Source organism: Nannobrachium achirus (genome assembly GCF_963921795.1).
Source record: "Nannobrachium achirus genome assembly, chromosome: 18".
In the NCBI taxonomy this organism is placed as follows: domain Eukaryota; kingdom Metazoa; phylum Chordata; class Actinopteri; order Myctophiformes; family Myctophidae; genus Nannobrachium; species Nannobrachium achirus.
In genome coordinates, this window is record NC_137825.1 from 4242323 (window position 1) to 4314411 (window position 72089).

Consider the following 72089-nt stretch of genomic DNA (forward strand, 5'->3'; position numbering starts at 1 on the left):
GGAAAAAATGCTACCATTTTCACATTAGACTGTTATAGCGCCACCAGCAGGTAGACTTTAGCAAAATACATTTTTGGAACACAATGCTTCAAATCATGCATGCAGCGTCCGATTGCCATGAAAGGTCTAAGGTGAAGAACATATGCCACCCTTTTTACATTGGCCTATTATACAGTAGCACCACCAGGACGCAAGGCCTGGTGGAGACCTGTGCTCGGAAGAGCACTGCTTCTAGTTTTTTATCTTTTTGTGGGGGTCCCTGGAGCTCTGGGGGTCCCTGGAGGGGTGGAGGTTGTAGATTGGCAGGCAAGGAGGATCGGGGCAACGGTGGTGGAGATATGAGTAGGGGTAAAGTGTTAAGTGTGACGTGACGGACGGACGGACGGAGAGAGAGAGACAGACTGACAGCCAGTGAGGTTTGGATAGTATAAGACAGGGGTCTTCAACAGGGGGTCCGCGACCCCTAGGGGGTCCGCGGAGGTACTGCAGGGGGTCCGCGAAATTATTGCAAAAAAAAAAAAAAAGATTTCAAAAAATGTTTCTTTTTTTATTTATGTTAAAAAATAAATCATGATTCTATCGATTTTGAATAGCTTGAATACATGATTACTATGCAATTGACAGATTGTTGATATTATTGACATTGGTTCTCAGTTAATAAGTAGTATGTTTAGAAATGGTAGTGGTACGGCCCACCCTGCTCGCTGTAACTTGTACATGTTTAAAATAAAAAATATGTCGTAACCCCGACCCCCCCACCCTACGAGGTGGTAGGGGGTCCCTGCTCCATCTCCCCATCAGTTTGGGGTTCCCCGGCCTGAAAACGTTGAAGACCCCTGGTATAAGAGTATAATAACAAAAGCTTTTTTTTTTTTACAACAAAGCTTTTTGTTTTTAACTTAACATTGTTTGGCAACAAACTGCAATACCAGCACAGTGTCTAGACTAACAGGTTTAGAACTGACAATAAAACAGGACATTTTACTACGTACATCTAATAAATTAATTGATTTGACTATAAATAAACTGAGCTTTGACAACTCACTCAAATTATTCCTTACTCCTTTTGCCTTGTGCTGTTTAGTTAGTAGACACACTTTAACTTGTGCTGTTTAGTTAGTAGACACACTTTAACTTGTGCTGTTTAGTTTAGTAGACACACTTTAACTTGTGCTGTTTAGTTTAGTAGACACACTTTAAGTGCTGTTTAGTTTAGTAGACACACTTTAAGTGCTGTTTAGTTAGTAGACACACTTTAAGTGCTGTTTAGTTAGTAGACACACTTTAAGATCTTGTGCTGTTTAGTTAGTAGACACACTTTAAGTGCTGTTTAGTTAGTAGACACACTTTAAGATCTTGTGCTGTTTAGTTAGTAGACACACTTTAAGATCTTGTGCTGTTTAGTTAGTAGACACACTTTAAGATCTTGTGCTGTTTAGTTAGTAGACACACTTTAAGATCTTGTGCTGTTTAGTTAGTAGACACACTTTAACTTGTGCTGTTTAGTTAGTAGACACACTTTAACTTGTGCTGTTTAGTTTAGTAGACACACTTTAACTTGTGCTGTTTAGTTTAGTAGACACACTTTAAGTGCTGTTTAGTTTAGTAGACACACTTTAAGTGCTGTTTAGTTAGTAGACACACTTTAACTTGTGCTGTTTAGTTTAGTAGACACACTTTAACTTGTGCTGTTTAGTTTAGTAGACACACTTTAAGTGCTGTTTAGTTTAGTAGACACACTTTAAGTGCTGTTTAGTTAGTAGACACACTTTAAGTGCTGTTTAGTTAGTAGACACACTTTAAGTGCTGTTTAGTTAGTAGACACACTTTAAGTGCTGTTTAGTTTAGTAGACACACTTTAAGTGCTGTTTAGTTAGTAGACACACTTTAAGTGCTGTTTAGTTAGTAGACACACTTTAAGTGCTGTTTAGTTAGTAGACACACTTTAAGTGCTGTTTAGTTAGTAGACACACTTTAAGTGCTGTTTAGTTAGTAGACACACTTTAAGTGCTGTTTAGTTAGTAGACACACTTTAAGTGCTGTTTAGTTAGTAGACACACTTTAAGTGCTGTTTAGTTAGTAGACACACTTTAAGTGCTGTTTAGTTTAGTAGACACACTTTAAGTGCTGTTTAGTTAGTAGACACACTTTAAGTGCTGTTTAGTTAGTAGACACACTTTAAGTGCTGTTTAGTTAGTAGACACACTTTAAGTGCTGTTTAGTTAGTAGACACACTTTAAGTGCTGTTTAGTTAGTAGACACACTTTAAGTGCTGTTTAGTTAGTAGACACACTTTAAGTGCTGTTTAGTTTAGTAGACACACTTTAAGTGCTGTTTAGTTAGTAGACACACTTTAAGTGCTGTTTAGTTAGTAGACACACTTTAAGTGCTGTTTAGTTAGTAGACACACTTTAAGTGCTGTTTAGTTAGTAGACACACTTTAAGTGCTGTTTAGTTTAGTAGACACACTTTAAGTGCTGTTTAGTTAGTAGACACACTTTAAGTGCTGTTTAGTTAGTAGACACACTTTAAGTGCTGTTTAGTTTAGTAGACACACTTTAAGTGCTGTTTAGTTTAGTAGACACACTTTAAGTGCTGTTTAGTTAGTAGACACACTTTAAGTGCTGTTTAGTTAGTAGACACACTTTAAGTGCTGTTTAGTTTAGTAGACACACTTTAAGTGCTGTTTAGTTAGTAGACACACTTTAAGTGCTGTTTAGTTAGTAGACACACTTTAAGTGCTGTTTAGTTTAGTAGACACACTTTAAGTGCTGTTTAGTTAGTAGACACACTTTAAGTGCTGTTTAGTTAGTAGACACACTTTAAGTGCTGTTTAGTTTAGTAGACACACTTTAAGTGCTGTTTAGTTAGTAGACACACTTTAAGTGCTGTTTAGTTAGTAGACACACTTTAAGTGCTGTTTAGTTTAGTAGACACACTTTAAGTGCTGTTTAGTTAGTAGACACACTTTAAGTGCTGTTTAGTTAGTAGACACACTTTAAGTGCTGTTTAGTTAGTAGACACACTTTAAGTGCTGTTTAGTTAGTAGACACACTTTAAGTGCTGTTTAGTTAGTAGACACACTTTAAGTGCTGTTTAGTTAGTAGACACACTTTAAGTGCTGTTTAGTTAGTAGACACACTTTAAGTGCTGTTTAGTTTAGTAGACACACTTTAAGTGCTGTTTAGTTAGTAGACACACTTTAAGTGCTGTTTAGTTAGTAGACACACTTTAAGTGCTGTTTAGTTTAGTAGACACACTTTAAGTGCTGTTTAGTTAGTAGACACACTTTAAGTGCTGTTTAGTTAGTAGACACACTTTAAGTGCTGTTTAGTTTAGTAGACACACTTTAAGTGCTGTTTAGTTAGTAGACACACTTTAAGTGCTGTTTAGTTAGTAGACACACTTTAAGTGCTGTTTAGTTAGTAGACACACTTTAAGTGCTGTTTAGTTAGTAGACACACTTTAAGTGCTGTTTAGTTAGTAGACACACTTTAAGTGCTGTTTAGTTAGTAGACACACTTTAAGTGCTGTTTAGTTTAGTAGACACACTTTAAGTGCTGTTTAGTTAGTAGACACACTTTAAGTGCTGTTTAGTTAGTAGACACACTTTAAGTGCTGTTTAGTTAGTAGACACACTTTAAGTGCTGTTTAGTTAGTAGACACACTTTAAGTGCTGTTTAGTTAGTAGACACACTTTAAGTGCTGTTTAGTTAGTAGACACACTTTAAGTGCTGTTTAGTTTAGTAGACACACTTTAAGTGCTGTTTAGTTTAGTAGACACACTTTAAGTGCTGTTTAGTTAGTAGACACACTTTAAGTGCTGTTTAGTTAGTAGACACACTTTAAGTGCTGTTTAGTTAGTAGACACACTTTAAGTGCTGTTTAGTTAGTAGACACACTTTAAGTGCTGTTTAGTTAGTAGACACACTTTAAGTGCTGTTTAGTTAGTAGACACACTTTAAGTGCTGTTTAGTTAGTAGACACACTTTAAGTGCTGTTTAGTTAGTAGACACACTTTAAGGCCTTGTGCTGTTTAGTTAGTAGACACACTTTAAGGCCTTGTGCTGTTTAGTTAGTAGACACACTTTAAGTGCTGTTTAGTTAGTAGACACACTTTAAGTGCTGTTTAGTTAGTAGACACACTTTAAGTGCTGTTTAGTTTAGTAGACACACTTTAAGTGCTGTTTAGTTTAGTAGACACACTTTAAGTGCTGTTTAGTTAGTAGACACACTTTAAGTGCTGTTTAGTTAGTAGACACACTTTAAGTGCTGTTTAGTTAGTAGACACACTTTAAGTGCTGTTTAGTTTAGTAGACACACTTTAAGTGCTGTTTAGTTAGTAGACACACTTTAAGTGCTGTTTAGTTAGTAGACACACTTTAAGTGCTGTTTAGTTAGTAGACACACTTTAAGTGCTGTTTAGTTAGTAGACACACTTTAAGTGCTGTTTAGTTAGTAGACACACTTTAAGTGCTGTTTAGTTAGTAGACACACTTTAAGTGCTGTTTAGTTAGTAGACACACTTTAAGTGCTGTTTAGTTAGTAGACACACTTTAAGGCCTTGTGCTGTTTAGTTAGTAGACACACTTTAAGGCCTTGTGCTGTTTAGTTAGTAGACACACTTTAAGTGCTGTTTAGTTAGTAGACACACTTTAAGTGCTGTTTAGTTAGTAGACACACTTTAAGTGCTGTTTAGTTAGTAGACACACTTTAAGTGCTGTTTAGTTTAGTAGACACACTTTAAGTGCTGTTTAGTTAGTAGACACACTTTAAGTGCTGTTTAGTTAGTAGACACACTTTAAGTGCTGTTTAGTTAGTAGACACACTTTAAGTGCTGTTTAGTTAGTAGACACACTTTAAGTGCTGTTTAGTTAGTAGACACACTTTAAGTGCTGTTTAGTTAGTAGACACACTTTAAGTGCTGTTTAGTTAGTAGACACACTTTAAGGCCTTGTGCTGTTTAGTTAGTAGACACACTTTAAGGCCTTGTGCTGTTTAGTTAGTAGACACACTTTAAGTGCTGTTTAGTTAGTAGACACACTTTAAGTGCTGTTTAGTTAGTAGACACACTTTAAGGCCTTGTGCTGTTTAGTTAGTAGACACACTTTAAGTGCTGTTTAGTTAGTAGACACACTTTAAGTGCTGTTTAGTTAGTAGACACACTTTAAGTGCTGTTTAGTTAGTAGACACACTTTAAGTGCTGTTTAGTTAGTAGACACACTTTAAGGCCTTGTGCTGTTTAGTTAGTAGACACACTTTAAGTGCTGTTTAGTTAGTAGACACACTTTAAGTGCTGTTTAGTTAGTAGACACACTTTAAGTGCTGTTTAGTTAGTAGACACACTTTAAGGCCTTGTGCTGTTTAGTTAGTAGACACACTTTAAGGCCTTGTGCTGTTTAGTTAGTAGACACACTTTAAGTGCTGTTTAGTTAGTAGACACACTTTAAGTGCTGTTTAGTTAGTAGACACACTTTAAGTGCTGTTTAGTTAGTAGACACACTTTAAGGCCTTGTGCTGTTTAGTTAGTAGACACACTTTAAGGCCTTGTGCTGTTTAGTTAGTAGACACACTTTAAGTGCTGTTTAGTTAGTAGACACACTTTAAGTGCTGTTTAGTTAGTAGACACACTTTAAGTGCTGTTTAGTTAGTAGACACACTTTAAGGCCTTGTGCTGTTTAGTTAGTAGACACACTTTAAGGCCTTGTGCTGTTTAGTTAGTAGACACACTTTAAGTGCTGTTTAGTTAGTAGACACACTTTAAGTGCTGTTTAGTTAGTAGACACACTTTAAGTGCTGTTTAGTTAGTAGACACACTTTAAGTGCTGTTTAGTTAGTAGACACACTTTAAGGCCTTGTGCTGTTTAGTTAGTAGACACACTTTAAGGCCTTGTGCTGTTTAGTTAGTAGACACACTTTAAGGCAGGGTACTTCTTTTGCCTTGTGCTGTTTAGTTAGTAGACACACTTTAAGGCAGGGTACTTCTTTTGCCTTGTGCTGTTTAGTTAGTAGACACACTTTAAGGCAGGGTACTTCTTTTGCCTGGTGCTGTTTAGTTAGTAGACACACTTTAAGGCAGGGTACTTCTTTTTCCTTACACTTAAAAAGAGTAGAAAAAAATACCTTTAAAAAAAATCAATTACTCATTTACTCAGCTCATGGAGACTTGATTTCAATAATATTTGTTTTGTTTTTGTTGCATTCCTAAGCCACTAATTTGCTTATAATGAATGCATTTGGGTCTCCATCCGTAATCAACGGGGTCTACAAAGACGCATGCATGCGTCTTTGTCACACACGGGTGAACTTGGAGATCAAGGTCAGCTAAAAGTAGGCTACTTTTACTCCACTACATGATATGAAAACTTTAGTTACTAGTTACTTTGCAGATATAAATTATTTATATTATATTAAAAAAAGAAAACCTACATTAACCACTTTAGTCCTCTTTTATACCTTGACTATGACTTGTTGTGAGCTTGTAGATCTTTTATACCTTGACCATGACTTGTTGTGAGCTTGTAGATCTTTTATACCTTGACCATGACTTGTTGTGAGCTTGTAGATCGTCTATTTTCAAACATTCTGTACTTTTACTTTGGGTACTTCAAGTGTATTTACATGCGAATACTTTAATCAACTTTTACTCAAGTACAAATTGCATTTAAGATATTTACTCGTGAGTGATACTAATGAAAATTAGCTGATCATTTACTCTGCGATTGAAATTTTGTTTTTGATTATATTGTATATTATGTAACGGAGGTGATCCGAATCTCCCCACTTGGCTTCGAACCTAGGTCTCCCGCGCGAAAGTTCAATAGCTTAACCATTACTCCAAAGGGATATCCCTATGTATTGCTCCCACAGTTAGTACCAGAAAGATTCCCTAATCGGGAGATAAGCGACCGTCAGGTCGAAGCGTGATTTTAGGCCAAAATGTGTAGGAGCAGTGTCCAAAAATGTGTTTGAAAAAATCGTCCTGATGGTGGCGCTATATGGGACAGATCCATATTGATGACATGAGTGTAGAGCAAGTGTGTACCGATTTGTGTGATTTTAGGGCAACATTTGTAGGAGCAGTGTCCAAAAATGTGTTTTGCTAGAATCGGCCTCACCGTGGCGCTAGAAGAGGGGCATGTGAGAATCGATGGGTGGAGGTTGTGCTTTGGCAGGCAAGGAGTGTGTGTGCAAAATTTGGCATGGATTGCGGCAACGGTTGCAGAGATATGAGCAGGGCAAAAGTGTGACGTGTGACGTGTGACTGACGGACGGACGGACAGCCGGTGGAGGTTTTGATAGTAAATGCGACCTGACGGTCGCAACCAGCCATAAACCAGCAACAACAGCCCTACTAATGGGCTCAGCCCTGTTAGCACGACTGGTTGTGCGTTGGACTGGCGAAGGGGAGTCCAGGGTTCAATCCCCGCTTCAACGCATCACTACAATCTGGTGTTGTCGGCAGGATGAGGAGTGTGATATCCTCGCGTGAGGGACAGTTCCACGTCGTGTGTGGCGGTCCGCGGCGTGAAGTGTGAAGTGCGAGGGCGCGCTCCAAATATCAAGGGGGTGATTGTAGCCCCCACAGTTAGTACGCGCCCGGATGAGCTATCATTTCAATGCAAGTGCTCAGTGGTGTTTTGAAGCATGCGGAAGTAGCTAATCCAGGTGCATTCTAGGGGAAATTGGCCACTAGTGGCCAAAATGTTTGACGTCGAGACGTAATGACGTCACAAACGACGTCCACTGAATCCTATTGTACACCCCAGTGGCGCTCTCTAATGCTCCTGCATGTATGTTTCACCCCGCCTGAAATTCCAGCTTTAATGTTTACAAGCCGATCTGGGGGCTTGGCTCAGCCCTATTAGCACGACTGGTTGTGTGCGCATGTTGGACTGGCGAGTGGGTTGGTCAAAGAGAGCTGGCAACCCTCCCATTATCTAGCTTTTTATATCTGTGGGAGATACTAGACTTCTGAGCATTCGTGCTGGGGCTGCGACTCTCTCCGCCACACCCTATTTCAAGCTCACAACATAGTCAATGTACGAAATAGGACTATAAGTGTTTGTTTTTTTAATATAAAGAATGTATATCTGCAAGTAACTAGTAACTAAAGTTTTCAAATACATGTAGTGGAGTAAAAGCACAATATTTGACTCGTAGTGGATTGAGATTATTTGAGATGTAGTGGATTGATTGATTGATTGATTGATTGATTGATTGATTGATTGATTGATTGAAGACTTTATTGTCAGTTTGCATAGAAAAAGGTACAGTTTCATGACGGTACATTTCACTGGTACAAGGTCTACTAAAAGGAGATCCCAGAAAAGCACTTGGCTTATTTGCACAGGAAACCATTAAAGTATCTCATATAACATTGAATGACAGACGGATAGAACACAGTAGCCTACTATGCAGTAGATATAGTCAGGGGAGGAAAAAAAAGGAAAATAAAAAAAGCAGTGGAGTAGAAGTAAAAGTATTTGAAATTGGAAATACTCAAGTAAAGTACAAGTACCTCAACATCGTAGTTAAGTACAGTAACTAGTACTAGTAAATGTAATTATTTACTTCACACCACTGCAAGGAGCCCCAAATGGATTAAGCAATATCACTCAGATATTTTGTTTTTAATGCACGAAAAAAATAAATGTTTGAAAAAAATTATTATAATAACAATAATACTGACAAACAATTAAAAACAAAATGTAGGAAACCAAAAATTAAGGGACCCATAATACTGTTTCCGTGACCCAAAAATGGGTCCCATACAAATGGGCCACAGAAGCACAAGGCAAAAGGAGTACCCTATGCATGCCATGCACAGGGACAGGGTACTCATTTTGCCTTGTGCTGTGTCAAAATGTAGACATTAAAGTGTGTCTACATTTGACACAGCACAAGGCAAAATGAGTGAATGAAAATATTTAATATAGTAGATGTAATTGCCAATCATCCTGCCGAATCCAGGAGCATTGACAAGTCTTCCCAATGAGCGTGGACAATTTGGCGAGTTGAATCTTTGGCGACGTGACCGGTTACCAAATGAGTACCCTATGCCTTAGCTTAAAGTGTGTCTACTAGCCCACAGCACAAGGCAAATTTGGCGAGTTGATTTTTGGCGACGTGACCGGTTACCAAATGAGTACCCTATGCCTTAGCTTAAAGTGTGTCTACTAGCCCACAGCACAAGGCAAATTTGGCGAGTTGATTTTTGGCGACGTGACCGGTTACCAAATGAGTACCCTATGCCTTAGCTTAAAGTGTGTCTACTAGCCCACAGCACAAGGCAAATTTGGCGAGTTGATTTTTGGCGACGTGGCCGGTTACCAAATGAGTACCCTATGCCTTAGCTTAAAGTGTGTCTACTAGCCCACAGCACAAGGCAAATTTGGCGAGTTGATTTTTGGCGACGTGGCCGGTTACCAAATGAGTACCCTATGCCTTAGCTTAAAGTGTGTCTACTAGCCCACAGCACAAGGCAAATTTGGCGAGTTGATTTTTGGCGACGTGACCGGTTACCAAATGAGTACCCTATGCCTTAGCTTAAAGTGTGTCTACTAGCCCACAGCACAAGGCAAATTTGGCGAGTTGATTTTTGGCGACGTGGCCGGTTACCAAATGAGTACCCTATGCCTTAGCTTAAAGTGTGTCTACTAGCCCACAGCACAAGGCAAATTTGGCGAGTTGATTTTTGGCGACGTGGCCGGTTACCAAATGAGTACCCTATGCCTTAGCTTAAAGTGTGTCTACTAGCCCACAGCACAAGGCAAATTTGGCGAGTTGATTTTTGGCGACGTGGCCGGTTACCAAATGAGTACCCTATGCCTTAGCTTAAAGTGTGTCTACTAGCCCACAGCACAAGGCAAATTTGGCGAGTTGATTTTTGGCGACGTGGCCGGTTACCAAATGAGTACCCTATGCCTTAGCTTAAAGTGTGTCTACTAGCCCACAGCACAAGGCAAATTTGGCGAGTTGATTTTTGGCGACGTGGCCGGTTACCAAATGAGTACCCTATGCCTTAGCTTAAAGTGTGTCTACTAGCCCACAGCACAAGGCAAATTTGGCGAGTTGATTTTTGGCGACGTGGCCGGTTACCAAATGAGTACCCTATGCCTTAGCTTAAAGTGTGTCTACTAGCCCACAGCACAAGGCAAATTTGGCGAGTTGATTTTTGGCGACGTGGCCGGTTACCAAATGAGTACCCTATGCGGCCAAATTCCAATCTCCCCTAAACCCTGTTGACTGTTAACCCTATGCTGTTAACTCACGGACTTAGGTGACGTCAACATGGTAAGGGCTTGAGGGTACACCCCCCTAGTGGTGAGCATAGGAACTTCTGTGGACTCAGCTAGAGGGTGCAGCTCCAAAGGGAATGGAACAGCACTTTAGATCAGTGGTTCTCAACCTGTGGGTTGGGACCCCCTGGGGGTCCGCAAATTATTTTGAGGGGTCCCCAGATGATTATTAATGTGTGACATTGTTTTCTCAACAGTAAAAAAAAAAAAACAACATGAAGTTTATAGAGGGTATCTGCACATTTCTAATCTAAAGTGTCAAAAACATTGTCCAAATATATCAGAGGCAGAAATTGTGGAAATAGCAGATCTACATGCTCACAACACCTCGCAACGTTAGGCGCTGTGAGCATGTAGATCTGCTATTTTCCAGATAGAACCGTGCTATACAAAGCCCCCTGAACAGTTGATTATTTTGGGGGTTGTTGTCTGAAAAGGTTAAGAAAGAACCACTGCTAGATGAGTGTTTTATTCATGACACTTTACATCACATTTAAAAATCTTTACTGTCCTTATTTACAGTAATTGCTTTAAAGTGTGTGATTGTTGATTATTATTATAATAGGCTAGATACATTAATCTATTCATTTAAATTTCTGTTTATGGGTTATAATGTTATTCGTTTTAAATTGTATTTCCATATTCTGCATTTACCTTATATGGCTTATCATGTGCCCCCTTATTTTTAACTAAATATATAGGCTATCTTCCATCCTGTCTCCCTTTGAGAACAGTGAGAAAGCACTACTGCTTGCCTTGTTGACGTTCTAACCGCGATTCGTGACTCATCTCCACATTTAAATGATTGACATTTGGAGGATCCAGCTGATTCCCCTGGTAACGCTATGAACTGTGGGTAATTCCTTTGCCAAAGGCTGCAAATGTACGGACTTAAGGAAAGTCAACAAAAAGGGGCATTCCCGCACCCTCACAGACTTACCGATTTTACATTGGTACAACCCTCAAGCCCTTATGCCCCAACGTGAACGCGCACGTTGACTTTGGCTAAGTCCGTGAGTCAGCGAGTCAACGGTTTGGAATTTGGCCATCGTTTCTATTTCCCTTTACCAGACTGTATGCTGGGAGCATTTGACCAAATCGCGGAGGCAACAGTCTGGGCTAGTGATGGGCAATCCCGTTCATTTCAGTGAACGAATCACGTTCAAATTAATGATCCGTTCAAATGATTCGTTCAAATGATTTGTTCAAATGATTCGTTCATTTTCCGCGCATGCGCATGGAAGCGTGTGTCTCAAGAGCGGACCGCAGTCTCGCTGAAGTGCCAGGCTGAGGCTAGCAGCAGCAGCAGCACTGAGCACTGCCTCGTGCCCTTACTGCAGCTTATTAAAAGATCTCGCAGAGTTAAATAACAAAGTAAAGCACTGTAAAGAAATGGAAAACTGTCATATGACTGCTCAAATACATGAAAAGAACGACCCATATTGAACTACCGCATGCCATGGTCCTTTCACAGCTGACGAGTCGAACTTAATGTTTGTGATAGAGCTTGTGATGAAGAGTTGGGAGAGTGGAGACACAGAGGAGGAAGAAGCAGGCAGTCTAACGTTAACGTATGCATTGTTTGCATAGACCTATTCATTCGTCAGGTGAATGGTGATGATTTGACGACCATTAGCTGTCTATTGTCGTCATTGATCCTTTTCTTATGCGCCTCTAAGTTCTCTAACTGATTTCGCACCTCCAAATGAGGCTGGACATGAGTCCTTTAATCACATGATTAAAGGACGTGGCGTACGTGCTAATGGGTCTCTAACCGTCAAAGGGAATTCATTTGGAATTCAAATGGTAAATGAATCGCTGTCTGCTTTCGGGAGGCGGGGCGGGTGAATGAAAGAATGCACGAATGAACGACACATTTCAGGGATTTGAACGAATCGTTCATGAGTCAGGCTAAAGATTCGAAATCTTATGAACGAATCACTCATGAACGACTCATCACTAGTCTGGCCACGCGAGTCTACCCAGCATGCTATATGCATGTGTAGTGATACATGGAAGCGGGGATTGAACCCAGGACTCCCACTCGCCAGTCCAACGCACAACCAGTCGTGGTAATAGGACTGAGCCCGATTAGCAGGGCTGTTGTCGCTGGTTCATGGCTGGTACTAACTGTGGAGGCTACAATCACCCCCCTGATCTTTGTAGCACGCGCTTCACACTTCATGCCGCGGAACGCCGCACACGACGTGGACCTGTCCTTCACGCGAGGATACCACGCTCCTCATCCTGCCGACAACGCCAGATTGTAGTGATACGCGGAAGCGGGGATTGAACCCAGGACTCCCACTCGCCAGTCCAACCCACAACCAGTCGTGCTAATAGGGCTGAGCCCGATTAGCAGGGCTGTTGACGCTGGTTCATGGCTGGTACTAACTGTGGAGGCTACACATGCAGTATTTGTTTTTTAAAGGTATATTCAGTGATTGTATTTCATTCAAATAAAAATATAATTGGTACATTTTCCATTCATTCTCCTCACTAGAATGTGTGCTGACCATATAAGGACTTCCACCATGGCCCGTGTTACGAGTATAGCTAGATTCAGTTTTCAGAGGTGGCCAACCAGTCCTTGACCAATCAGGGTAGAGTATGGCCGTAGTTATGTTATGATGTTTAGTTATGATGGTCAAAATAAAAGTTTTGAGAACCACAGTCGCTCTGAATTAAGAACGTCTGCTAATTGCCTAGATTGTAAAATACTGAACTCATAAAATGCCAGTCTCGTAGTAAATCAGTATCATACATATCCTGAAGCTGGAGACGTAGGCCTACCGATATTCAGTGATTGGGTCTAATGATCAAAACGAGAACATTATAATGGTGTAAAAAATCTATAAAAAACTAAACATTTCCAAGAGTGGCGGAGAGAGTCGCAGCCCCAGCCTGAAGCCTCAAAAATCTAGTATCTGCCCTCATCCCATGGGGATATCCCTTTGGAGTGATGGTTAAGATATTGGACTTTCGTGTAGGAGACCCGGGTTCGAAGCTGGGTGGGGAGGTTCAGATCACCTCCGTTACACACGCTGTAAGGCCAGTAAGGGACAAGATGACCCCCGGCCACTTTCATTATCACTGAATACACCTTTAAAGAATATAATAGTTTTTTATAAGCTTGTGTATTATTTATTCACGTGTTTTATTAACACCACAGATACAGTGTTGCAACAGTAATAATGATAAACCGTGTAAAATGCATAAACGTGTCAGCACCGTGACTGAGCATGATGTTGCGATGAGTATATTCTCAGCACACAACTTTACATGTGTTTACCGTATTCTTCACGTGATAATGGCCTAATGTCTGCATCTGATCAATGTAGACATTACTCATTATCCTATTTTATGAGGGCCCTCACTTTCACAAGAGGTTTTCTTTTAGAGGGCTTACTATGTTTATGTTAGAAAAAGAGTTATGCGATTTAATTAAAGAGCGATCTGCAATGATGGACAAATAATTCAGGTTGAGGTTATTTTCTTCTTGTAAAAAGTATACCTCCCCATAATCAGATATATTATTCACGCACAGTGAATGTCTGAAAGACAATTCGTAAAAAGATGGTATATGCATGAAATTATACTTGAATTACCAAAAGTAAAAGTACAGAATGTTTGAAAATAGCTCACAACGCGTCATAGTCAAGGTATAAAATGGGACTAAAGTGATTCATGTAGGCCTATGTTTTGTAGTGGAGTAAAAGTATCCTACTTTTAGCTGACCTTGTACCTGTGTACTGTCATGAAACAACTGTACCCTTTCCCAGACCCGTGGCCAGCCAAATCAGCGCTCTCTGCCAGCTTTCTCGAATGGCGGTCGCTTATACCGCTTATACCAAGCCACGGTGTTGGCGGTACAACCATATCTAGCTAAGGTCTGGCTAAGCCTTGGACTAGCACGGAGAATAAGGAGACCAAACTCACTGCTTGGGGTTCACATCCCGACTGGCGTAACTGATGAGTGGCACAGCCGTGAACACTTTATTGAAAGCATCATTGTCACACACACCCACATTGATTAAGATTGACAGGCATTAAGATGACGTCATAAAGAAAGAGCATTCAAGATACCCACAGTGTTCATAATAGTTCAACACACGGCACTGCCCTTTCCTATGCAAACTTCTAATATTCTTCAATCAATCAATGAAAACACTGTAAGTCTACCACAGCTTACATGGTATCATATCACTGCTGTTTTAAAATGGTGTATGGCAGATCTACTTTAGTGTCACACTGTTGTATCTTGTATGAAAGGGAATTAAGTGTGTGGGTTTGCATGTGAGGAAGTGACAGTGTTGGGGTCTGTTAAAATGTCGCAATTTGAGGAACTGTAAATTGTCATGAACCACGTGACGTGCAACAGAACTGAATCCACAAACTGTGCCGACCTGCAACTGCGGTGAATTCAGACCGGTGTTCACTGTTCAGTGACATGCAAAGACAGACGGACAGACAGAGAGACGGCAAACATCATGACGGGAGTACCGAGACTCTTGGGACAAAGTGAGACAGGACTAGTGGAGACAGACTGACCAACAGGTTACCTTGGAGAAGCAGAACCTTTCCTTACCCTGACCCTCGGAGCAGCTTCATCTATACCTGCCTCCATACGGCTCCTCCACATGTAAGATAAGATTGCCTCTGTTCAAATAGGCTAGTCTCGTGAGACATTGGCTCACCAGTAATTTGCACCATTATTTAGTGTCTCACCCTGTGGAGACTTGAATTCATGTTTTTTGTCGTATTCCCAAGCAAATAATTTGAGGAGACTTTTTATGTCTCCATAGGGAACAAACCATGCTCTCTGTGTCTCCATAGGGAACAAAGCAGGCCCTTTGTGTCTCCATAGGGAACAAAGCAGGCTCTTTGTGTCTCCATAGGGAACCACATGCTGCTCATCAAATTATTGGTTTAGGAATGAGACAAAAACTAAAATATTCATGAATCCATGTAGTCGGGGGCCCCAGGGATATTTTGGTTCAGATTCTCGCAAATTCACCAAATTTTGCACTAGTCGGGGATCCACATGCCCAAAAGCTCAAGGAATAGGGTTGAACCTGTGATGTTCTGCCGCACTTTTTATTTCTGTTTTATCTATTAGTTTGGTCATTAAGGTCCACAGAATGAGAGGCCTGCTCTGCCGGAAATATCGCGAAAAAAAGTTATGGCCATATTCACTGTCCCATTGACTCCACTACACAGGAAAGGAAATATATTATAAAAAAGAAAACATCTGCTTTAAATAGCATGTAAGGGGTCAAACTGGAGGGGTTTCATGATTCTGAATCCATTGCAAGCATTTGTTTTGCACAAAAAACATTCCTTGGGCTAGAAAACGAACCAAAAAGTGTGAAAAGTGATGACTCATCACTGTGATGACTGTGAAAAGTGATGACTCATCACTTTTCACACTTTTGTTAGTTCGTTTTCTAGCCCAAGGAATGTTTTTTGTGCAAAACAAATGCTTGCAATGGATTCAGAATCATGAAAACCCTCCAGTTTGACCCCTCACATGCTACTTAGAGCAGATTTTTTCTTTTTAATAATATATTTCCATTCCTGTGTAGTGGAGTCAATGGGACAGTGAATATACAAATGGCCATAACCTTTTTTCGCGATGTTTCCGTCAGAGCAGGCCTCTCATTCTGTGGACCTTAATGACCAAACTAATAGATAAAACAGAAATAAAAAGTGCGGCAGAACATCACAGGTACTCTCCCATTTTGAGGGACTGGATCCCCGGCTACACAGATGTTGTCCATAACATACTTAATCATTTTAAGATGGGTGCCAAGATGGGCACCCCATGGTACTGCCGTATTGCGCAATCCAATTGGGCTCCCATTGACTTTCTACACAGGAGGAAAATACCCAGAAATTTTTTTTTCTGGGTATTTAAGGAGGATCTGAGGGGTCTAACTAGGGGTTTGTCATGATGCTGAATCCATTGCAGGCATTTGTTTTGCACAAAAAACATTCTGTGGGCTAGAAATGGTCTCAGAAAACAATACACGTATGGGTGAGTATTCGTGTTAGTCGGAGGCCTTAGGTTTTTTTTTCTTGTGCTAATCAGTCTAAAAGTTCAAAATTTTGCACAGATGTAGCTCAGGGCATGCTCTAATGATTTAGCTAGGGCGCCCGAGTCTGCGACATTCGGGGTCGCCACAGCGGCCAAATCAAGTTGGGCTCCCATCGACTTTAGTGATGAAAAGTGATGAGTCATCACTTTTCAGAGTTTTTTGGGTGCTGTGGCGACCCCGAATGTCGCAGACTCGGGCACCCTAGCTAAATAATTAGAGCATGCCCTGAGCTACATGTGCAAAATTTTGAACTTTTAGACTGATTAGCACGAGAAAAAAAAAACCCTAAGGCCTCCGACTAACATGAATACTCATACGTGTATTGTTTTCTGAGACCATTTCTAGCCCACGGAAAGTTTTTTGTGCAAAACAAATGCCTGCAATGGATTCAGCATCATGACAAACCCCTAGTTAGACCCCTCAGATCCTCCTTAAATACCCAGAAAAAAAATCTTTTTCTGGGTATTTTCCTCCTGTATAGAAAGTCAATGGGAGCCCAATTCGATTGCGCAATACGGCAGTACCATGGGGTGCCCATCTTGGCACCCATCTTAAAATGATTAAGTATGTTATGGACAACATCTGTGCCAAATTTGGCGAATTTGCGAGAATCTGAACCAAACGGTCCTTGTATTGCCTTGGGGCCCCCGACTAATGGGGTGAGTAATCAATACTAATAGAAGGAAAAAAAAAATATATATATATATATATATCCACGAGTTTCCAACGCCCCATAGTGCATTGCGCAGACGTCTGCACCGAGCTTCCACCGCCGATTTACAAGCTCACAACGGGTTGCATCTGCGATGCGACGTGAGCTTGTATGTCTGCTGTTAAACCCGGAAGTTTGGTCCTGATAGTCTCCAGTAAACTCCCGGGGAAACTTGTGGATATATATATATATATATATATATATATATATACTTCTGTCCATGTACAGTGTACATTTAGGCCACTCTATATGTATTGTTTTGTTTTAGTTTTATTTAACCTTTATTTAACCAGGCAAACGGAATTAAGAATATATTCTGTGTACGTGGCATTAGGGGATAGTTCACCCAATATCAATCAACAGTGAATATAATATACTTTGTAATATTGTTATAAGTAGATGTACAGGATTCAATGACAGAGGGTTTTTATAGTTTAGTATTCTTTTTTTTTTTTTTTTTTAAGTATTAATTGTATGTATGAATTACTATGACCCTTCTTGATTCTTGATTGGTTATTTTGATTAAAGATCGTTGAATCCGCTGTCTGGGACACAAACGACAAGGACATGAGTGACGAGGAAGAGGGGAGTCACACCGAGACGCGAAATGAAGAGCGACAGGTGGGCATAGACATGAAGGGTAACCAGGTGGGCATAGACATGAAGGGCACCAAGGTGGTCGTAGTGGAAATGAAGAGTAACCAGATCGCTCACCCCAAAAAATGCTCACCCTTCACTGCCGACCTAACGCCGACCTCTCGGTGTGGCGGTTCTTATATTATTTTATTTGTTTTACTGAGAATAAGGTTAGAAAGAAAAAAAAACATCAGGGTTAGGCACCATTTTACTGAGGTTAAGATGAGGAATTAACTGGTTAGGCATAGTTTACAGAGGTTATACATTTAGGAATACCAGGCAGAGACCGTTCTACAAGAGTACTGTATATAAGAGTATATATTCAAAAGAACCAATAATGATATCGGGGGAAAGGATGCAAATGTGTGTGGCATGTCAGGCAGGAATGTGCGGGTTGAGTTTTTGTATGCAGGTGAATTCACAATGAAGGCATCATTTAGGTTTAGGTTTAGGATATGACATAACATCCTCTCTCCACACACTTCTTTAACCCAGTGGTTCTCAACCTGTGGGTCAGGAGGACCCCCAGGGGGGTCCGCAAATTATTTTGGGAGGTCCCCAGATGTGTGAATGTGCAATGTTGTTTTCTCACTCAACAGTAAACAAACCAACATTGAGTTTAAGTGTATAGATAGAGGGTATCTACATTTCTAAAGTGACAATTTAAAGGGGCCTATATATATATATATATATATATATATATATATATATATATATATATATATAATATAAATATTGGTCCATAATACGGTTTTATACAGGTTTTTGCCTAAACAACCACTCAGATATTGAAATTTCATGTTCTGTCTGTCTTTAATTCCAAGCTATACAGATGCAATACCAAAATGCCCTTTGTTGGCAACGTTCGCTGTCTTTTGAATAAAATTGGAACGATACAGAAAAGATACCATGGCACCATGCTAATCTTTTCTGTATCGTTCCAGTTTTAGCATGGCACCATGCTAATCTTCTCTGTATAGTTCCAATTTTAGCACCACTTTAGGTCATGGTTCCACCTCATATATATAGTCTCAATGGAATATAGCCTCCCAAAAAGTACTGCCCCCTTCTTGAGGGGGCCCAATAGGAAAGCCACATGTGACATAGAATGGGGACGATACCGTTCAGACAGGGCCATTCAGAAGGGCTCTATTATGATCCAGGTCTTATGCCTTATGCCTTAACTTCTTTGCCTTTTTTACTATATATACATATATTTTTTTTATATTTCAAATAGCTGATCTGCAAGCTCACAACGTGCAGATGTAGATCAGCATTTGAAGTATTTAAAAATGTTTTTCAGAATAGTAAAAAAAGGCAAAGAAGTTAAGGCATAAGGCATAAGACCTGGATCATAACAGAGCCCTAGAGTTAATGAATTGCTTTTTGGGGGGCTGGAAGAGACACTGGGAAGACCAAAGATCTAGATTGTAGATCAGCTATTTTCACAATAGAACCATGTTATACAAAATGTAATGCCTCAACTCTAAAGACTATCATAGTCCAGGGTGAAGAGCTATCACCTCAGCGTGGTGTAGTTTTTCAGCTATCACCTAAAAATAAAGACAAAGCATAGGTGATAGCTAGGAAACTACAACACGGCGAGGTGATAGCTCTACCCTGGACTATGACAGAGGCTTTAGTGCTCACCAGGATGAGGTGTCCCCAGTTAAAATATGATTATTATGAGTCATTAATATGAGTCGTGGCCTGAAAAGGTTGAGGACCACTGAATATCCCTGCAATGCTTTTCAATGGGAATGGAGCATTTTTATATTTTATTTTTACAGAAATCCACAAATGGCAGCAAACCGCTCCATTCCCATTGAAAAGCATTGAAGAAACCACCCTCCTAGGTAGAATAAAAGTGTGATGTGACCGTGCCTTGAGACCTGAGGCCAATTCTAAAACGCCTTCTTAATCCTACCTATGGTTTTAGAAAAACTGTTACCCTTCAGCATTCAACTGTAAAATTGGAAAAGTAGCAGATCAACAAGCTCGCTGCGACGCGTTTCGAGCTTGTGGACGTGGTCATGGATGGATTAACCCCTGCAAGGGCCAATGATTTTTTTTAGGGCCCCCCACCCTCCACCATAACCCCCCCTCCCTCCCGACGCACACTACCCAGCTCGGATTTTAAGCCATGATGATCATCTGTGGGCCAAGAAAGCACCTGTAGACAACAGAGGAGGGGCCCACACATTCGATTTTTAATTAACGTATACATTTAATTTGAGTAAATTGTCAATGACCACGCGGCCCAGTTCCCCCAAGGGCCCCTGAGAGCCAAGGGCCCCTGGCAACGGCCCCACCGGCCCAATGGTTAATAGAGCCCTGGACGTGGTGCTTTTGATGCTTTTGCGTGACGCTGTAGTGTGATCAAGCTCAAATGTTCTAAAACCCTCCAGTTATATGAAGTTACCCCTGGGATATATCCTATGAATGAGATGAAAAGTCATGATTGCAGAGTGCTGATAATAATACAGCATAACCTGTGTAAAAATGTTTTCAGAGTTGGATACCAATCCTCATCAAGAAAAGAGAGTGCACGACCTTTGTAGAAGATTCTTCCAGGTAAACAATACCTCCCTTGTAAAAAATGTATTATGTATAGCAGGGGTGCCCAAAAGGTAGATCGTGATCTACCAGTATCACCAAGGGTGTGTAGGTAGACCACATGACATGCCTCTAAAAATATATAATTAAAATATAAAAAAAATAATATATGTCAATATGACATCAAGAAGGGCCTGTCTGCTCCCTTCATGGCTTCTAAAGTAGGCAAACCTCCAATGCAATACTTTGTTGAAGAGTCAGTAGCATTACAAAGAACCCCAAAACCTACCACTTCCATACAGAATGGGATGAAGACATTTCCCACAGTATTTCCAATTTATTTCCCCCTTACAGTAAGTGTGTTTGTCTAAAATGTAACGCCAGTGCTGCTATTCCAAAGCCTCCCTCAGGCCCTCAGCTAAAACATGTTGGATGGGTAGATCATGTTGAGCTAGTCATTTTAAAAGTAGATCTCATGTCTAAAAAGTGTGGGCACCCCTGATGTATAGCCTATACGAGACAATTAAGTCAAGTCGCTGAAAATGTACATATAACGTGGTTGTGTTTTCGGAGCTGATCAGAATGATGATTTTGATAACTGACAGGCTGTCTAGTTCACTGTTTCTCAAACGGACCCATTTGTGGGCTGTTTGCTATTTAGCAGTTCATGCTGCAGAGAGACAAAATCTGAGGCCAAGTTTAAGCTAAGTTATTTTAATTGCCACACAACCAGTTTGGTGGCATTTACTTTCAATACAGAAATGTGTTGCAGCTCTGACAAAACAAGGATCAAGACATAAATACATGAAGACATTTACACCATTCCCACTATCTACAATAAAAAAAACATGGAAACAAGAAAACCAGACAAACAGCCATTTGGTTAATGTGAGGGGAGAGAGGGAGTGGGCTACGATTACTGAGGGAGTTCAGAGTTGGCACTGCCACATGAATTGAAGAGGAACAACATGCATGCATCTGCTATTTTCACATAGTTTTTGTCCTGGGGAGACATCAAATTTCACTTTTTCGGGGGGGTCTCGAGCTAAGAGGTTTGGGAGCCACTGGTCTAGCTGAAGTACTACCACCACCCTGTCGTCTCACGCAGTAACGGCACGCGATGCCAGTGTGGGCGTCTGTGGGACGAGCACGTGTCTCCGGACGGGTCCTTCAACACGGCCATGGTCTCCCAGTGGGACATCGCCCAGCACTCCTCTGAACGTCCCACCGACGCCTTCGGAGAGCTGCAGTTTGCGGCAGGCAGCTGCCCCAGTCATGTAAGTGTCTGTCTGTCTGTCTGTCTGTCTGTCTGTCTGTCTGTCTGTCTGTCTGTCTGTCTGTCTGACTGACTGACTGACTGACTGACTGACTGACTGACTGAATCTGACTCTCTGTGGTTCATGGTGCTTCCATAATCAATTTCAAATCATCCATTTGAGATACAATATTTATTTGTAATGTATTGCATAGTACTTTAAGGTTACTTTAAGAATTTAAAACTCAAACCAAGGTGTTTATTTTCCCCCTCTTTTCTTTTTCCTACATTAGACCAGGACAGAATGAGAACAATGCACATACCGGTATGCACATACATACACATGCACGCGCGCACACTCCAAGACTGGACTTGGATATCAGCGATTCAACTTTCAACCCTGTTTTCCCTGAATTTTAGATCAAGCTGAAGACAAGCATCTTTATACTGCTTAAATGCTGGATGCAACATATTATTTGTGGGTTGTTGAAGACTAAATGAGGCTAAATGTGACAAGAAATGTACAGACGGATTACCACACACTTACATCCTGTTATGAAGAGACACACATGGGGGAATTTTGGCTGAAATGGAAAAACAACAAATGCAGAAGTAACTTGGTCACTCAGGAGACAGCAGTTATGAGGAATAATCAGGGGTTATATAATGAGATTACAATTAATCAAGCCTTATAATTTTAATCATTGTCTGAATAATGTCTTATAATAGTAATTAGCACGTTATCATTTACATTATAACTTTTTGTAGAATCATTCATGTTATTAAGGTATCTTTGTGGTGTTATTATGGTCACTTTCTCACTGTTTCCTGTCTGGGAACGGAGCCAGCTCTTTCTCTGTACCACGTGCTAGCCGATGTCGTATTGTTTCACGTCCTGTCTAACAGAGAGGAGAAGGGAGGTGGAGAGCAGACAATAGCAAACAATGTCAAAGATCAACTAACAGGGCTAGGACTTAGCTCTTGTCTCACTTATCAATAAGTTGTTACAGAGAAGATAATTAGACTGGCCACCTAGGTTCTCTGCTTAAAAATTGGATCGGGTAAAAGGATGATAGAAACGGAGGGTGAGTTTTTAGGAAGGGTTAGGTTTTTAGGTTTGGGTTAGGGTTTTATTAGTCAATTGAATTTTGTACTAACGCTTTAATTTTCAACTTCAATTGGATGTATAGTTGTATCGACTTATGTAAAATCTCTATGGTGGTACAATTATTATCTATTTGAGGTTATCTATGAAATCCAACTATAAAGTTGGCATTGTATATTTGGGACAATTATATTATGATTTTGTACAACTTTTACTTGAATGGTTAACTCTAACCAATTAATTAAAACAACACCTTAGGCCTAAGTAGGAAACAGGCCTTAAAGAATAAATCTGTAAAACTCACCAACTTGCACGCATTTAAGTAAGGTAGCGGACATTAAACATGGTGATTATAGTTATTGATTACTATGGGGGTTGTTCATAATCGAGGTGCTATAATTCAGACAGGTGGTGGCCATGTGATGGAAGCCCGTTAGATTCCGGACGAGTACCTTACGCAGTAGGCTAAGTACATTCCTATATGGCTTAGTGCTGACTCATTAGATTAAAGGAGTCATCCAGACCAAAACACATATAGAATTCGTGCGTAAGGCGGAGTTAGGGAGGAGTTTCGCTCCAGATGACGTATTTCCCGTCGCCATCTTCGAGGGACGTCACTTATCTATCTATAAATGCGAGAAGTCTCTGCGTGTGTGTCTGTCTGTCTGTCTGTCTGTCTGTAATCCGCGTATCTCGAGAACCGTTCGTCCCACCGGCTTCAGATTCGGCACGCGTGTTCCCCGCCGCGGCACGGAGTGCAGTGCCGGGTCTCGACCCGACCCGATGCGCGGTTTTCCCGAACCGGCGTGAAACGTTCGGAATCTCCTTATGCGGGGTTGATTGTTGACATCAGGCTGTTCCGGAGGAAATCGGCGAAAGCTCTGACTCATCGTGACATCACTTCATAAAAGGCTCTGACATCACGTACGCCACATGAGTCAACAAAAAATCTCTGTGAGTGTGATGTATGTATGTAATCCGCGTATCTCGAGAAACGTTCGTCCCACGGGCACGCGCGTTCTCCATATATGGGCATAAAATGAATGCCCCCATATATGGGCATAAAATGGATTGCAGACAGACAGATACAGATATCTCCATATATGCACATAAATGGACAGAGGCAAACAGATGGTCAAAGATCTCCATATATGGGCATAAAATGGACGCAGACAGACAGATACAGATATCTCCATATATGGGCATAAATGGACACAGGCAAACAGATGTTCAAAACGGGTCCTATGACAACAGGTATAATGAGGTTTGCATTAAAGGGGGAACCGGCACTGTGTCTGCAACACAGTTGGAGGCACAGACAGATACTCCATATATGGGCATAAAATGGACGCAGATAGACAGATATCTCCATATCTGGGCATAAAATGGACCCAGAACTATAACTGCAGTGATCTCCATATATGGACATAAAATGGACGCCGACAGACAGACAGACAGATACAGATATCTCCATATATGGGCATAAATGGACACAGGCAGACAGATGGTCAAAACGGGTCCTATGAAAACAGGTATAATGGGGTTTGCATTAAAGGGCGGGGCATTCATTCCCTATTTACATTGTTCCGAGTTGGCCAGGTCGCTGACTAGACGCTGCTTCTAGTAATAATAATAAGTGCACTATCGTTTACACAACCTACCCATGACGATCCTATTACAGTATGTATTGAGATAGATTGTTGTAGGCTACAACAGTTATCATCAAAATAAACCATATCAAAGTTTGCGGGACATTTCTCTCTCAAAATAACAACTTTTCTAGTGTTATTTCTTATCCTGGTAAACATCATGGGTCTGTCTGACAGACAGCGTTCCTTGTTCAGCCACGTCAGATATATTTTCTATTTAAACAAAACTGTTTGCTCAATCTCATTGTAGGCTATATCCTATAATATATTCAATAGATATATTTTTATGACAGATTTACTGGCCTCAACCTCCCGTGTAATATGTATTAGCCTAGACACTTCAGTCAACTCTGCCACTTTACCCAGATCATCTGAGAGAGAACATTGTGGTCAAGCAAGGATCACTTTGTATTGAGAGAGAGAGGTGTGCTTTCTCTAATTATCCAACAGACGAGAGAGAGAGAGAGAGAGAGAGAGATAGAGAGAGAGAGAGAGAGAGAGAAATGCTCTAGCCTATAATATATTAAATAGAAATATAGGCCTATGTGTTATGCCAAATTACAAAACCAAACCCGAGTGGCCCCGTAATGGTCTTGTCCAGTTCCGTCCCGTTCTGATTCTTTTTTTTTTTTTTTTTTGAGACCTGTGACATTGTCCTGAAATCCGTTTATTTCCGAGGTTCAGAGAGACCCGAGCATTTAGCTTATTATTAGGCTATTAAAAGTCCATGCGTGCCTCTGCCTTTCATGTGGTGAGGTCTACTCAATCTAACATACTGTCTGCAGCTGTGTGAACTGATTGACAGGCACTGTCAGAAGTCAGAGCGGTGTAAACTTTAGCATGTAATTATGTAGACTTATTATTGTCCAATGCTGCTGGTTGGTTGCCTAGGAATCTATAATATTAACATTGAAACAAAAGCCAGGGAGAAAGGAATGCTTTTAGGCTATTTTCTATCTACAGAGGTAAGTCATTTTCCGTTTGTTTGTAATAGTTGTAAGCTAGAAAGAGAGAGAGAGAGAAAGAGAGAGAGAGAGAGAAATGGTCGAGTGAGCTTCACTTTGTCTTGTGAGTAAGACGGGACCTGTGTTGCATTGCCGATTAAAATATAATCTCTTTAGGCCTAAGCCTATTTATTAAACCACAATCGAATGTTGTTTACTTGCATAATGGGGACACTTTTTTTTTATTGTAGGCTATTTTATATTTAGTCACTGGAAAATGTTTCAACATCTGATCTCTCAGTAGCTGTTGCTTCAAGTTGGAAATGAGAACATATTAATGCTTCAGTGCACTTGTTAAAGCACCAACAATGCAACACTGTCCACCTATTACTAAATTAGAGTGACAGACACCCAAGTTAGAGATAGGAGAAGAGTGATCTAAGCCACACACACTCAGCTCTTGTGGAAATCTTGTACACAGCCAGCCTAGCCTACACACCACCTCACCGACAAGAAGCAACTACAGCTTTTTTTCTTTTTCTTTTTTGACTGGTCCCCCTCAGCAATGGCGCTGGTTTTGTAGGCCGATAACTCCAAATCGGCCTACAAAACGTCATACGCACGTTCCCCATAGGGTTAAATCTGTCTTTCATCATACCCCTTTATACCTGCTTTAGTCCATTTTTTTCATAGCTGCCCCTGTTGCTAGATTTCGGCTGCCCCTGTTGCTAGATTTCGCAGGCCCTCTCATAACTAACAGAGTAGATAGACTTTATTCTAGTGCGGTTATTTCTTCAGCTTCAAAGTTAGTATTTTTTTATTGGATTGTGTTTACACAACGTCCTGAGACCAACCACACCGCTGTTTTGACCTCACAGGCACCCTTACTTGTCAAACCGACCCCTCCCTCCCCTCCCTTTCTAGCCTCTCCCTGCTCTGGTGCAGAGCAGAAGCCGTTTGACAAGTAAGGGTGCCTGTGAGGTCAAAACAGTGGTTTGGTTGGTCTCAGGACATTGTGTAAACACAATCCAGTAAAAAAATACTAACTTTGAAGCTGAAGAAATAACCGCACTAGTATAAAGTCTATCTACTCTGTTAGTTATGAGAGGGCCCGCAAAATCTAGCAACAGGGGCAGCCGAAATCTAGCAACAGGGGCAGCTATGAAAAAAATCGACTAAAGCAGGTATAAAGGGGTATGATAAAAGACAGATTTAACCCTATATGTGTTTTGGTCTGGATGACTCCTTTAAGAGTAGACCTGTTAGACAGAGGCCTATAGGGGACGACTGTAGGGTCGTATAACTTTACCCCGCGACAACACACACACACACACACACACACACACACACACACACACACACACACACACACACACACACACACACACACACACTGTGTGAACTGTAAATAAACCAGACACTCCTGTGAAATTAAATGCATGCTGTGTACAGCTCTGCATTATTTTAACCCAGTTGACCTTCTATCACATTAGCGACCTTAAGCTAGATGATTTTCAGGACGGCAACGCCAGGCGGACTACGGCTGCTATGACGTAATCGCTGTAGCGATCAAAATGGTAAAGCAAAGCCTCGGCGGCGACGGGTTCCCACCCCTTTCACTGAACGCTTTGGTTCCCATGGCGACGCGTACACGCAGCAGACGGAGTAGGCGCTACGTGGGAAGGGACCTTCTGCCGTAGTAGAGACGGCTGCGGCGACGGCAGGTTTATCTATCGAGCGCGGATCATTTCCGATTGCCGTTGTCATCTGTAGCTTAAGGTCGCTATTGTCACTGTGGGGCGGAAATAGAACAGTGTGTGTACAAAACTGTTTGTTTTATTAGTGTGGTTGCTATAGGCAACCACACGTTCCATCATCAATATTCTTCTCTGCCCGAGAGTTTTTTTTTTTGCCAGAAAAGTGAAACTGCTTTTTGTAAACTTTTGCAGGAATGTAAAAGTGAAGCTTTTGGTCATGCTTCACATGACATCACTATATAGAATATAAATAGTAAGACGGAATTCATTTCCCGGTGGATTCCTCACAACCTGCGTCAATATAACCCAGGGGTGTTGTTGGCTGGATTATTCATGAAGCTTTCCCGGAAGAGAAAGATCCCTTGATTGGCCGCTAATTGCGCTGTTTTCCCCCCACGAGGTACCGAAAAGATGTTTTCTCCACTGCACCCCATTCATTTTTCCCTTTGATTTCCTAACCTTATTAATAAACATCGTCATACATACTTTATGGTTCCTGTCGCTAGTGAAAAACTGCCTTTCAATTACCATGATATGCGTTTTGTGCAATATGGTCCCATTTATGTTAAAATTGATGATAAAGTTGCGGGGGGTGTGGCCAACTAAACTGATACCAGCCGGCTGTGTTCTTCTTCGTGTGCTTTATTTCGGGAGGCTCCGACCACATTCTCCCATGTATCCCTGCGGTTGCACGTGACCGTTGGCAGCCAATAGCATTCCTTATGATTCCTGGGGTACCATTCAAACAATGATGGCGACACCCATACAAGGGACAAAAAAGCGTCATTTTCGCCGCATAGAAAGCAATGGCTTCGCACCATCCATATATTCTTTTTTACAGTCTATGATATAACCACACTTACACTTCCCCAGAATTGCTTGTTTCTACAGTAGTTGTTTTTGGTTTATGTTTTATTTTCTTCTTTGATCACCCAGTTCCTGCGTCTGTCCTGGGACACAGACCCGTCCATCGTCTACGACCTGATGACCCGGGACAGGTCCAAAAGAGGGTGGGGCTTGTCCACCGCCAACCTGGTGGTGTCTGTGGTGGGAGGAGAGGGTCGCTCAAAGGTCAAGACTTGGGTTCGGGAGTTCCTCAGGGAGGGACTGGTCAAAGTCTTGAAAAGAACAGGTACTGTAGGTGTGTGTGTGTGTGTGTGCGCGTGTGTGCGCGTGCGTGTGTGCATGTGTGTGTGTGTGTGTGTGTGTGTGTGTGTGTGTGTGAATTGAATCACATTAAATTGAATTGAATCAGTTTGTTTTGATTGATTGAATGCTGTATTAGCAGTTCACATAGGGGGGTTACAGTAGGGTCCTTTTTACTCAATTCATAAAGATTCTCTCTCTCTCTCTCTCTCTCTCTCTCTCTCTCTATCTCTCTCTCTATCTCACTCTTGATCACATCATTTTCATATTTCACAAAACACATGCGTGCACACACACACCCGCACACGCACGCACGCACGCACACACACACACACACACACACACACACACACACACTATGCATATCCAGGAGCCTGGATCGTGACAGAAGGCTTGTGTGAAGGCGTAGGGAGATGTGTAGGAGAGGCCGTGAGGGACTACAACAGCATGGCCGCCTCCTCTGACGACTACATGGTCGTTGCGCTGGGCATCGCTGCCTGGGGCCTCGTGCACAACCGACATCAGCTGGTCAACCCTCAGGTATGCGCCAGTGGTGGAAGAAGTACCCACATTTTCTACTTAAAGGACAACTTTTTTACAACAAGGGTTCATATTTTAGATTGTAATTAGAGAAAAGAAAAAGTGAGTGTTAAAATGCTTCGTTCCATTGTTTTATCGCGTTTACCGTGCTAAAATGTGGGGCATGCGTACGCATGGGGGCATGTGTACAAGTGGCTAAATATGTATTTTTAGACACAATAAGCCAGCAGTTTCTTTATTGCTATTTACAGTAACACTTCTAGCCCCCATAAGTAACATACAACCTTGAAAGGTTGCGTTGTATCTTGGGAATGGGCTTAGTCTGTGTAAAATGACATATTTAGCCACTTGTACGCATGCCCCACCCACTGAAATAAGAATTTCTAAATAGAAAGAAGTAAATGAAATCATTTTAAGACTCATCTTTTATAATTCTTTCATTGCAATCTAAAATATGAACCCTTGTTGTACAAAACTAAAGTTGTCCTTTAAAAGAGTAGTTCACCCCCAAGATGTTTTTTTTTCTTTTTTCTATTGATTACTCACGCCACGGAGACTTGAGTTCATTCATATTTATTGTTTTTTGTTGCATTCCTAAGACAAAAATGTTTACAATAAATGTACCCCCATTGATTCCATATGGGGTGATGAAAGATTACAGTTGAGGCGGGCAAGACTCTTGTGTCCTGCATGAACTAAGTAGGCTACTGTATACAGGCTGAAGTGGTTAACGTATGTTTTGTAATAATAATCAGAATCTACATTGTAATTAGTTAAAGCTTTCAAATAATTGGAGTGGAATAGAAAGTATAATATTTGCCACTGTTTACCATTTTGGCCAAATTGGCCATTTTCACAATATTTATCCTTGGGACTGAGTCAAACTATTATGTCTCCAATTCCAAGTGTAGGTAAATGAGGAAGCAGTACAGGCATATGCAGTTCATTTATGTCATTGATTCTGACAGTTGAGTTTCTATGACAGCCTTCCTTCATGGAGACACTTCCCCATGTAGTGTTTGGACTTCCGCACATCTCCATAAATATAATATAAAGTGCTTACCCGGTAAGCTCTTTATATCATCGTTATTATAATTTATTTCACTTCACCAGTGAACTAGAAAGGAGAAATAAATTGACTTAGTATTAGCTTTCTTGGCTGTTAGGTAAATCATATCAACACTGTTTAATAAATGACTATAAATAAAGTGACTCCAACACAGAAACAAACATTCTGTGTTGGATTCACTTTATTTATGTTAGTTTGTGTGTATCTAAGGCTAAAGGATAACCTTATGTCTTCCTTATCGTTTGGCGTCTGTGTTCTTTGTCATTTCAATAGACTCTGCTGCAGAGACACAGAAGGTTGTTTTTCCCCAATTCAGTATCAGTTATTTTTGTGTTATTTTTAAATTGTATTCATGCCACAAACCCATTTCTCACCCAGTGCCATTTGCCTAAGCTGTAATCCTGGGCGCTGCTCTCCCTCTGCCAACCTTTGTATTCAAAACATAATGAGGGACAATCAGTAACAGTATAGGTAGCACTGCACCTGTTAGTTTATGTCATTGTTTACCCTACCCCTTGTTGGGCAGAGAGATTTGACAGTGGAAACTCGCCTGTGTATGAGTGACTTTATTTATGGCCATTTTATTAAACAGTGTTCTGTTGATATGGTTTTCCTAATCTAACAGCCAATAAAGCAAAGTCAATAGAGTTTAGTTCTCCTTTCTAGTTCACTAGTGAATTGTATGAACATCCCTTCTGTTACTGTAAGGATTGAAGGTATACAGTTAGTTAAAATGTACATGGCAACATCTCAATAACATTGTTCTGTTTTGGCTTTGGGTTTAGTGTTAACCACTTTTAAAGTGGCGTTCCTATTTTGGTCATGTCTTGGTCAAGTACAGTTAGATTTTGAAACTAGATATATTTACATAATAAGCAACTAAAGGTAGCTACCGGTATTCATAATTGCATATCAAATATGGTCTGACGAATCAATAAGAGAAATCTGGTAATCTTTGTCTGGAAAAGTATGGAATTTTGAAATGGAACATGTAGGCTATAGGAAGGAACTATGTTAATCTATTTATATTTACATTTATTCTGACCCTTAGCACCTTATTTTGAATGTTATAATTTGAAACAAATGTAATTCTACATTATTTTTAATTTTTACATGTAATGAGAACATATTACTCATTTTACATGGCATGGACTGAAGCTGTCAAATGAAATGAGTTACTTTGCCCTCATCTTAAGTTAATATTTTAGGCTGTTTGTGCTACAGCATATACCGGTACTGCATGCAGAGGAGAGGGAGGTAATGGCAGTAATGACATGGGCCAATTTATCCAGTGATCCAGTGTAGCCTACTACATTTTATGGTGTTAAATGGCACATTCTATGGTGTGAACACGCAAGCACGCACGCACGCACACACACACACACACACACACACACACACACACACACACACACACACACACACACACACACACACACACACACACACTAGGGCATTCACGAATAGTGATTTTTAGTATTCGACTTATTCGACCTCAAAGTATTCGAATAGTCGAATATTCGACAGGACTGGCCAAACTGTCAAATATTAAGTAAGCAAGAGGCGAACATTGTGAAAATAGCCAATCTACATGCTCACAACGTCTGTAGATCAGCTATTTTCACATTAAATGTAATACCTACAATTCCAAGTGCTTGTCAGTGTGTTCAAATAGTGGTTTATTTATTTTTGGGGTCACGGCCTAAAAAGGTTTGAGAACCCCTGGTATAGAGCATTAACAAATTCATCCTCCAGGGGCATTGACAACTCATTCTTATGACTTCCTATCTAGCCAAGCTTTATAAACTATATATTTTTAAAGAGAAAACAATAAAGAAAACTCACACTCACACACAGACTGCCATTCTGTGGAGCTTACACGTTCTCTTCCACCTCAGGGTAGCGGTCCTACCAAGTACTCTGTCGAGGAAACAACCGGTGACTCCTGTTGCCTAGACAACAACCATGGGGCCTTCCTGCTGGTGGATGATGGGAGGGAACCTGGTCTCAGGGGAGGAGAGACCATCTTCAGGGCCAAGCTAGAGGAACACATCTCCCACCAACGCACTGGCATCAGGGGTAAGAGATGGTTGGACGTAGGGGTGGGCGATATGGTGATAAATGTCGCTGAGATGATACAATGTATCCACGATATGCCTTCTCAGAGATATCGTATAATATTGTTATACAATGAGGGAGAGCCTTGTAAAAAAATCCTGCTGGATTGGTAAAACAGAGATTCATTGCAGAATTAATTTAAACCTGCATTTGGTCTAAATCAGTAGTTTTCAAACTTTACAATGTCAAGGTCTCCTCTTAACTCAGTCTCTGACAGTATACAAAGGAAACCAAATGGACCCGTAAGGGTTTCATTTGTATACTGTCAGAGTTCTTGTAAGGGTCTTGTAAGGGTGAAATTTAGACCTCCCAAAAGGAACCCAGAGAGTCCCTGGACTTCACTTTGAGGACCACTGGTCTAAATGGTCTGTTAGTCCTTTTTCTTTTAGTTTGTGTTACCTTGTAGGTGGTTGTACTGTTAAAAAGTAACTTGAAAAATAACCATAAAAACGAACATGAAAAATAATCGTGATAAGATCGTGTTATCGTGATACAGCTTGGAAGAATATTGTGATATTGTATTTTTTCACCCCCTAGTTGGACGTAAGGGATTTGTTCCTTTCTGGAAATAAAATAATCCTGGGTTTTATTTTGCCATGACCGGATCAAAGGGTGACTTACAAGTAGTAAAAACACCAAGCAATTTTAACTGCAGGGGATAATGTGCTGAACAACTAGAGACCACATCTGAGTTATGATATCATTAAAATTCCTTTTGTCTTTCAGGCAGTGGCAGCATTAACATTCCTGTCCTCTGTGTGCTCATATCAGGAGAGGCAACCATGCTGAAGGTACACTCACACATTTACAGGGCAATAAAGGTGTTTTACCTTTATTGTCTCCACCAGGCCGAAAGGCAATGCAGAGAGTGTGTTTGTGTGTCTCTCTGTGTCTCTCTGTGTGTGTGTGTGTGTGTGTGTGTGTGTGTGTGTGTGTGTGTGTGTGTGTGTGTGTGTGTGTGTGTGTGTGTGTGTGTGTGTGTGTGTGTGTGTGTGTCTCCGTGTGTGTGTGCGTGTGTGTGTGTGTGTCCATTCTGTTACCAGCAAATCGGTAGACAGTATCTCTACAGTCATGTGAACAACATGGATATGTCCGATTTTCCATATTCCATCCTGATTGGCCAAGATTGGCTTCCAATTTTTGGTGAAATTGTGCACGCATGTTCCACTAGGCAGAGGAAGAAATGCCACTATAAAAAAATTAAATCAGCTTCATGGTGGCGCTAACAGGCTTGTTTAACCCATAACTGCACCGTTCAGCGTATAACTTTGTATGTGCACTCCCTAGAGCAGAGGTTCCCAAACGTTTTTTGAGCGGTGGTTACACCGTCTCCTATACGTGGCCGTGTGTGTATGCGTGCGTGTGTGTGTGCGTGTGTGTCTGTCTGTATTTAGCCTGCAGGCCTGCAGTACCTTTTATGACCACACATGTTAAGGGAGGGGCGCTGTTGTTCAGGCCAGGCCACACACACACACACACACACACACACACACACACACACACACACACACACACACACACACACACACACACAGGGGGGAAGGGGGGAGGGGGGGTGGTTGGTGGGTAAACCACCGCTCAGTTCACACAGGTGTGATTTTTTTTAATCCGAGGCACCCCTACATTATAATTTTCACTCCCAGCACCTTATATTTATAGCATATCATCGTTGTCGTATGTCCAAAAGCGTAATTTACTAAACTAGTGAAAACAGCAGATCTACAAGCACACAACGCCTCACATCGTGAGGCGTTGTGTGCTTGTAGATCTGCTGTTTTTACTAGTTTTGTGCGATAGAGGTTTCTGCCCGACAGTAATGATATTTTAGTGATTGTTGAGAGGAAAACATTGAGATAATAGCCATTTTGGTTAGAACTGACTGAAAATAACTGTACTTCAAGTTTAAAAAAAGTGTCCAAATAAATTCCAAATATTATCAAATTATCTCGCGGCACCCCTGGACTGCCGTCACGGCACCACAGGGTGCCCCGTCACCCACTTTGACAACCCCTGCCCTAGAGGCCAGGTAAAAACATAGCTTCTACCACTTTTTCTAGTCACGTGTTCAAATACTGGATTCTGATTGGCTAAATTCCGGAGGTTATGACAAAACAACTGCCGCAAAGTTGTATGAGGACTTGTCCGAGATCAATGCACCTCAGTGTACATCCGGGGACTTCAGGAGGTAGTCGGAACACCTTTCCCCCAACCAACAAATGACGGTGGCAACGGTCCTATGTTTACTAACGTGCATGCTATAGTCGCCGATTTATTTGGATCCAATGCAATCCGCCAACTTTAAAGCCCCTTTTCTCTGAACCTATGCCTTTCTGGAAGCGAACAGCCTCTATTTACGGCCGGAACGGTACTTCTAACTGACGTTAGCTTAGCTGTAAGCTAGACGCATGGATTAGTATGGAGTTGGCGCCATCTGTTGGTGAGTAGAAGATGTTGTTTGTGGAACTATCTGCTGTCTCGCGGAAGTTTTATAGGCAATAATAATTGTAACTTAAGATCCTTCCAAGTTACAACTATGTGTTTTCTTTCATGTATACGGGAAAAAGTGGTAGAAAAGCTATTTACCACTCGGGGTCGGACATTATGCTGTCATAATGTCCTGAGTGAGTGTGTTATCGGACTCGGCTGCGCCTCGTCCGATAACACACTCACTGCGGACATTATGAGAGCATAATGTCCTCTCACTCGGGGTAAATTGCTTACATTTTTCACACCTGCCGACTTAAGTAAAACATATTTGTTTTATATTACTCCTTCTCCCTCCCTCCCTCCCTCCCTGCCTCCCTCCCTCCCCCCCTCTCTCTCTCTCTCTCTCTCTCTCTCTCTCCCTCCCTCCCTCCCTCTCATCTCTCTCTCTCTCTCTCTCTCTCTCTCTCTCTCTCTCTCCCTCCCTCCCTCCCTCCCTCTCATCTCTCTCTCTCTCTCTCTCTCTCTCTCTCTCTCTCTCTCTCACCTCCCCATTCCCTCTCCATCAGCGGGTGGATGATTCTCTGAGGAGCGCCACACCCTGGCTGGTGCTGGCGTATTCGGGAGGCGCGGCCGACCTCTTGAGTGACGTCTTGGAGAACCTATCGCCTGCTGTCCAGTCCTCCAGCGGGGGAGAGGACGGTGGTGTTGATCTGAAGGCCAGAGTGGCAGAACAGATCAGGAGACACTTCCCTTCTGAAGAGCAACAGACAGAGCATCTTGTTGAACAGGTGAGGGCAGAGGATGGTGCCATGGGGCGCCATTTGGGGCAACAGGACATGGCAACCGCCACTCCCTTTTTGCTACCACTGCTTGCTGTACTTGATCCCATAGACATCCGGCTAAGCTAAACTACCTATTAAGCTTACCTAACATACATTCAAATAGCATGCAGTGTCATGAAACAAGACATCCTTGACCTTATCTGACTCTAGAGAAGTAGGAAATATATTGGCAGGTGAAGTACTAGAGTTTGTGAAAAGGTTTAAATATCTGGGTCACATATAATCATGGGTGATCTCTGTGATGATGATGATGATGATGATGATGATGATGTGCAGCGCCAGTATAGTACAGTAGTAAGCCATTGAAGCCATTGTCGAAATAGCACTTTTTAAAAACCTAGTGCACTCCACTTCATACAGCCCACTGTGGTGTACCGCTATTGCAATGCAAAAACATAATGATGCTTTTGGAATATTCCTGAAACTCCCAAGATGGACCAGTGCAAGTGAAATGTAGTAATGTTGTAATGTAACCACACCTTTCATGCTGCATTGAGGAATGCTATGTTTAGATGAACTGTATGTGTAGACTGATTGGAGTGGAATGTATTAAGCATGTTATTACGTCACATTATTAAACTGAACTGCATCAGAATATCACTGAGTTCCTGTTTACAGTCCGTGTATAATGGCATAAATAGCTGATTTCCCCCTCCTGTGACCTTTGACCCTGACACTCAGGCTCTGAGCATCTATAAGAACAGGAAGTTGATAACAATCTACCGTCGAGATCAGGAGAAGCCCAAAGACTTTGGTATAGTCCTGCTCAAGGCCCTGGCGCGAGGTATATATATATATATATGATATTATATTCTGATAGTTCCTATGGGTAACATGTCATTAGGTCCAACACCCTTTGGATCGACCACCAAACTCTAATCCTAACCTCAGTAAAACTATGTCTAACTCTAACCCTAACCCTAAACCTAACCTCAGTAACCATGACGCGCGTGATTATATCCAACCTGCCGACACTGTTCTACCCAACGGGAGTTCCACCTATGGGGCAGTCCCCGTTCCTATGCATTAGACTGCGATGAGCTCTGTAGATGAATTTCATTCCGGTTTAATACCTTTTTTTATTTGTTTATCCTTGTTTTTTTATTACATGAATTTTTCAGTTATTTTAGGATTTTTTTTTTTTTTTAGATCGATAGAGTATTTCTCTGCACTATTTATTTAAGTTTTGTTTTTTTGTTTAGTTTTTTGCTGTCCTTAACCAGGAGGTTATTATTATTAGATTGTTGTTCCTGAAGCTGTTTGCAGATGGAAAACAAATGACTAATGAAGCAATCTTGAATATTGAATCTAGTATAGTTCTTACTTCTGGGAGGTGAGAAAATGTGGACTAGTACATTCATTATGATGTCAACATAAGATGGTGTGTGTGTGTGTGTGTGTGTGTGTGTGTGCGTGCGTGCGTGCGTGCGTGCGTGCGTGCGTGCGTGCGTGCATGTTTCAGCCAGTAAAGGTCATGCATCTTGCAATGCCAGACCTGACATGGAGGAGCTGAAGCAAGCAGTCACTTGGAACCGAGTGGACTTCGCCAAGAGTGAGTTCTTCAACGGCGCCACCCACTGGACGGTGAGGAAACAACCAAACCCCATTCCCAAGAAATGAAGCTCACTTCCTGGTTCTCGTTCAGCCTGCTGTTCCTGTCCTGGCAGATGTCACCCTCTCTGGCAGCAATACATTATAATATCAACACGAGTCAGTGGGGTTTTGGGCCGAACTTTACACTTGATTTTATTACCTTAGTAAACCTTTTCATCAACACTTTTATGTTTTCAATCGCTAGTTTAAAGTCCATTTCAGCCCAGAGCAAGCAAACATTTCGTCAGCCCGGGATAGAACAGAAAATTCGAAAAAATATAATAAGGGTAATAATAATAATAATAATAACTGCGGGTGTTCATGCATGCATATAAATACTACCACCACTAGCCCTAGTGGCACTGAAATATAGTTACTTTAGAAATATCCAACTATACACACACGCACGCACGCACGCACGCACGCACGCACGCACACTCACTCACACACTCTACAACACTTATCATGTTGTATACCCAGATAGATTTTAAAAAAAAATTCAAGTGCAAACTACATTATTATTTTCATCGCTGAAATTGTCAAAATCCACATTCTACAATAAAATGATCGATTGTTATGTAAGGGATAAATACTGGCTCCGCGGGGGTTGTCCAGATATAACATCCCGACGGACTGATAACTCCCGAGGCGCCAGCCGAGGGAGTTATCAGTTCGAAGGGATGAACCCCCAAGGAGGGAGGAACCCCCAAGGAGCCAGTATTTATCCCGCTTATTACCCGGCTACTAAATAAAATTAATAATTTGACTCAAAACTAAAAACAAAACGAAGTATTTCCTTGTTTATAGACGGCTGGAAGTGTTCCACAAGTGTTGCGCTGGGCGTCCTCCCAGCGCGACACGGTCGCCTTGGAAAACAAGGAAGTGCTGATTAGATAGAATCCATTTTCTGATACTAGGTCGTCTATTTCTCGCTTAAAATAATTTAAAAAACATTCTTGAGATCAATGTTTAGTTCTAAATGTCGCTGTGTGGTTGTTTACATGGCTGACATGTTGGATACGGCTCTAAATTCATGCAGCGCAGGCTGCGCAGTTTGACTGCAGCAGGTGCTCTGAGTCTTTGATTAGGCAGCGGTCTGTTATAGAGCGGAGCTATCCAGAAATAACAGACCTCTGATTTCAGCAACTGACCAATCAGAATCAAGCATTTTAACAAGCCGGGTAATAACAGGTGTTATTTTATTTTTTCAAAAAATAAATACATAAATGTTTCAACAGAATCAGGACCTGAAGGCCTGCATGACGGACGCCCTGGTCCATGACAAGCCCCAGTTTGTGCGTCTGTTCATTGAGAACGGCTTCGACATCCAGGACTACCTGACCCACGGCCGTCTGGAGCGGCTCCACAACAGAGTGGCCCAAGGCACGCTGGCCCACAAGCTGCTGCTGCAGCGCCTGGAGGAGCGGAGGGGAGACTCCCACAGGCTTCTGATCAGCCTGTATGAGGTGGGCTTCAGAGAGATACATTATATTATGAGACGTAGGAGGGGCCCGGACAGGAGTCAATCCACAGAGCCTAGTCCCTCCATGCGCCAGATGTCCTCTCCCAGTCTCGGCAGAGTAGTTCCGGAGCGGTGGAGTGAATGGTCCTGTCTTTCCTTAATAGGACTGAACGTGAGTAGCTACCGGGACGTAAAGTCGGGACTTGATCAACCCCGGCTGGGTCACCCAAGTGAGGGTTATGATGTTGTGAGACCCCAATGACCCCATTGAGCTTGGGCTACATCACTGAGGATACGGCCCAGGTGCATCCATGCCATGTTCTTTTGTTAGGTCTTTGCTGTGTAAATATAGACTTTTCACATATGTGACACATTTTTTATTTCGTTTTTTTCCCCACACCATTATAATGTCATTGTGATCATAAGACCCAGTTACTGAATGTCAGTCTCCAGGTTTTCTACACAATATGTATGACACTGATTTACTATGACACTATGGCACAGTATGAGTCCACTAGGACTAGTGGTTCTCAACCTTTTCAGGCCACTGAGCTATCTGCTATTTTCAGTCTTTGGACTGTAAAGACGTGCAATTTCTTGGGCAATCTTCATAATTCTATCAGAAATATAATATATGGTATGAATCTTTCTTGAAAGGTCGATTTGAGAAGAAATGTGGCCTTTGCAGTACTGTAGGTTTGTCTTATTTGCTCTTTTCCCCCTCTTCTGTCTCTCCAGGTGTCAGGTGTCTTGAAGATGTTAATGGGCGAGGTGTGCCAGTCATTCTACTTAACTGTTCTGGGTCTATCAGACCTCAAGTCTGTCAAGGTACTCTTTAATACTACTGCTATTTTAATACTACTGCTATTTTAATACTACTGCTATTATTTTATTTCATACACGCTTTAAATAGCCACTAGCTGTGCTGTGTTACTTTTTGTATTTTTGAATAGATTAGTTTCTTCAGCTGAACACACGTGAATGACATACAGTATACTTCCTATTCCTATCTAAACAAATGATTCTCTGGGTCAGGTGAAAAAGGGTTAGAGGGTTCTGCTCTGGCATCCAGGGAGTGTGGCCAAATGGCCAAACGGACAATTTCTTTATTTTGCCAATTTAATGTACTGAATATGTTTAAAACAATGCTGGATTGGGGGCCTAACAGTATCTATAATTTCCTCTTCATAGTTATGTTCTTCTCTCCCCAGCGTGCCAACGTCCTGCTGGATGGAGACTGTGCGTACAGGGACAAGCCCTGTCAGTTCCCCTGGATCTCCCTCTTTATCTGGGCTGTCCTGCAGAACCGCAGCGAGATGGCTGTCTTCTTCTGGGAGATGGTAAAACACCTGATGCTCAGAGAAGACTGAAGGATGTTTATATGTGGCACTGTACTGTACTGTACTGCATGTGATGCGTATGTAATCAGCCCTCTCTGTCCCTGTATCTGTCTCTCTCTCTCTTGAATTGAACTGAATTAGCCTTTATTGTCTCCGAGGAGACAAAATTGTCTTGGGCAATCAGAAGTAACAGCATACAAAAATACAAAACTACAAAAAGACAAATACATACATACATACATACATACATATACCTAAAATTCATCCAGCACCAGCACTTATGACACCCCGGTGTGCAATATATCAAGAGCCTCTAGTCCAGTATCACTCTCCCAGCATACAGGTTTCCCGTCCCCCCAGTAATTCATTACCTGTTATTGAGTGCTTGGATTGACAGTGGAACAAAGGAGAATTTGTATATGTTACGCTTTGCATTTGACCATCTGTCCATGTGTGTCCCTCTGTCCCTCTCTTCCCCTCTCCCTGTCTCTCTGCAGGCAGAGGAGCCGGTGCTGAGTGCTCTGAGTGCTTGTAGGATGCTCAGGGAGATGTCCAAGATGAAATGTGAGACAGAGACTCAACATTCTATGCTAGAGCTGGCCCAGAGGTTCGAGAAACTGGAACTCGGTGAGACCCTGAATAAACGGTAAAACGGTGTTTAGGTTGTGGCTCCTGAGCTGATACCCTGGGGTGTCCAGGAGGAACCAGATGTCACTAGGGATGGAGCTCGTTATTCTAGCGTTTTCTAATATTTGGTGGAAAGACGTGAGACGACGAATTCTGAACAGAACTGGTATCTTTTATTATTGGCCAGTTGTTGTGACTGTGGGTTTGTGGCTGACCACCATCTATGAAGATGACAATTAACAAAAGTAACAAATATTATCATTAAATAATATCATTAAGGCAATCTTTGGCAATTTTGTTAGTGTGCAATAAGTGTTAAATGGCTTTATATTATGAATAGTACTGTAATAATTTCTTGTCTTGATTGTTTAAACATGACATCATGGGCCGCTATGCTCGATAACAGGCTTGATAAGCCCAAAGCTTATTGATACCTGGTACTCAATACATTTGTTATCGGGTTTGTAGCGGATCCTTGTTTCCAGCTCCATTCCTAGATGTTACACAATCTCATTGGCTACTGCCACCACCATGTTTATAGCTAATGGAAACCAAACTAAAAGACATAAGCCAACAATCTCTCTCTCTCTCTCTCTCTCTCTCTCTCTCTCTCTCTCTCTCTCTCTCTTGCCCTCCACTCTCGTTCAGAACAACTATTGATGTACTTTTGTACAGTACTTTGTTTATTTTTTTCATTTTTGTGTCAGCTTGTTGGCACTGAGAAAAATTGTTATGTAAACTGTGTCTGAATAATTCCATAAGGGATGGGCTGCGAAAGGCAGCCAGACACGAAAATAGATTCATTCATTCATTCATTCATTCATTCATTCATTCATGTAGTTCCATCTCTATACATTTGATTTGTTCATAAATGCGCACCACGAGTGCACTCAAGTAAACATTTGTATTGGCCAGTGGAGCGCACTGGCCAATTGCTGCCGTATTTCCCCATAGTTTTATGATATTGTATGTGCACCTTCCCAACACTGCTCTCTCTAAGTAATCATGTAAAAACTAAAGAGATTACTTTCACTCCAGTATCCAAATTTGGAAACATTCTACTTAATGAAAATATACAGAGTAAATGAATATTTTAGTTTTGATGGTGGCAAGCAAATGTCTAATTTCTCCATTAGACAATATTATTACTATTACTACTACTAGTAGTAGTAGTTGTTGTTGTTGTTGTTGTTGTTGTTGTTGTTGTTGTTTTCAGCTCTCTGTAATAATGCTTTTCCTGTGTGCCGAATTCCCCACCTCAGGTGTGTTTGGTTCTTGTTACCAGAACAATGACAGCGATTCCTTCAAGCTGCTCACCAGCGCCTCTCCAGTATGGGGCAGGAACTGCCTCCAGATGGGCAAGGCTGCCAATGCATGCCTCTTCTTCAGCCATGATGGAGTACAGGTTGGTCCGTCCCTGGCTGGCTGGCTCAGCTGTATCCTCAAAACAATCTGAGTTACTGTATATTACTAGTGGTTAAAAGTCCTGTCCTTTTTAACACCTGCATTCTAGCAAGGCCAGCTGAGGACGAGCTGTGATTGGCCAGTTAGTCGCTTTGATTAGCAGTTCTACCGTGTCCTTTGTGTCCAACAAACAAACCGGCCACCGTGAAGATAAAAAAAATCAGATCTCTATTTGCTCATAAACTGAAGTTATAAGCACCATGATGCAGTGGGAATACAACATTTATTTAATTTCTCTGCGGTCAATGCTTGTTGACAGACGGGAGCTTTTGCCGACTATATATCACGCGACTGTAGTTGTTGACTGTCTGTCAGTATATAGTCTTGCGTGGACAGCTGGCTTTTTAGCGTTTTCATCGGTTTTACATGGAGATAAAATAGCTGTTTTTAAAAATACCTGTGTACGTGTGGACATAACCTGGCTTAGAATGTCGCAACTTATCTCTTTTTTTATTTTTATTTTATTTTATTATTTATTTATTTTTTATCTGAACTAGAAAGCAAATGGTTTCAGCACTTTGATTTGATCATTTTGAGGGCCTGAATGATATGGTTTGGGAAAATACTGTACGTATAGCTTATGTAAACCAAATTACATAATCAAATTGCATGCAAATCTTTGTGTTATATTTGGGAATGATTAAAAACAGGCCGATCTATTTCTCAGGCCAAGCTGTCTAAGATCTGGTGGGGCGGCATGAAGAGGGGCACCAAAGAGTGGAAAGTCCTTCTCACGCTTTTCTGCCCCATCCTCTGCTACACCAACCTCATCTTCTCCAGGTTAGCACCTGGGCCCTATACATGTTTAACACAAATAATATGCTTGTTTTCCCATCTGTACCATAATTATACATGAAACTTTGTTTAAAGGACAACTTTGTTTTTTTTTTACAACAAGTGTTCATATTTTATTTAGATTGTAATTAGAGAAAAGAACAGATGAGTTTTAAAATGTTTTCATGTACTGCTTTCTATTGTTTTAGCCATTTTAGTATTTTGATTTCAGTGGGGGCATGCGTGCAAGTGGCTAAATATGTCTTTTAAGACACAATAAGCCGGCAATTTCTTTGTTACTATTTACACCAGCCCCAATAAGTCACATCTGCCCATGTAAGATTGTGGTGCATCTTGGGAATGGGCTTATTGTGTCAAATTGTGTGTACAAATACATATTTAGTCATTTGCATGCATGCCCCCAACGGGGGCTGCTCTCCATTCCGACATTCCGGCATTCAGACCTTGACTTCTAATTTTCTGATTAGGGTTAGGGTTAGGTATATAGGTAGGCTATATATATAGGGTTAGTGTCGGTCTGGTGGGATCTCTGAATGGCAGCATGTCTGAATGGGGTGATGCACCCGCCGCCCCCAACCTGGGGGCATGCATGCAAATCAAAATCATTACAATCACTAAAACGATAGAAAGAAGTAAATGAAAACATTTACACTCATCTTTTCTTTTCTCTAATGACTATCTAAAATATGAACCCTTGTTGTAAAAAAACAAAGTTGTCCTTTAAAGACTACATACCGGTAAGATGAGCCGGTTTGTCATGATGCTCCGCCTCGCAGGAAGACAGTGGAAGCATCAAGATGCCATACGTTCTGGAGTGCTCCCGTCACATCGTTTGTGGGCACCGTGGTGATGTACTTCCTCTTCCTCTTCCTGTTTGCCTACGTGCTGCTGGTGGACTTTAAGCCACCGCCCCCTAGTGGGCCGGCCATCAGTGAATACGTGCTGTACTTCTGGGTGTTCACCTTCATGTGTGAGGAGATCCGACAGGTGGGTGAAGGGAGGCAGGTATGTAGTGGTGGGAAAAGCACTCAAATTGTTTATCAAGTATCAATTCTGCGATGCAAGGAAAAGTCCAGTAATCAAAGTTCACTTGATTAAAAGTACAAAAGTATTGGCATTAAAATATACTAACGCACTAACGCATTGTGAAACAGGGACAGACCCTCACATTTGCATTTTGTGTTAGAGCAAAACTCACACACTTATGCAATAAATATAAAGTGCAACAGTGGCGAATGAGGTTTGAATAATCTATCATTAATATTACAAATAGAGGCAGAAAAAAACACTTGTTTTGGTCTTTTTTAGACCTTCATCAGGCTATCTTTTCAAAATACCATCGATACCAGTATTTGCATTGCAAAGCGATTCGATACGATACAAGGTCAAACGATTCGATATTTAGCAGTTTGCATATCAATATAGTAGATTGTTGACATTTAAAATCGATTCTTCGATACACAAAGTTACTATATCGTTACACCTCTACTATTTAGCTTATTGTGGGCTCGCCTGAAAGGCGAGAACACTATGTTATCTTCATTATTTATAGAGTGAGTTCTGTCGCATGAGTTCCGTCGCAGACTGTACAAAGGCAGGTGCAATTGAGGTGTGGAAAATCTGGAGCTGGAGTATTGGTTGAGCTTCACATGACAGTTAACACGCTGTAGAATAATAGTCACGAGCGAGCCCACACGGTTTTGTAGGATTTATAACTATTTTGAATCTTCATATTTGTATTTCTGTCCACACTACTGTTGAGGAGGCTCATTCATGTCAGTGCCTGCAATGTTGCCACTGTAATGTGAGTGCATGTGACAACTTAATTACTATTTAATTTCGTTCAGGCATTTTCTGTGGGCTACCTGTACACAACTCTGCATCAGGGGATGATGCGGTACATGCAGGATTTCTGGAACAAGTATGACCTCACTTCCATCGTCCTGTTCCTAATCGGCCTTTTCTGCAGGTCGGTACACAGACATTTCTTTCATGATTAGTTACTGTAGTACTTGAAGTAAATAGAGCGCTATAAGAAATGTCGAAAATGTGATAATCTTCAAATCATAAAAATAGGCGTGTGACTAAAACAAATTAAATTAGATGAAATGAAACTTGTTTTATTCTGTATGAAGAGAAGTATAAACCCACACTCACTTTGAGTCAACAAGAGTCTTTTTTTAATAAAGATGAAGCAGCAGCAGTCAACAGATATACAGACACGTTCCGTCTCTCAGGCCATCATCATGTGTGTTTTATTCTGCTCAGGATGTTTGAGTGGTCCCTACGAGTTTGTTTTATACTGTTCAGGATGTTTGAGTGGTCCCTACGAGTTTGTTTTATTCTGCTTAGGATGTTTGAGTGGTCCTACAAGTTTGTTTTATACTGTTCAGGATGTTTGAGTGGTCCTACGAGTTTGGAAGGATGGTCCTGTGCATCGCCTACATGGTCTTCACTCTCCGTCTCAATCACATCTTCGCCGCTCACAGGGAGATGGGACCAAAGATCATCATTGTTGGCAAGATGGTAAGATATAAGACAAGGGTCTTCAACAGGGGGTCCGGGACCCCTAGGGGTCCAAATCTTTGTGTGATAGAAATGTTTTTATTTTTGTATTAACCACTTGAACCCTAGTGTCCTTATTCTGAGAACTTTAGACAAAAATAGATGATCTGCAAGCTCACAACGCCTTGCAGCGCGAGCCATTGTGAGCTTGTAGATCGGCTATGTTTGGCAAAGAGCTTTGGTGTAGAGGGGGAAAAGATACAACTAATTACAGAGTGAAAGGTCAAGTTTATTAAGTATTGACAGTTCAAGTGGTTAAATATCTGAAAACACAAATTTACATGAATCCAAAATACACTGATGCTGTCAAACAATGAAATATGGACTCTATGAACAGGTTGTGGGGGTCCCTGCTCATTCTCTCTCTCAACTAAGGGGTCATTGGCCTGAAAACATTGAAGATCCCATATATAAGATATATCAATGCTCTTCTATCACACTGTGAGGGTAGCATTGGTCACTGATATCATTATATAACGAACACACAATGTACGTCTTTGTTTCTGTCTGTTCAGATGCAAGATACCTCCATCTACCTCCTGTTCCTGGGGGTGTGGCTAATGGCATATGGAGTCGCCAACCACGCGCTGCTCTATTCCTACGATCCCAACCCAAATCGCATCTTCCGCCGAGTGTTCTACAGACCTTTCCTGCACATCTTCGGACATTTTCCTGTTGAGGAACTAGACGGTGTGTGTGTGTGTGTGTGTGTTTGTGGCTGACTTTCCAAACTGGTGTGAATCATGATGTTATTTCCCTCGCCACGCCTCATATCCCCCCCACCCCAATTGTGTCTAATTTCTGGGGTGTTGGGAGCTATGGGGATTTGGGGGTTAGTGCTATGGGACAGTGCCAAATGCACCAAACCCATTTTGTTCTAGTTCACATTATACATCAACTGCCTAAGGTTTAATGCCATTCTGACTATAGTTCATTTTCAGCTGTTTGAAGTTCAGTATTTGACCTTCATATAAGGGTCCAAAACTCCAAATGGACCCTTATATGAACTCTTTAACTCTTGAGAGCGTAAAATGAAACCAAACCATTTGGTTTGATTGTATGCTCACTATTTCTCCTATAATGGGACCAGCATCAATACAGTATGATGGGCTTGCTAATGTACCATTTAATAGAGGCATAGTCAAAATGAAACTGCACTAAAACTAACTAATATTTACAGGATTTCATCATCTAAAGATTTTGTAGCTTTGTTAATAGTCTCTTACCCCCTAATGATCAGTAAAGGCAGTGGTTCATGTATGCAAATATATGATAGCAGAGCCCATGAGCCTAGTTGTATAAAATAATTAAAAAATAAAACAAACTATTATAATCATAACAATAATACAAATATTATTGTTAATCATCACATTCTTTTGTTTTTTTTATTCAAAGTGGGAGAACATTGGGACATTGCCTGCACTGACAATGTGACGCTGATAGAGGGCGGTGCTGAGCCATGCAGGAGTGAGTACAGCAACTGGCTGGTGATCGTACTGCTGGTGGTTTTCCTGCTGGTCACCAACATACTGCTCATCAACCTGCTCATCGCCATCCTCAGGTAGAGAAACAAGGACATTCCTCCTTCCTTCTGTCTATGACCCATTATTACAGTGGCGGAAAGTAACTAAGTACATTTATACATTTTTTTATTTATTTCTTATTTACTTCATTTCCAATTTTCTGTACTTTTACTTTACCTCCACTACACCTCAGAGGCAAATATTGTACTTCAGTTAGTTTAGACCAGGGGCATAGTTCTGCCGATTTAAAATTACTCCAATATGGAAGTAAAACTTCCTACAGTATGATTGGCCGCTAGTTGCGCTGTTTTCCCCCCCGGCCGGTTGCAAAAAGAATTGTTCTCCATTGGATCCCATTCATTTTCCCCTTTCGTGTTCTAGCCTTAATTAACATTTTCATGAATACTTTATGGTTCCTATCGCTAGTTAAAAATTGCCTTTCAATCACCATCATATGCGTTTTGTCGAAATTTGGTCAATTTATTTTAAAATAGATGATAAAGTTGCAGGGATCCCAGATCAGCCTTTGCCCACATCAGCTCATCAGCGTCGGTCGTAATGCGACGCACTGTTAGCTTGTAGGTCGGTTTTCTTTGTACAACAGCGTATAAACATTGTTACAATGTAAAACTATTATACAAACCCAGGTTACACTGTACAATATAGGCAGACGCTCTTAATCCAGAGCTATTAAAATGAGTGAGGACATAAATAAACACACATATAGCCTATTCTGTATAATTATATAAATGTTAAAACATCGTTTTTGTTAATACGCCTATAATTTATTTACTCTTATAGGCATATCAGCCACACGACTTGGTATTTATTTATTATGAAGGCTATACCTGCCCGATTGTGTAACAACTTATGAGAGCCTATATATAATGCCACCAAAACAATGTGTCTTTATTTTTTTTCTCGTCATGATTTGTGCAAGTATGGCATGCCACATCAATCCGTGATCGACATGAGCCTACAGATTATCAGTGGCCACTGCCGCCACTCACAGCTAAAATAGCCTATGTTCTAAGCCAATGGAAGCCTATATTATTTTATGAACTCGTCTTTAACATTGGCATATGGCATTCTTGATAATTTGTCATGTATGCCTACCACAGACTTACTTTACATTAGGCCTACTTCAGACCATTTATCAAATATTTCATGTAACATTTTGGAAACTGAAAACAGCACTTTTTACAAAAGTTGCATGTCCTGCTATCCTGTGTATCCCTTGGCATACCTCATCCATCCTGTTGTTGGAGCCAGCTGAGTATGGGAGATCTTGGTCGGGAGCTCTTTTGGAATTTGAAGTGGGTCATAGCAGGCTTCGGCGACGTGATGTTATGGCATTTAATATCTGGCTTTTTATAGGTTTAGAACGGCTAGTATAATAATGTATTTCCCCCAAGTAACCACTCGTATATAAAGTGGTATAGCCTATAATAGAATATAAAACTAAACAAAAGAAACACTCAACATTTAGCGCCTCGCCAAATGGTATTAATTAAAACATTTGAAAACGACACTGAGGCTACAGTATAATTGTCAATAGAACAGTCTACACGTCAAACAAAGTTAGCACTTACATTCACACATACACATTTCACACAAATTAGCATAGGAACGCACACAAATAGGCATTGGTTGATCTCACATTTTATTTCCAAAATATAAACCAGAAAGAAATTGACTGAATCAAAGAGGAGGAATAGGCTGATTGATGTAGGCTACTACTGTAAATACCTCAATCAAACAAAAATGACACGAATCAAGCGCATTTACGTTAACGATCGCTGATTGAAATAACCTCTTTAATATGTAGGAATAATTAACCCACGATACTGCATAATGTCAGCTCAATAATTAGTTCACCAATCAATTCATTAATCCAGCTTCTCGCTACTGTAGCCTACTTAGCATGTCACAATCATAGACTGTAGTCACAATGGACAATTCATATGCATATTGCATCCATTCCTACATTAATCGCATTGTTAACATAGGTGTCACATTGACATTGTTGATAGCTTTTGTTAAGAGGTGTGAATGAAAACTATTAGTGCAACTTCAGTCATATAAACATCACAAATCCCTGTTAATAAATATGAATAAACCCATGCATATTTCTCTGGACGAATGCCTCTTTGCTTTGTGAAAAGTCTAGTGGACAACTGGATTATTATAAGACCCTGCGGAACTGCACGGGCACTTTCAAAAGTAGAGTCTTCAACAAGGCTTCCAATGCGGGGTACAGAGTCCTAGACGGCCCGGTCAGGTTAGCAGCGGCTGCAGTCCAAACGTTCGGTGCACAAATCTCCGTGGTAAAATCAAAACGTTTTTCGGACATTTACTGTCACTGCGTCCGTCTGTGTCAGCCATGCTGGATTTGTTTTTCGCTGGCTGACTTGTGGGCGGTCCCAGGGCGGTCCACGTTTTCTTCTTCGTCTGCTATATTTTCGGCAGACCTCAACACATTCTCCCGAGTATCCTTGCGTTTCACGTGACCGTTGGCAGCCAATAGCATCTCAGGTGGCATTACAATTCTATGTATTTCTATGATGGCGACACCCATTTCAAGGGGTGGAAAAGGGCCATTTGCGCTGCATAGAAACCAATGGCTTCGTTTCGTCCATATTTTTCTACAGTCTATGGTTTAGACAACTAAACTCTGAAGCAGACTTGAGCCATGAACGAGAGGTGAGCTGAGCGAGCTAAAGCAAGTGAGTCGCCGTGCAGACCATTACAAAGTCTGCTTCAGCCGACTCGGACTCAGTGCCATTACGCAAGTTAGCAAATCATATCTATAATCAGTTAAAATCAACATTAGCCTACATTCATTCCTTTATAACCAGCTTGTCAGTTAAAATGGATTTTACATAACCATGACTTTAATATCGTAAGTGGCGGACACGAGTGGGGTGAGCGAGTGTGGAAGTTGGGATTTTGTAATTTGTCCATTAACTTATGCCTCCTACAGTACATGCCATCTCCTTCCCATTACATCTTTTTAGTGTTTTGATATATTAGGTTATTGTTTGGCGTTTTTGTTGTCCCTTTAATCCTCCATGCAGCAACACCTTTGAGAAGGTGCAGGAGAAGAGCGACATCTACTGGAAGTTCCATCGCTACAACCTCATCTTGGAGTACGAGTTCCGTCCTAATTTGGCTCCTCCGTTCATCATCGTCTCCCACCTTACGTATCTCTTCCTCTGGGCTTGGGGACAAGTGAAAGTCGCCTGCTTTGGTTAGTGTTTGATTTGGATCAAAACAAATTAACCACGTAAGCAGGGGTCTTCAGCGTTTTCAGTCCACGGACCCCTTAGTTGAGAGAGAGAGATGAAGCAGGGACCCCCACAACCTGTTCAAAGATTCCATATAAAATTTGTTTCATTGTTTGACAGCACAATCATCAGTGTACCATTATTTTGGATTCATGTCAATTTGTGTTTTCAGATATTTAACCACTTGAACTGTCAATACTCAAATAAATTTCACTGTAACTAGTGTGCTCTTTTCCCCCTCCAAGGCTCTTTGCCAAAAATAGCCGATCTACAAGCACACAGCACCTCACAGCGTGAGGTGTTATGAGCTTGTAGATCTGCTATTTTTGGCTAAAGTTCTCAGAATATGGACGCTAGGGTTCAAGAAAGGGGGAAAAAACTATTTTCTATCACACAAAGATTTGGAGGACCCAGTGTAGTAAGTCTGAGGACCCCCGGGGGGTCCTGGAGCCGCTGTTGAAGACCCCTGGCATAAAGACTTACCGGTACATGTTTTATCTTGAAAAGGGTTAGGTTGTGTAATTTGACCATTGGGTGAAGACTTGAACGACATGATGGTGCTTATCAAACATTGCATCAATTATGATGGTATAGCAATGTAATGTTCTGATTTGTTGAGATTTGTTGAGCTTTTTAGAACAATCTGTGGAGCTACTGTACCCCAAAAAAATCTGTTCATGCAAATAAGCTCTGCATTTTCCCCCAACGGTTAGAAGGGAAGTCAAGGTGTGAAGCAGCTAGCCGGCTGGAGCGCAGAGACGAAGAGGCTAGAAGGCTAATGAGATGGGAGATGACTCAGAAGAAGAAGTTCCTGACGGCCCAGAGGGAGATGGAGAGAGGCAGTGACTCTGAGAGGATTAGACACGTGTCTGACAAGTGAGATGATGATGATGATGATGATGATGATTTCATGTCAATCACTAGTAGGAATGGAACTTGAAACAAGGGCCCGCTACAAACTCGATAACACATTTATTAGGTACCCGGTATCAATAAGCTTTGCTTTTGGCTTATCAGGTTTGTTATCGAGCATAGCGGTCATTAGGCCTAAGTCCGATTTGAAAATTACCAACTGTTTTACTAGAAAATATATTCCTCAGCCTCTGGAGCAGCTAGAAACAAAATTCCAACACTATTTGATAGCGTACTTACACCTTTGGATTTTCATAGAAAATAAATCAGAAAATAAATATTTAAATTTATTTTTACTGTACAACATACTGTACATACTGTAATACATTAAAAAGTGTTCCCGGCCTGAGGGGGTAATACACTTTAATATGTACCCGTCCAGAATGGGTTAAGACAAGAGGGGATCAAGACATTAATACAATACTATTCATACTATTCATAATATAAAGCCATGTAACACTTATTGCACACTAATGCATGATTGTTTTAATGATATTTAATGATAATATTTGTTACTTTCGTTAATTGTCGTCTTCATAGATGTTGGTCAGCCGTCACAACAACTGACCAATAAAAAAAAGATACCAGTTCTGTTCAGAATGTATTGTCTCGCATTTTTCCATAAAATATTAGAAAAGGCCGGCTCAATAAGCTGGATCGATAAGGTGCTCATTATCAATAAAAAAAATAACTAGCCCCATCCCTAATCACTAGTAGGCCTATTTGTATTTGTATTATTAGTATGTAGTGCAGTGGTTCTCAACCAGCCGTCCCTGAGGGGGTTCCAGGTGGTCCCCAGTTAAATGATGGAGAGTTGGTAACCAAATGGACCCTTATAGGTCTGTAACTCTTGAGAACGTAAAATTAGACCAAACCATTTGGTTTAATTGTATTTAATTCTATGCTGTCTGTGTGTGTGTGTGTGTGTGTGTGTGTGTGTGTGTGTGTGTGTGTGTGTGTGTGTGTGTGTGTGTGTGTGTGTGTGTGTGTGTGTGTGTGTGTGTGTGTGTGTGTGTGTGTGTGTGTGTGTGTGTGTGTGTGTGGACAGAGTGGACAGTGTGCTGAAACAGCTGACTGAGAGCAGAGACTTTGACCAGAGGCTTAAGCAGATGTCTGACAAGTGAGATTATGTTGTCTTTATATTGGAAATATTGGATTTCACTTCATGTCAATCTCAACCAGTGTTGTTTTTGACAGCACATTTTGATTTAGTTTTAGCCGAAAAAGTGAAAAACTTCTGGGAACCCAGATTAGTTTTAGCCATAGTCTTTTGAATAAAATGTCATTTAGTTTTAGTCAATTTAGTCACCTGAAAGGTTTTAGTTTTAGTCTAGTTTTAGTTGACTGGATATCATAAGATTTTAAGCGACTAAATCCACAGTTGATTTAGTCAACTAAAATGTATTTTGGCAGGCCTTGATGGCATCGTAATGACTGTTGCGACTTGTAGATCTGCTATTTTCAGCACGCAACACCGGATAGCGACATAAACATAAAATTACTCTCTTCTCCACTAGTCCCTCCCCGACATTTTAGTTTTTATTGTGTTGACTAAATTGTCAATATTAGTTAGTCTTAGTTTTAGTCATCACAGCTTAGTTTTTATTTTGCTTTTATTTTGTTTTCGTCATTGAAAAAGACGCAGTCGACAAACATATTTCGTCATAGTTTTAGTCGACGAAATCAACACTGATCTCAACCTTGAACTTATTAGGATCTGTGCATACCGGTACCTTCATATATTTAATGTATTTAAATCCAGGCTACAACATCTGTGAAGATTTTATTTATTTATATTTATATTTATATCCCTAGCATCCCTATTCCGGGGGGGGGGGGGACCTTTGCCGAAAATAGCCGATCTACAAGCTCACAGATCCGACTGCGAAATCTGATCTACGGCACGTTGTGAACTTGTACGTCGGCAATTTGAGGTTTAAGTGGTTAAAGCTCTGAACAATCAGATTAATATGAATCCAACATCGACTGAAATATATAATGTGTCAACAAACATAAAACTTGAGTTTTACAGTACAACAGTCTGATGGCAGAGTTGTTAAATGACTTCTTTTCTATTGATTAGTCACGCCATGCAGACTTGAGTTCAATAATATCTATATTTTTTGTGGTTGCATTCCTAAGCCAATAATTTGAGGAGACTCTTTGATTCTGGATGGAGACCCAAATACATGGGTCTCCATCCAGAAACAATGGGGGTACATTTATTATAATCAAAAAAATTGGCTTAGGAATGCGACATAAACCAAAAAAATATTATTGAACTCAAGTATCCATGGGGTGAGTGATCGACAGAAAAAAAGTCATTTTGGGGGAGAACTACTCCTTTAAACAAGTCTATGAAGCTATCTGAAAATGTTTAATCTGAAACACAATTTAGTTGGGTCCCTGCTGTATCTCTCTCTCTCAGCTAATAATAATAATAAGATTAATGTAGGCCTATAGCACCTTTTTAATAGCCTGGGTGCCAGCCTGTTCGCTCCGTTCCACGATTTGTTTTGTCTCTCCAGCATCACAGTCTGGAAGCCTCCTATCTCCAAGGTGAGGTACGTGGGACATAGAAGCGGGATTCACACAGCCGTGGCTTCCGATTGGTCTTTGGTGATGTCTGTCAAACACACCAGTGTGTATTGGCTGGCTGATGACGCAGCTCAGATTCGTTGGAACAACACCACGTGGCTTTCCAGCCACTGCGGCTTCCGATTGGCCTGTGGTGCGGGGCGGGACAAATACACCAGTCTGTATTGGCTGGCTGATGACGTAGCTACACTAACCCTACTCTGATTTGTTGGAACAACACCCAATCAGCAACGTCCTCGCTACGTCACAACGGACGTTCAGAAATGCGAGTCAACTGAATCATTTCCAGACTGTGATGCGGAGAGACAAAACAAATCGCGGAATGGAGCGAACAGACTGGCACCCAGGCTACCTTTTTAAGTCACAAAGTGTTTAACAGAAGAAATCGCAGAACAAGACATAAACCAATAGCAAAGGCCCCAAGTCTCCTTTAGTTTTTAAGCGACATGTTGGAATGATAAGCGGTGCTTTGGCCGATGATCTAAGCTCGCGAGTATAGGCCTGAAACACACAGAAGACCCCTGGGATTACACATAATTGTATGTTGGTGGTCTGTGCGATCCGTGCTCGAAAATAGAATTTTTGATGACGTTTCTATTGTGTCAGGGTTCCTGAGTAAATAAGTGGTGAAGCTCATTAAGCTCTCCTACTAGGATCTCCTTTTAGTTGACCTTGTACCAGTGATTTGTACTGTCATGATCAGAGCAACGTTTAGTTTAGTTGTAAATGATGACACTGTGTGTTTGTTTACATGGCTGTGATGTTGGATACAGCATAACATTCACACAGTGCAGCAGGTGCTCTGAGCCTTTGATTGGTCAGAGGTCTGTTATAGAGCAGAGCGGTCATTATACACAAATAACACACCGCTGAATTCAGCGATTGGCCAATCAGAATCAAGCATTCAACCAAGCCGCTTAATAAACATCATGACCTAGTGAGCTGCAGCAGGTTGCTTGTGTCGTATTCAATCATTATTCTTATCGTTTCGTTTTATTGAGCAAATGTTTTTGATAATTTTCATTTAATATTTGATTATATTTTAATGTATTTATCTTCTTACTGTTAATATGTTATCTGTGGACAGAGTGGACAGTGTGCTGAAACAGCTGACAGAAACAACAGACCGCTTTGACCACAGGCAGAGATCTTTGGAGACTGAGGTAACTTAGACCTGTCCACAAAGAACTATCATAATGAACTCAAACTAACAAAATAACTCAAACTAGAATTTAAAATACATTTTAGTTACCTGAAATAAAAATAAATATCAGAATTTACACACACAAAAAGATAACTAACAGAAACTGTATCGGATGGACAAAACTACGTGGCAACTGAAACCATAGCGAAAATGTCCTTAATTTGTAGCCGAGGGCAGGGATTGTGTTGTGTCCAATAATAAAATAATAAAACATTAAACTTGGATCATTAGCCTAGTATGTGGTTGTATATGACATCTATTTTCCATTTAACTGTGTCGGCTTTAAGGCCTACTATTTTAAAAGGTATGTTTTTCTTTCTTTTTTTTTTACTACACAATACCTTTTTCTGACCTTTTTGAATCGCACACCTGACTAAAGCCCTTTGCACACAGGCGCGTTTAACCGCACGGATAAAACGGACAATATCATTTTTTGAAAAGAAAACAATGATTCTCTATGACCTCATGCCCACCGGCTCCGAATTAGCCGTGCGACGAGTGGCTGCCGCTGTGCGTTTTTTTCTCGATCGAAACCAGTTCGATTCGTGCGTCTTGTCGCATGCGGTAAAAAACTCATCACTCCTTTTATGACTCCTTTTTGGATCCGCAGCGCCGATTCCGCACAGCCTTGCACACCAAATCCAATGCGTTTTATTCATGCCGCAAACGAAAAAAAACGCAACTGTCCTGTGTGCAAAGGGCTTAATACCCCATATAAAAACCTAGTAAGTAAAACTAGGCATTTTCACAAAATAAAAACTAAACAAGTAATCCTACTTTAAAAATGAATTACAATTAACAACAACACAAAAAAAAGGGGGGGGAGGGGAGTCTGTTCCTATGGATCATACTCATCCTTAGTCTGTGATGAAACCTCAGGCAAAATGCATCCCAAATGTTGGCCATGCACCATCCTCCCAAAGCCAAGGGTTTTATGAATTAACGTTTGAAATTCATGCCTTTATGCAGTTTATTTTTTATTTTTTCTTCCACTAGGTGGAGAAATGCTCCAACGCTCTCAGCTGGATCATGGATACTTTGGCACAAAGCACCCTGGCAAAGCCTGGTCGACCGCCACCCACCTTTTAAAGGCCCTAGTTGTGCAGGTTCTATCTAACTATTCATTTAGCGAATGTCTGTCCCTTGTCCGTCCGTCCGTCCGTCCGTCCGTCTGCATGCTGACATCTATACTATAATTTTGCGAATGTCTGAGTGAGTGTCTGAGTGAGTGTCTGAGTGTCTGTCACAGCGTTTCTCCTCAGTGGCTGGAGCAATTGATCTGAAATCGCATCACCATAAGCATATGAACACACCTGACATAACTGTGAAGCCCGTTTGTCACTTTCACAAATCGTATGCTGTATATTAGCATTTTTATGGTGTATCTACTATCTATTCTGCATCTAGCATGAGGCACATCTATTCTGCATCTAGCTTGAGGCAAAATGTTTAACCAGCTCTGTGTGTGTGTGTGTGTGTGTGTGTGTGTGTGTGTGTGTGTGTGTGCAGGCAGGCGGGTGTGTGTGCAGGCGGGCGGGCTGGGGGGGGGGACAGTATCTCTGTAGCCATTAAACGAAACGGGTTTCTTACATTGATGCTCCTACATCATGCAAGCACCAGTTAAAGTTACTTTCCATCCCTCATATACTGTGTGCACAGTGCACATCCCATAACCCACACACTGCACATCATTTTGGAGCTCATATCTTTGAACGGGTAAGGGCTAGTCACTGATAAACAAACAGTGTCGCCACCATGGTAACAAACCCCAACTGACCTCACTGACTGACATCACTACAGTGCCCAAATTTGGAGATGGCTCCATACAGGACTGCATCATTCAATCATTAATCCGGTTATTTATCTCGCTCCAAAGTGGATTTTTCACTACATGCCTGTCAGAGTCTGTAGCCTAACCATCGTTTGTTTACATTTAGCTCTGCCACTATTGCCGTAAAGCGGTTAATGGAATCTTTATTTCTTCCTAGATCAGTGGTTAGCTTTTCATTTCAAGGACCCCCTTGACTGTGAGAGTGTACAAATGGAACCAAATGTCAAACATAGGGTTTATGTTTTGAATGTGACATGAATGTATTTTGTATTATCTCAGTGCCTTGGGAAAATATTTTCCTAAAGCTTTGCAGGGGTTTTTGGAACATTTTGTATTTGATGATGTTCATTAGTGTAGTTTTCATATCATTTATAAAGCTTTTCAATTAAAAAAGCTTTATAATTAAAGCTTATTGACTTGTTGACCCATGATCAGTGCTAATGTTAGTACATTGTAATGTGTTGACATGGCAGAAATAGGGCGAAACATGATTAAAGGCATATATCTTTGGTTTGTTCCAACTTTACTTGAATCTTAACAACGCATTTAAAGGAGTAGTTCACGCCCAAAATGTATTGTGTCTTATTTCTCTATCATGACAAATGTTCACGTCTCGTCACTGTTTTCCTAAATGTTCTGTGTGGCAAAGAGCATATCATCACACTTCATTAATATTATTAAATTCAAGACGCTTGCCTGGTTGGCTGCTAATTTCTAAATAATACTTGAGGGAAGAGAAGAACAGAGCTGGGCTGGTTTATAAGGACTGCGTGTAAAATATAATGATTACTGTGTATAATTTGTATTAATCTCTAATAAACCAACTATACAAACATACTTCCCACCACGGAGAGGCTTTCAAAGAGCTACAACCATAAAGTGTGTACTAAAGTTGACTGTAAACAGATCATCGAGGAAATAGAATACAGTATAGATAGATAGATAGATAGATAGATAGATAGATAGATACCGGTACCTTTATTATCCCAAGGGGGAAATTCAGTCACCCAGAGTCACACAGCAGTTAAGGTTACAAGTTGCAGGACAGTAAGAAAAAGAAAAAGGACTGTTCTGTACAGCCGAGCGACAAAAAAAAAGAAAGAAGAATCAACAATACAGGAGAATCAACCATACAGAGCAACTATAAGTTAAAACATATACAAATAAAGTGTCAAAATCAGTAGAAAAGACACAACACAACAACAAATAGTAGTACCTAAAGTTTCTATAATGGATTGCAATTTTAAAGGGCCTACACCATGCTTTTAAAACTATATTTTTTGTATAAATATATGCTCAAAATTGAGTCTTAGACAGGTCTTAACCCCCAACACACACCCTGACCATTCCTCTTGTTTCTTATAGCTGTGCTATTATTAGGCCCTGCAGCTGCAATACCAAAACGGCCTTTGTTTGCTCAGTGGCGCATCTAGTGGGGTTTTTCCACCCTCCCCCTCCCCCCCCCTCTCCAACGTTGTCGACAACAAATAATGTAATATTGGGCCAATACAAAAATAGGATAATGTTCCAGCTCTGATTATAGCCTACTGTAGGCCTATGTTGTATGATATAAGCCTACTGTCAAATCCTCTTCCTCCTGGTTGGAGGCTTGGAGCGTTTTCATCTGCAGCGCAGCGGGCAGCAGCGGCCCCGTGTAGCCGTGGATAGAGAGAGGAGAGGCGGGGTGTGGAGCTCTTTCTAGCCGGAGATAGTGAAGGGAGAGGCGGGGTGGCCAGCTCTCTATAGCCGGGGACAGCGATAGAAGAGGCGGCGTGTAGCCGTGGATAGAGAGAGGAGAGGCGGGGTGTGGAGCTCTTTCTAGCCGGGGACAGTGATTAAGCTCTCTATAGCCGGGGAGAGTGAAGGGAGGACCGGGACAGTCTGCTTGAGCTGCTTGTCGCGGCCAGGACCGCCGCTCTGTCCACCGGGTCGGAGCTGCTTGTCCTTGCCGGGACCGCCGCTGTCCACCGGGTCGGAGCTGCTTGTCGCGACCGGGGCCGCCACTCTGTCCACCGGGTCGGAGCTGCGGCGGTCCCGGCCGCGACAAGCAGCTACTTGGTTAAGAAATCGCGGTGGATTCGGCCACCGCGGCTCGCTCCCACCCGGCCACCGCGGCGAGCTCCGCGGCTCGCTCCCACCCGGCCACCGCGAGCTCCCACCCGGCCACCGCGAGCTCCCACCCGGCCACCGCGGAAAATTTAGGCCCAGGCTTCAGAAGGCCTCGGATCATTAAAAATAGGTCTTTTGTTTCCTTGTTAGAAGGGACGAAGCTTGGGTCCTCGCAGTCTATAACGTCACATTTATAGTGCAATCCAGGAACGTTAAGACTTCTCCTTGGACATGTTGATAGCAAAAATGTTCATAGAATAAAAGTGAGTGAGAGCACTGAGTGAGCAGCCCCAGAACAGTAAGCCAGCTGCAGATGGAAGTGGAGGCTAAGCAAATTAGAAACAATTGAGGGGCTGGGTTTAGAAGAGTAGCTCTGGTTTTTACCTGAAGGGCGGGGGGGGGGGGGGGGGGGGGGGGGGGACGAGAGTGATGTCACTCTCGTCAACTCTCAGAACAGCACTGTTCTGAGAACCCGTGGAAAGCTTTTCATCTCTGTCTGCCCAAAACCAGAGAAAGACACAACGGTCAGAAATAGGACTTTGTGAGGATAGAAGGTGCCAGTGGGACCCCAAAAAAAGGTAGAAAAAGTGAAAATTCATGGTGTAGGTCCTTTAAAGCACTTTTCTAGGCATATTGCAAACTCAAAGAACTTACATTGGTCCTTTCATTCAAACATAAGGAAATACTTATGTACGCAGTGCCCAAAAATATACACAGTTTACAGTTAGGCATTTAGCAGACGCGTTTAATCCAAAGCGACTTACAATAAGCAGATACAACATCACAATAATAAACAAGATAATAGGTCAGTACATTAACAGCAATATAACAATGTAAATGGATATCTATCTAGAGAAAACACAATATAATCAAAGAAACCTAAAAAACAAAAACAAATGCTGACTAGCTTCATGTATGGTCATTGATTTTACTGTAGTGCTAAGGGTTTAGGTGGAGTCTGAAAAGGTGAGTCTTCAGTCCACGGCGAAAGGTAGCGAGTGAGTCCGTTGTTCTAAGTGCGACAGGGAGTTTATTCCACAACTTGGGAGCCAAGAGGGCAAAATGTCTCGGTCGAGTGGATTTTTGCCCTGGAGTTTTTAGCGAGGGTTCGGTCAGCATCCCTGTGTTGGCTGATCTAAGTGAACGAGTGGGGGTGTAGGGGTTGATCAGGTTTTGGAGGTATGGAGGAGCCATACCTTTGGCTGCTTTGAAGGTCAGCATCAGTGTTTTGTATTCCATGCGGGAGCCAGTGGAGGCTGCGGAGAAGGGGAGAGACATGTGAGAACTTAGGCTGGTTGAAGATCAGTCTGATTTTACGGATGTTATAGAGTGTGAACCTACAGGACCGGGTGACTGATGCAATATGTGCCTTGAATGATAGCTGGCTGTCCAAGACCACACCAAGGTTTCTAGCAGTAGGAACTGAAGTCACCAATGCATTATCTATGGAAATAGTGAGATCTTGCATGGGGCAAGACTTAGCTGGGAAGAAGTGTAGCTCCGTCTTGTCCGGGTTCAGCTTGAGGTGGTGGGCTGACATCCACTGTGAGATGTCGGCCAGACATGAGACCTGGTAGGTCCGGTCCGACAGGTAGGAGGAGAACCACTTTAGTGCCGTCCCGGTGATGCCTAGGTCAGCAAGGGTGTCCAGGAGCAGCTGGTGATTCACTATGTCGAATGCCGCTGATAGATCCAGAAGAATCAGGACTGCAGAGTGGGATGCAGCCTGGGCAGCATGGAGTGCTTCTGTGACTGCTATACACATACATAAGTGTCTGCACCAAGACAATAATAATAATGCTTAGCCTAAAAACCTATAAAAAATAAAAATAAATAAAAAGTCAGTGCCAATAAGTGCCCAATAATTTCATTATAATAATTTTAGAACTTTTTTCATTTATTTTTAACAATTCTTTGGGGGGAAAGAATACAGTAGAAATGATTAAAAATAAATGAAAAAAGTTCTCGAAAAAACACCTCACGCATTAGGAGGGTAGTATGAGTCCCCCCCTAGTATGAGTTTTTAATTAATCTATCATGGTTAAAATGGAGTTTGAAGTTACAATGGGTGTGTATGGGGTGAGGCCCTGGATCTGATAACATTTACATCAAATATATAAATATTGAATCAAGCAACTGAAAAACATTTCAGGGTGTTCATAAAAGCCTGATTAGATGATAAAATGACCAAAAATGTTTTTGAAAGTGAAATATCCATGTTTTTGGGAGTCATTTTGTCCTTTATAGTATAGTGTGTAGTAAGTGAATGAGACTGAAAATTACCCTACCTGTCAAACATTTTGCCCACATTTTTACGAGGGACATGGGAGCTCAATTCACCGTTTGTCAGCCTTCTGATTGGTCCCTGAGACTCCCTGACTGGCCAACCAGAAAAAAACATTCACTTTTTGCTATCGGGGGTGGAGTTTGTGCAGTGGAGAATGTTGCTTCAGCCTTTCAAAAACTGTCCGCAGTGCGCGACACGGAGATCGGCCGGTACGGTGATAGCGACGGCAAGCGTCAAGCGATCTCGCTCATCATAACGAATAAGCTTCAACAAACTAGTTCATATGGACCTTATCAATGGTCTAAGAGTCACGATTGGGTACATATAATTTAAATGGGCAGAATTACGAAAAGCCAGCCTATTATGTGAGGAGAAACATTCTCTCTGTCCTCTTCCTAGTACCCAAGATGCAATGCGCTTCTCTTTCTATCTCTGATCCAGAGGATTAAACTAATTAAAACATTTATTTTTCGGGGGAAAACTACTGTTTTGCTATGTAATTACTGTACCTTTTTCTTCCCTTTTTATTAATATCACGTAGATGTGGTTTTTTTGGTACTTTATATAGCTGTAATGAGGCTATGAAGAAAAAAAAATCGCATCCACTACCACTATAAAAGAATCTGCAAAGAGGATTCTGTCCCACTGGGATTAAACTAATTAAAACATTTATTTTCGGGTAAACCCCCTGTTTTGCAATGTAACTACTGTACCTTTGTCTTCCCTTTTTATTAATATCACCTAGATGTTTTTCCTTTGGTACTTTATATAGCTGTAATGAGGCTATGAAAACATAAAAAAATTCCATTCACTGCCACTATAAAAACAATCTGCCCAGGGTCATATGTCCCAGCATAGTAACAGGGCAGAATGGGGCGGGATTTGCAAAGTGGTGGATTTGTCATTTAACCTTCATAGTTGACAAAACCACTGAGAAACTGACCTATGCTCTCACGGTCACGGAAATATTGGATTCGCCCCAACTAAGGTGTCCACGATCCTCTGGGCGAAGCGAGCCTCGGAAGGAGGCTCCGGAGGAGGCTACTGCTGCTGAAAAGCACTTGGCTTATTTGCACAGGAAACCATTAAAGTATCTCATATAACATTGAATGACAGACGGATAGAACACAGTACTATGCAGTAGATATGGTCAGGGGAGGGAAAAAAAAGGAAAATAAAAAAAGCAGTGGAGTAGAAGTAAAAGTATTTGAAATTGGAAATACTCAAGTAAAGTACAAGTACCTCAACATTGTAGTTAAGTACAGTAACTAGTACTAGTAAATGTAATTATTTACTTCACACCACTGCAAGGACCCCCAAATGGATTAAGCAATATCACTCAGATATTTTGTTTTTAATGCACGAAAAAAATAAATGTTTGAAAAAAATTATAATAATAATAATTAAAAACAAAATGTAGGAAACCAAAAATTAAGGGACCCATAATACTGTTTCCGTGACCCAAAAATGGGTCCCATACAAATGGGCCACAGAAGCCCAAGGCAAAAGGAGTACCCTATGCATGCCATGCACAGGGACAGGGTACTCATTTTGCCTTGTGCTGTGTCAAAATGTAGACATTAAAGTGTGTCTACATTTGACACAGCACAAGGCAAAATGAGTGAATGAAAATATTTAACACAGTAGATGTAATTGCCAATCATCCTGCCGAATCCAGGAGCATTGACAAGTCTTCCCAATGAGCGTGGACAATTTGGCGAGTTGGACCTTTGGCGACGTGACCGGTTACCAAATGAGTACCCTATGCCTTAGCTCATAGTGTGTCTACTAGGCCACAGCACAAGGCAAAAGGAGTACCCTGTGCTCCAGCCCCAGACAGATAGACTACAGCAGCAATGGCGGACAAGCAGCAGCAGCCTCCTCCGGAGCCTCCCTCCGAGGCTCGCTTCGCCCAGAGGATCGTGGACACCTCGTCCTCCAACCAGGACGGCCTGACGGCCGAGCAGGTGCGCTTCATCCGCCACGTGGAGCTGGAGCAGTGGAAGAAGAAGAGCCAGAAGCTGCGCGGCCGGAACGTGGCGACGGGGCTGGCCATAGGAGCCATAGTGATGGGCATATGTATCCTTGATGAGAAGAAAGAACTACAACCTAACCTACCGCGATCCGTTCGGGTGTTTTTACGACGGTGTCGTAAAAAAAAGAGCAGATCTACAAGCCCACAACGCGTCGCCTCCGCGTCGCGTTGTGGGCTTGTAGATCTGCTCTTTTTTTAACGGCACACGTACGACCCGGCTGTCGTATGCCGTAAAACGCAAGGTGAAATGTTTTTTTGAATTACATACCACTGTGTTGTCGTTATCTGGTTGCATAAAACACATTCTAACGTTTTATACCAACTAAACACGTTAGTTATTGCTTGTTTTAAACATTGACAACAGGGAATTAAAGCTTGTTAAGTTATTTGTGTAACTGGGTTCTGACAGTTTGATATAAAGGGAGTTTTTGAATGAAACGTCAGTCAGTGCAGCATGGTTTTTAACACACCTTTGAAAGGTTGTGTAAGGTGATTGTCGTGTGTAGTAACTGTAACGTATTTACTCACGTTCAGTTCGGTTCAAAGGAGCTTCATTGGCATGAGGAAACATAATGTTTACATTGCCAAAGCAAGTGTCAAAATGAAAACAGTTGAATATGGGGAACATGCTACAGTTGGAGGGGTACAGCAATGTGTAAAGTACCAATAAGTACAATTTGGAGGCTTTTATGCTCATCTTTTTCACTACATTTCAGTGACAAATATTGTACTTTTCTGACTAATTATTATTTGAGTGGTAGATTGATTGAATACCTTATTAACAGTTTGCAAATAGTACAGTGGTACGATTATACAATGATGCCTAAAGGATAGGTCATAGTTAGGGGCTTAATTGTTTTCATTGTGGCCCTGTGTATTCAATTCATCAAGACATTTAAAGACAAACTACAAAACATACATTATTTACATTACTAAGTGATAAATGAGGCTGTATTATTATAGCTTATTATCTACCCAGCTTTAGCAACCTACAGTAATTATACAATCATCACCAGTTTTACCGGCAGCCCCCTGAACGGCTGTGATGTTGCATACTTTTTTTGCTGCGACTAGATCTCATTTGAATGTTCTGGCTGAAAACATGCATTTCGTTAAATAGCTCCATTTTTCCACGAGCTGCACACTCTGACGGTGACAGGGCCCGAAATAAATGACTGAAGGACTGAACATAAATAATGAAACCTTCCTTTGGGGAGTATACGATTGGCACTTGTGATTAATTACCCCGCACCAATCGCAACACGCCTGTCAATGTTGTGCCCCATTGTGTGCCCCCATCCGCATGAGTGAAAAGATGCACTGTGATTGGCCAGAGGCACTTTGAGTGACGCTTCACCCCCAAAAATGATTTACTATTCTGTCTCTATCGGGACAGAACTCGAACTGCGCTGAGTCGGCTCAATCGGTCTTCGCAACACTCGACACGGCGACTCGCTCGGGGAAATCTCGCTCTTTCGAACGACCGTGAGTTCGACAAAGGAGTGTCGGGAGGGTTAGCGACTCACCCCACGGAGGTTAGGGTTAGGGTAAGGGTTAGAGTTGGGTGTCTATAAAATGACATGTAGTAACAGCGAAGCTATCCCGACTCGCTCGCTTTAGCTCACTCGGTAGTGTCTCACGTGGATCAGGTCCGCTTGAGACGGCGTGCCTCCGTCACGGTTTGGTCATTAAACTATCCTTGTTTTCTCAAAGAAGTAATGCCGGTGTCCCTGTTTTCTCAGTCTTGCATTCAGCCGGTCGCTTGCAAGAATGCCTCTACGATTCACTATCACGTCCCCCATAAGTACTGTATGTGCTTCCCAAGGGAAGTCTTAATTTGTTCAGTCCAGCAGTCATTTCAGGTCCGGTCCTGTCGCCGACAGAGAATGTTGTCCGCGTGAGGCTCGTGGAAAAGAGATATTTTACTAATAGAACACACGTTTTCTCCATTAACTTTCAAATGGTATATTATAACTAGAAGACACCTATCTGACCTGTATATCACAGCCTTTCTAGGGGTAGCTGTGAGCTTGCTGTTTTTGCCAAATTGACTGATTATGACCATAGTAGGGAGGGATCACATCATCCCAGGGTTCATGAGGTTAATGTATGCATGCATGTGTAGCACCCCACAGTTAGTATCAGCCATGAACCAGCGACAACAGCCCTGCTAATCGGGCTCAGCCCTATTAGCACGACTGGTTGTGCGTTGGACTGGCGAGTGGGAGTCCCGGGTTCAAACCCCGCTTCCGCGTATCACTACATCTGGCGTTGTCGGCAGGATGAGGAGTGTGATGCCCTCGTGAGGAGGAACAGTGCCACGTCGTGTGCGGCGGTCCGCGGCGTGATGTGTGAAGCGCGAGGGCGCGCTCCAAAAGACCTGGGGGGTGAATGTAGCACCCCACAGTTAGTATCAGCCATGAACCAGCGACAACAGCCCTGCTAATCGGGCTCAGCCCTATTAGCACGACTGGTTGTGCGTTGGACTGGCGAGCGGGAGTCCCGGGTTCAATCCCCGCTTCCGCGTATCACTACACATGCAATGGAACATTGTGTATGAGTACTTGTATAGTGGATTATAGGACATGTATTCCTAACAGATTATTTCTATGTTGTGCTATTATTGCTCCAAGTTCTAGCCAAAACAAGCAAAGAAAAATCCTGCACACTGTCTTCAAATGCAAAATAATCAGTTATTTTTTATGTATTTTATTTGGAAACACAACATTTGTGTCCTCTGACCCTCATCAGGTTGTCTTACAAAGAACTGTTGTTTCCCAATAAAGAATCCCTGAATGTCTTGCATTTGAAGACAGTGTGCAGGAGGTTTTGTTTTTTGTTACGTTGAACAGCCCTAGTTTAATCCTTTCTCATGCACCCGTCGCTCTGTAAGGTGTGGAAAAAGCCTTCCTTTTTACTGCTCCCAAGCACTAAAAATCTGAATCCTATTCCTACTCCACGGCTAGAAGCAAAGCTGTCATGCTTGTCTCTTCACTGTTATTTTCCTTAACCTCCTGCTCCCCTAGACGGCTACACCTTCTATTCCGTCTCCCAGGAACGCATCATGGACGAGATGGATGAGGAGGCCAAGCTGGCCAGGACCAGCGCGCCCAAGACAGGAGCCAACTGAACCGAGGTTGATGCCACCTGACGGGTGCCAACTGAACAGAGGTCGATGCCGCCTCTTGGACTGTGTGTGGGGGTCAGACGTTCTCAACTCTCTTTTTCATTTGAAGGACCCCCAGTTTGAAATGCACTTAGCCACGGACCCCCTGACCCTTTTTTTTTCCTCTCTTTTTTTAATCTCTGGGACTTCAATCTACTGTCTAAAATCAGTCTTTATTTCACTCTGGGAGTGTGCAAATAGAACCAAATGGACCCTCACAGGTCCCTTTGAATCAATTTGTACACTCAGAGTTACAGACCTGTAAGGGTCCATTTGGTTCCTTTCGTACACTCTCAGAGTTACAGATCGTTGAAAAACAGTGGCCTACATCTCCAGCACTTACAACAGAGTGACCCATATCACTTATTGAGTTGCTGATGGACATTGTTGTCTGGATTGTACAGCGTTTTAAGTATGATTTGTGTGTTGCTGATTTGAAAACTATACCTGTCTGACTCGTGGTTGTAATTAAAACATGCCTGTCAGAGGATTAGAAGGGATGGCTCCTCTTCCAACATTATTATGAGTAAAAAGGCAAAACAAAAGACATGCTTACATCCCCAAATAACCTATTAGGGAGCTGGATCGAAGTTCAACATGTGAAAAAGAATAAAATCAGCACGCTGACACTCATGGTGAAACAGAGGGCGACGGTCGGATATATTTTCCGGAAGTGTGTTGTTTTCAACGCGACCTGGCAACTACTGGCGACAGCAGGCGATGAGGCGATAGTGGCAAACGTCAGCCAAAAACATGAAAATATATTTAATCTTTTGGACGACAACGCCAGAGTCGCTCGCTGTTCAAACGCAGGGTCACACTTGAAAATGTTTTATTTGTTTGGCAACGTTTCGTCTCTTCCTCTGAGGAAAAAAATATAATATATATATATAAATCTAAATCTGCATTTGTTGGAGTGCAGATCTTATTCTATTCCACTTATCAACACTACCTTCCTGGAAAGATTTTTTTATCATTGTCATGTTTGGCCGCACGGTAGAGTTAATAATAATAATAATAATCATCATCATCATCATAACGATGCATTGTGATCATCTGTGCATAGCTCAATAATGTGAAACAGTCAGACTTATGTTGTGGCCTTGTAAACACTTGGGAACGCAGGTTACTGCTGAAATCACTCGTATCTCATCCTCATGAGAGCTATTTATGTTGATATAAAGTAATAATTTGTAAAAAAAAGAAACCTGTATAATGTATTATTTGTTTTGTTACATAGTAATAAACGATAGCCAAATGTGGGTTTGATTATGTAATTGTATGGTTGCAACCATAGACATAGAAAGGTAGACGCCTCCTTCCGCTAGGGGGCGTATGCATTGAGCAACTAAGGGAATCTTCATCGCTTTCGTGTTCATTGCTTCCGCGTGCGTCACACATACGGAAGTCGGTAAGCCAATCAGAGGCAGGTGGGGGCTGGTCTTTACGTATGCAGCCTGTAAGAACAGCTGAGCAGCGCAACATCGGAACTGGCTCTGTTGAAATGAATTGTGGTCCTTGGATAAGTTACGGAAAAGACACACTGTGATTGGCCATTAGTCACTTTGACTGACAGCGTTCCCTTAGTTTTTGCAGGAAGTCCGGACTAGAACTTTTGCACATTGCTCCAATTAACTGCAGAGGCGAACGAGGCATCTAGCTCTTTATATCTGTGGTTGCAACAATCACACCAGTGTCATCAGAATGGAAGGAGACTCAAGACTAGTTTTAACAACATTAACCCTAACGTCCCTGTACTGGGGTGAACATTACAGTAGCTGAAAGTAGACTATCTACAAGCTCACAAGGGGTCGCTCGTAGTCCTTTTGTACCAGCTCTGGTCCTGATGTTCTGACAGGCAGCTGGCTAAAAGACTAGACCAGGATTTCTCTACCCCTACGAGGGCTCAACTTAAGTCAAAATAACTTCGCTACTAACCCAACCGAGGTAGTTTTGTGTTGTTGAAAGTCTGATTGAATATCTTATTAGACAAAAAATGGAGAACAGTACAGGTACAGTTAAACACCCTGCCTAAAAGGAACATCCCAAATAAGTCCTTTTACGGTCTTGTTTACGTCTGAAATCCTTGGTATTCAATTCATGAACACAACAAATGGCAAGCAAAAAATAAACATTGAAAATGTATCCCGGTTATAAAAATACTTTATACTGTATGTACTGTAAGTAAGCCTAATCAGAAATGAGAACCACTTGTGTGCTCCTCTCTCATTGCTTCACAAAACTGCAGATTGCGATGGGATGCAGCCTGACAACATGTTTGTCATGAGGTCTTATTTGTGCTTTACTACATGGGCCATGCAGTGATGAACACTGTTCAACCTTCATGGTAGATGGAGGAAAGTGGGGATAGCAGTAGTCAATGTTTTGTCTCATTGTTGCACTCTAACTTGAGGTTACTCTGTAACTGCATTTTCTAGGAAATGTACTCGTTAAATCCGGGAAAGAGATAATGAGCCTATAGCAACATAGAACAGCCTCCCCTAATAGGACTTAGAACAGTCCTTCTCAAATATAGCAGATACTGTATATACAAGCTCACAGCACTTCACTTAGTGCAGCACTGCAAGCTTGTACATCTGCTATTTAGAGCAAGTGTAGGATTTGTCTGCACCTCTTTGTTCCATCGTAGACATGCAGAGATTAAGCATTGTCTGACCATCTAACAGGCACCTGGACAAAATAAACAAACAGGGACATGCAGAGAATGTTAGAGAGGCAGAGGCTGACATTTCTAAAGGGTCACCTTTGATGAACATTTCTAAAACAGCTGATCTCCGAGCGTGATGCGTTGTGAGCTTGGAGGGGTTATTTCCGGAGCGTGATGCCACAGTGAACTTAGCATAATCAAACCAATACTGTAGATTCTTTTGGGTATTCTGCTGTTAGACCGATAAGTCTAACTGATAGGAGCTTGGTTTATCCACCACCCTAGATTACTATTTCTATGTATTTGATGTATTACCTTGTGTTGTCCGTAATTATTGTAAATGAAGAGTGTCTGCTAAATGCATAAATTGTAAATTGTTGTGATATGTAACAACATGGATTTCTACACAGAGAGTGCAGTTCTTTCAACATAAGATGCTGCATTCAAGTTCAGGAGAGTTTGGACAAGGCAATTCTCTTGAATGCTGTCTTCAGGTATGGCATGGAAAGGAAAGGGAGCTGATTAGTTTCATTAAAATGGTTCATTTGTCTGGGATGCTTTATGAACTAATATGGCTGGGGACCGCCTGGAACCCCAGTTACTCCTGGGGACCCCCTAGAACCCCCTCAGTTACTCCTGGGGACCCCCTTACCTAGAACCCCCTCAGTTACTCCTGGGGACCCCCTTACCTAGAACCCCCTCAGTTACTCTGGGGGTCCCCGGCCGGAATCAAAGACTTGTAGATCTGCTATTTTCAGGGGGGACAGGACAGTTCAGCATCACACTGACCACAGGGTGGCAGTGTTGCTCTGTGGAAAACCTCTGCTCTTAGAAATAAAAACATCTGAAGGCTGTGCATTGATGCATGTATACAGTATACAGTGAATATAATGGACCATGCATTGATGCATGTATACAGTATACAGTGAATAGAATGGACCATGCTGCATTGATGCATGTATACAGTATACAGTGAATAGAATGGACCATGCATTGATGCATGTATACAGTATACAGTGAATAATGGACCATGCATTGATGCATGTATACAGTATACAGTGAATAGAATGGACCATGTTGCTTTGATGCATGTATACAGTATACAGTGAATAGAATGGACCATGCATTGATGCATGTATACAGTATACAGTGAATAGAATGGACCATGCATTGATGCATGTACAGTATACAGTGAATAGAATAGACCATGTTGCATTGATGCATGTATACAGTATACAGTGAATAGAATGGACCATGTTGCATTGATGCATGTATACAGTATACAGTGAATAGAATGGACCATGCATTGATGCATGTATACAGTATACAGTGAATAGAATGGACCATGCATTGATGCATGTATACAGTATACAGTGAATAGAATGGACCATGTTGCATTGAATGGGTAAAGGTCCCAGGTTTGAGTCCCGGCGATGTGTGGAGGTGTCCTTGAGCAAGACATTTAACCCCTAAGCTCCCCTCCAGCCCCCAGTCTGACCATCTGAGCAGCCATCTGCTGGGTGGAGCTGAAAAGTCAATCTCCTCCATGGGATCAAACAGGTCACATGTTTAGATGTTTAATAAAAGAACAACCAGGAAGTGAAATTAAAGTTTAGGGAATGGAAACCTGGACCCGAACTCACCACTGCTGCTTACTGGAAACACACACACACACACACACACACGCACACGCACACGCACACACACACACACACACACACACCACACACACACACACACACACACACACACACACACACCACACACACACACACACACCACACACACACACACACACACACACACACACACACACACCACACACACAGACACACACACACACACACACACACACACACACACACACACACACACACCACACCACACACACACACACACACACACACACACACACACACACACACACACACACACACACACACGCTCCTCAGTCTAATGTGACATTTGATCACATGACCAGGGTGTTTTGCTGATTCCAACATAAATGATTGATAAAGAGAAGCGATGAGGTTTCACAGCTTTGTTGTCACTGATACTGATGACTGTTGTTGAACTGAATATGTGACGCACAAATCTGATGATTTGTACATTTATAGAATATAAACTCACTGACAATTACATCACACCAGTGAGAGTGATTTGTTCTAACAAGACATGTAGTGGAGTCTGAAACTCTCTCTGTTTCTGCATAAATGTGACATTTATAAAACAAAGTCCTAAGAGTAGATAAGGAGAACCCAGTTAACCAAATGAGACAAAGAATATTAAACGATATCATGAATTTACTATTTATCATGGAAATTATCTAATATTTCATATCTGTGAGTGACAGACGTATGAACCTCGAGTATTATTTATCAGTTTATTTAAAGGTGAAATTCAAGGTGTTTTCAATCATTAATAAACAAGACTGCAGGTAAATAGAAAAATGATTTCAACAAAACCATAAGCAGCAAAACATGAAGAACAGGAATGATCAGAGTGGTTGACTGGATTCCCAAGGGCTGTACAGGAACTAGGTCTCTCTCTCTCTCTCTCTCTCTCTCTCTCTCTCTCTCTCTCTCTTGGTACATTCTAGTTAACCTAGAGCTAGTGCTTCGCTCTGGGCCGGAAACCGGAACCGGATCTTGTCTGGAACAACCCACTTCTCTGTGACCACTTCCTGCTCTGTTTACTTCCTTTGTAATCATCACTGCTGCAGTGCTGCTAGCTCAGCAACGCTACAGTAGCTGGAATCTTTTGTAACTGCAAACAGACCACGGTGTGTGTGCACGTGGATCGTGTATGATTTGTGCACGATGGACACGCACACTTTGAAGATGCAGCCTACGCAGCCTTTTGTAGGATGCATCCTTTATAGTAACTCTGAGGACCTCTGAGGACCCCCTAGGGGTCCCGGACCCCCTGTTGAAGACCCCTGCTTTATAGAGTTCTCAAATTCTGCCCAAACCGACCCAACATTTTTGGGCCTAAAATGTATGCTAATTAGTCGGGCCGGGCCGGGCCTCGGGCTCCATGAAAAAAAGATAGTTCACAAATTCTTCCCGAACCCGACCTGACGTTTTCGGGCCAGGGAGGGCCTAAGATGTAAGCTAATAGTCAGGCTGGGCTCTAATCCTTTCAAGGATGTAACCTAGGATAGGGTGCTCTTTCTGATCTCCTACAGAGGGTTAAAAGTCAGTCGTCCATTTTGCTCCTTGTGTGTCAAGTCTCTTAAGCCGAATTCCAATACACCTCAACTTTCACCCTCGCTCACTCCACTGGCACCTTAGCCCCGTCCCCAGCGAGGAGGAGAGGATTAGATGAGAGGATGGAGTCATCGACCAGGTTGGGCCTCAAAGGATCACAAAGCTCTGCGGTGCTCACCCAGCACCAAATGTTATTGCAACCGTCTATTTATGTCCGTCACGTCACGTCACACCTTTGGCCCTACTCATATCTCCGCCA

The 72089-nt window shown here is 41.7% G+C and overlaps 2 protein-coding genes across 2 annotated transcripts; both read left to right on the forward strand.

The window, feature by feature from the left end:
• Nucleotides 1-17678: 17678 nt before the first annotated feature.
• On the forward strand, nt 17679-55614 carry LOC308302678 (transient receptor potential cation channel subfamily M member 4-like; the record flags this gene model as incomplete). The annotated part of the gene is made up of 22 exons (XM_080746965.1): nt 17679-17872; nt 21412-21580; nt 27950-28145; nt 28530-28699; nt 31667-31847; nt 32613-32677; nt 34880-35101; nt 37987-38214; nt 38949-39038; nt 39422-39550; nt 40048-40177; nt 41440-41582; nt 42309-42421; nt 43213-43441; nt 44284-44405; nt 44830-44962; nt 45517-45691; nt 46397-46562; nt 49602-49774; nt 50525-50687; nt 54409-54484; nt 55522-55614. 22 exons carry the CDS (start codon nt 17679-17681, stop codon nt 55612-55614), a joined length of 3360 nt encoding a protein of 1119 aa, XP_080603091.1.
• A 6994-nt stretch (nt 55615-62608) lies between these two features.
• On the forward strand, nt 62609-67107 carry coa3a (cytochrome C oxidase assembly factor 3a; the record flags this gene model as incomplete). The annotated part of the gene is made up of 2 exons (XM_080747719.1): nt 62609-62831; nt 65814-67107. 2 exons carry the CDS (start codon nt 62609-62611, stop codon nt 65915-65917), a joined length of 327 nt encoding a protein of 108 aa, XP_080603845.1. The 3' UTR covers nt 65918-67107.
• Between the last annotated feature and the right edge of the window lie 4982 nt (nt 67108-72089).